This window comes from Electrona antarctica (genome assembly GCF_951216825.1).
Source record: "Electrona antarctica genome assembly, chromosome: 6".
In the NCBI taxonomy this organism is placed as follows: Eukaryota; Metazoa; Chordata; class Actinopteri; order Myctophiformes; family Myctophidae; genus Electrona; species Electrona antarctica.
Genome location: NC_136811.1, coordinates 18,208,017 through 18,280,105, shown reverse-complemented (window position 1 = coordinate 18,280,105; position 72,089 = coordinate 18,208,017). Strand labels below are relative to the sequence as shown.

General features: G+C 41.9%; 4 protein-coding genes across 7 annotated transcripts in view; all 4 read right to left on the bottom strand.

Moving 5' to 3' along the window:
* LOC306924989 (uromodulin-like) overlaps nt 1-5,287 on the bottom strand; it is a gene marked incomplete at both ends in the record, with an annotated part of 8,031 nt that extends 2,744 nt beyond the window's left edge. Inside the window, 5 exons of the mRNA XM_079503669.1 lie at nt 573-700; nt 1,328-1,502; nt 2,363-2,437; nt 3,488-3,629; nt 5,249-5,287. Of these exons, the coding sequence (XP_079359795.1) occupies nt 573-700; nt 1,328-1,502; nt 2,363-2,437; nt 3,488-3,629; nt 5,249-5,287 (559 nt within the window). The remainder of the gene's footprint in view (nt 1-572; nt 701-1,327; nt 1,503-2,362; nt 2,438-3,487; nt 3,630-5,248) is intronic.
* Nucleotides 5,288-10,683: 5,396 nt separating this feature from the next.
* Nucleotides 10,684-14,069, bottom strand: LOC306924987 (uromodulin-like; the record flags this gene model as incomplete). Its single annotated transcript, XM_079503666.1, has 7 exons — nt 10,684-10,933; nt 11,037-11,118; nt 11,303-11,459; nt 11,683-11,925; nt 12,263-12,408; nt 13,015-13,202; nt 13,970-14,069. The coding sequence occupies 7 exons, from the start codon at nt 14,067-14,069 to the stop codon at nt 10,914-10,916; spliced, it is 936 nt and encodes a 311-aa protein (XP_079359792.1). The 3' UTR covers nt 10,684-10,913.
* Nucleotides 14,070-23,412: 9,343 nt separating this feature from the next.
* LOC306924246 (uncharacterized protein) lies at nt 23,413-51,373 on the bottom strand. Of its 4 annotated transcripts, XM_079502685.1 has the most exons (13): nt 50,456-50,482; nt 49,854-49,912; nt 47,827-49,770; nt 46,595-46,694; nt 46,227-46,304; nt 45,941-46,042; nt 45,030-45,164; nt 44,526-44,658; nt 44,058-44,172; nt 40,018-40,310; nt 25,033-25,113; nt 24,637-24,767; nt 23,413-24,075 (listed from the first exon to the last, which is right to left on the bottom strand). In XM_079502685.1, exons 3-12 carry the CDS (start codon nt 49,755-49,757, stop codon nt 24,676-24,678), a joined length of 3,060 nt encoding a protein of 1,019 aa, XP_079358811.1. In that variant the 5' UTR covers nt 49,758-49,770; nt 49,854-49,912; nt 50,456-50,482; the 3' UTR covers nt 23,413-24,075; nt 24,637-24,675. The 4 variants fall into 4 exon arrangements, with proteins under 4 accessions (XP_079358811.1, XP_079358808.1, XP_079358809.1 ...); XM_079502682.1 differs by having other exon boundaries at nt 47,827-49,912; nt 50,456-51,373; XM_079502683.1 differs by lacking the exon at nt 24,637-24,767 and having other exon boundaries at nt 47,827-49,912; nt 50,456-51,373.
* A 2,615-nt stretch (nt 51,374-53,988) lies between these two features.
* On the bottom strand, nt 53,989-54,969 carry LOC306924353 (serine/threonine-protein phosphatase PP1-beta catalytic subunit-like; the record flags this gene model as incomplete). Its single annotated transcript, XM_079502847.1, has 1 exon — nt 53,989-54,969. One exon carries the CDS (start codon nt 54,967-54,969, stop codon nt 53,989-53,991), a length of 981 nt encoding a protein of 326 aa, XP_079358973.1.
* Between the last annotated feature and the right edge of the window lie 17,120 nt (nt 54,970-72,089).

The window sequence follows — 72,089 nt, the reverse complement described above, 5'->3', positions numbered from 1 at the left end:
CATCGCATAACGGGTTTGCCACAGAGGACACCCGTTATATTAAGTGGCAGATATTGTGTGCTCAAAATGTAAGGACGGAATGACGCAACAACACAGTCTGCCATTCATTGTCAATGGAAGCCAGCGACATGACGATGCGAAGATGCAACAAAGTATTTAGCTGCTCCAAATGATACTCCCATTCATCTTTGCAACTTTGTGTCTGCACGTGTGAACGCACCATTAGAGTGGTTAATACCAGTTTGATGCCTGACTCTTTGAAGTGTCTTTGAGCAAGTCATGTGTGTACAGTGTGTTGTACCTTGCATGGCTGCTTCCTCCACCATTGTGTGAGTAACGTACATGTTGTAATACGCTTTGGGGGAAAGTAATCATGAAGTATTCTATGGAAGCATGTTGCACTTGAAAATAGACGATCTACAGTATAAAGCAGTTGTTTCACAAATCTCAGATTAGGACTTCGACTGACACAATGTTCAGTCATGAGATTTTATTTTTGCTTTAATCCATGACTATGAGTACTATTATATAAAACATGCAGACATTTTAAATCATGAGGTGAATGTTCTTACCTCTGAGTCCATCAACATAGCAGTAGACGTCATAACGCTCCCATGCTGGCCTCAAGCCATAGGACCTGACTCCAGGTCGATCTCCCAGGTTTCCCTTACACCCCTCTCGAGGATGAACAATAGGATACCTGAGCAAGGACAAATAAGATTACGTATAGTACCCAGACCCCACTCCCCAGCAAAAGTAACCACTTTATTATTTTTATACATTGGTTATTCAAAAATAGCAGATCTACAAGAACTTGTACATCTGTTACTTTGGATTCGTTTTTTGAAACACATCGAAAATTGGAAGATTGGAAAATGTTCAACAATGTACGACACAAGACATACATATTATCTTCTGGGGGTCCCTGGCAGAAAACGTTTTCAGATGGGGGGCCATGGGGGGTCATCCGCGGCCAAACACATCAATATGGGGGTCTTTGTCACAAAAACATTCGAGAACCACTCATTTACAGTTGGAGGCCATCGATATTGTCCTTTTCTTTTTGCTGAGGTTTGTGTGATCTGCGCAAAAGGACAGTTAACCCATTTTGGGCGGGAACCCCTTTTGGTGTTTTAAACATGTTATAATTTAGCTATTGAAAAATAGCAGATCTACAAGCTCATAGCGCGCCACCGAGTGGCGCACTACGAGCTTGTAGGTCTGCTATTTTTGAAAAATCGTGAAAATATTTATTTCAGAAAACTGGAGGATAAGGGACAATATCGGTGGCACCCAACTGTAAATTTCTCCTTGGCTTTGGCCTTACCTGACAGTCTGGTCCGACAGCCACCCTGCATCACACTGGTGGAACCCAGCCTCGTATGCTGCCTGCAGTTGCTCTGGGGAAGCCATGGCGGCCCCTAGACTGAGGCATGCTAGTTGGGCTTCAATGAAGGTGAACGCATAGCGACCAGAGCTAGCACGATAATGGAACACTACACCTATATGGAAATGAGAACGATTGTCTGGTTTCTGTTGGTAATCTTTCTTCTCTGTTATAGTAATACTGATGGTCACTGGTCATGCTAAGCATGGTCATTAAAAAAGAAATATATATTGGGGAAACATGCAGTTTCTGGGTTACTGTGTGGACAATACAGTTGAGTAGAATTGGCTTTTGAGTAGTATAAAAGCATAAATACAGATACATAGATTAGAAATAGCGGTTGAGTGGAAGTTGTTGCAAAGTATAACACATTTGAAAATAATGTAATTGTACATTGAAAACTATTATCATCGTACATCATGACGTAAAATAGACACTATGTTTATTTGCTCAGACACTATGATGTAAAATTCTCCATTCATTGTCAAAGGGAATTTAATGTTTGTGTAGGACAAAGTTTGTGGACATCACCAAAAGCTGGATATAGGAGGCGCTAAAAATAAAGCATTTCAATGGAATTCAACTTTAAAAGTGTGAGAAGTTGAACTCGAAAGAAGGTAACAGATTACAAGAGATTTAGAGAGACAAGATAATTACAGAGAGCAAACCAGATAGAGCTGTGTACACTTTACAGTCACTGTTTGAACTGAAAGGAGTTTAGCAGCTAATCTGGGTTTTGATAGGCAATTGATAGTGTAACGAGCGATAGCGACAGCATCGATAGGGCAAAGCAGGTGGTTACTAGGGTGTATAAGTGGTTGCTTTTTATTTAAAACGTTTTTTATTGTGGTAAATGTGGTACAGTAAGAGTACATTTACAAGTACAGGACTTATGAATGAATGCAATTAAATAAAACATATTGACTAGGCCATAGGAACACAGAGGTTCACAATGCAGTATATATTCATGTTTACCTTCATCGGGTGGTGTGGTGACTGTGGTCGTTGTATGTGCTGTAGCAGGCATGCCAGTCGTAGGTGCTGCAGTTACTGTGCAGTGGAAAACAACACTCAGGCACAACACTAACAAGCCACGTACAATAATTACAGTATGATGTGAAAGACTAAAAGAAAGACTATTTCCATGCATGCAGCATGCATGCATGCAAAAAAGGCTGTTCGTATGAGCAGTCTTCTCAGTAAGGACAGTGCGTGCAGCAGGGAGCTCACAGCACATTTGCAAGCCTCCAGTCCAGACCATCTGGAAATCTAAGCAGTACAGCCTTAAACCAAGATCCAACTGTATAACAGCAACGTTATACAGTTTTCCTGTATATGCTGAAAAGGATCAATTCATTCCACAATGGGTGTCTCCGGAAGATATGTCGCATCTTTTGGCCAGAAAAGCAGAAAAGATCTCGAATGAGGACCTGTACAAAAAGACAAACTGTCACAATGTGGTGCTGGAAATCAAACACAGACGGCTCAGATGGCTCGGACATGTCCTCCGAATGGATCAGGTCAACATTCCTAAAGTAGCCTTGAGTTGGACCCCACGTGGAAAGAGGAAACAAGGGAGGCCAAAAACAACCTGGTGGAGAACTGTGACCTCAGAACTGAAGATGGCAAACCTGACATGGGGCGAGGCACAACATGCTGTACAGGATAGGTTGAGGTGGAAGCAGAGGAGGATTAAGTAAGTATGGTGAAACCTCCCAAAGTTCTCAAGAAACTAAAGTATGTGCAAAACTCTCGTTGCCTCGTAAGTTCACCTAGAAGTTTCCAATGCCCCGTGAGGCCTTGCGTGAATGATGGGCATGGCCTGTTGTCAGTCTTTCATTCAATTCATTTGAATCAGCTGTGTGGAAGGAGATCTTGTAGGATATAAGTAGGGATGAATGAATGACAACAGGACGCTCATTTCCCCAGTAAGCTCCCTGTAGGAAACGTACACCGGTAGGCCTGGTCCAAGCAGGCGGTGGCATATAACCTTCATTAGCAACCGTTTGGTTGCAAGGAGTTGCACGGCGACCCATTGGTGTGGTTTGGGCTTAACAGCGCCATGCTGGAGGACGCAAGGCGTAGGCTTTTGAATTATACCTGGACAGATGTTGTTCTCCAAAGTTTCCATGATTTCATCAAGAGCTCCAAAGTCAGTCACTTGAAACACGTGCTTCGATGGATCGGTAGCAATCATGTCCAACTCTGCTTTCGTTTGAGCATTATTAAAAGCCCTTCCAACCTAAGGATACCGAGATACAGCATAAATTATAGGTTATTGTTGGTGAATAATTGTAGGCTCATCTCGAGATTGATACTCATATTGCACGTACATTCAAAACGGAGTCATAGTATTTAATCCTCAAGGTCGAGGTCAAGGTGTCTTTATCTTGTACATAAGATTACAATTATTTAGTTAGACACATTGAGGCACTATTACATATAATATGTAATAGTGCCTCAATGTGTCTAACTAAATAATAGTATTAGTAAGAACCAAGCGTGCATGTACGCATGTACATACACACATATACACATATACACACGCACGCACGCACGCACGCACACTCACACGACACACACGCACGCACACACACACACACACACACACACACACACACACACACACACACACACACACACACACACACACACACACACACACACACACACACACACACACACACACACACACTGTTTTTCCTTTTTCAAGATGAGTGAATCTGACAACTTACCCCTATGGCAAATCGAATAATGCCCTCCCTTGCAGCTAGGGAAGCAGCATTAGGTAAGTCACTTCGATCATGAGACGATCCATCACAAATAACTACCAGGAACTTGTTCACATTTGGTCTCGATCCTCTATTTCCTACAAATACATCTTGGCTGTCGGAATAAAAGAGAGAAAAATAAACTGCAAACTCATAAAAGGTTTGACATTTGTGGTACAATATGTTGTCAAGATAAAGGCACTTACACAACATATTTGATTGCTTGAGCTGTATTAGTCCCATCATTTTGTTGACTAATACGATCAATTTGAGATTCCCAAGATCCTGAGGTGGAAAAACTATCAAAATAATAGTGGATGATGGTGGATGTTGAGTATTCGGCAACTGCAAACTGTAAACACACAGAACACTGCATGATCTCACTGAAATATATAGTATTCTGTAATTACAGAGAATGTGATGGTTGAGAATCAAGCCTGAAAAAGGCTGTATGATCAGTTCTACTTTAAATTTCATCAATCAATCATCATATCAGTTAATCATATTCCCATTTTTCTGCCTCATACTGGGCCCTTTTCGATCAGCAAATTGCATGTTTTCAGCAGCATAGAAAATGGCCCAGTGGTAAAACTTGATTCAGGTTATGTGGTTTGTAACTGTCATCACTTCCCTGTTAGCATAGGACTATACAATTGCTTTTATGCTACCACAATATTTTGCATATAGTGGTCACGACATTTATATGTACATATCTCTTTGGTATGTTCCATATGGGTGTGTCACATATACTGTCATATTATTTGATTTTCTGTATACCCTGAAATCTTGAATAAACAAAACTGTGAAAAAAAAAAAAAATGGCCCAGTGGCAGTTTGGAAAAAAACTAAATCCTTTTTATCCCATTTTGGGCGGGAACCCCTTTTGGTGTTAGCATTATGTTATGCTTTAGCTATTGAAAAATAGCAGATCTACAAGCTCATAGCGCGCCACCAAGTGAGCTTGTAGGTCTGCTATTTTGTAAAATACCACTGACATGGAAACATAGCTTTTTCAGAAAACTGTCAAGATGTAGAAGAAATTTTTAGAATCTGATCTGAGGTTTGAATTGTATATTTATGCTACACCTACCTGTGTAGCCTTTCCCAGGCTCAGTAGTGAGCGAATCATACTTTTAACAAAAGTCTTCATTCTGATGAAATCACTAAGGGAAACACTGCCTGAGCCATCCATTAAGAATGCAATGTCTGCTGCCGCCCCAGGACACTCTGTTAAAAGATGTAGAAGAAGAAAAGAATCATGTACATCTTTTGTTTGTTGTATTCTGCTGTTTCTATTCAACTTTTACTTGATAATGTGTCCATATTTGAATGTGTGTCAAAGACAGGACGCGCACTTTGGTGTCTCGAGGCCATCAAATCTCATACAAAATTAATATGTATTTATATTATAATATTGAATCACTCAACTCTTACCCTTCTTTTGATCCAGCAGTATTTGTGTTGCAAATAATTATCAATTCAGCACTAAAGTGTCAAAATGTCCATACATTCTTAAATAAAAAATGTGGATTTTCATATGAAAACACCCAGACAGTAAAGGTGGTTGCACACTGGACGTGTTTTTCGGAAAACCGATGGAAAAATGCAGCTAAAAATCCCAAAACGCGTCCGTTGTGCAGGGACCTTAACAGTAATGATTATACAACTCAGGTAGAAAGTCATATTTCATGCAGTGGTGTCGATGACAAGCTGCCCTACATAATATAGAGGCAGTGTTGACATGCGGCCCCATGCACTGGCGAATGAGTTTACCTGTATTATTTACATTTATGTGTGACTACTGACCTGTTCTACAGGATGCTGTAAATCAGTCATCCCCACAAACTACCATACGATTACAACAAAGGCATGGCAAGCGGTCTGTGGTCACATGGAAGTAAAGACAACTTTTCGGCCTGAAAACTTGACTGTCATACAAGGATGTTTGGTTCATTTGGCTGGAAAGACGAAAGCTAAGCAGCCCTGTCCCGGAGCAACACAGCCTTGCCACGAGAAAAGGAGGGAGCAGCAGAATACTATAGATGAATAAAGACGACATTTGACCTCAGGGCTGATTCTAGCCTGATGTGGCACCCTAGGCCAGTGAGTCCCAAAGAGTCCATGCTCCATGGGGACTCCCAGGGTCCATGAGTGGGCAATGGTGGAAAAAATGTTGAATTAAGCAATTGATTTAAGTTTCAAACTCAAACTGGCAGGGAAACATGCTGCCGTGATTTTTTTTAAACTTTTTAAAATTTGTATTTCTCTAGTCTATACAGTAGAGTTAACATTACTCTAGTCTAGACCCCCAGGTGTGGTTATAATATTCAAATACGTCTTCCCTGTTTGTTTTGGAGGAACAGTGGTGAATGACAAATGTCAAGAGACACACTCAAAATATATGTTACGTGGTAGCATACCAACCTGTATACTGTATACTGTATAATGATTTGTCTGGCTGAAAGTACACTGCAATCGTGCAATGTCAATGTGCTATATTATACTAACATGTAGTATACTTTAGTATACAATTTTTCCACCAGGGTAGCATGATACATAATATTCATATAAAGAAAAAAAAGAAAAAAACAATATAAAGAAAACAAAAGAACAAAATAAAGGAAGCAGGTGTAGAAGCCTGCATCACAATAAGTGCTATGCACTGTGGTGGTCATACCAACCAGAACTCCATTCTAATATTAATGTTAACTGCGCTTCGTCCCCCGAAATGCAGACGTAGAGAAACCCCGAACCCGTCTGCGCGCGTCTGGAACCGGCTCTGCGCCGGGCCGGCCCACCGCGGCGGCGGCTGCCTGTGGACTCTGTCTCTAGCAGCTTGCCGTCGGAACGGGTCGCCCGGTGGACACCGCCCGACGTCGCGCTCGGGCCAGGGACGTCTCCCTCCAGTGAGCCAGCGAGCCCCGGCTTTTAAGCATCATAATCTATTCTATACCAATAAGATGACATTAGAGTTTACCTGGACTGTTTCCACTAACATTCTGTATGAACAGAACCACCAGAACAGCTGACACTCTCACCATGGTCCACATCCTGGAGATCTGACACAAACCTGTTGAAAATACACAAACAATATTCTGAGACAGACTGCAACAGCGTAAAGAAAACTAACATCACTGACTCATTAAATGACTGGTTCAATGCAGAGGTACGGTTCACTTATAGTGTATGTTACCACTCACCACTTCAAATGGAGCACTTCATTGCGGAGGTCATGAAAGAGAATTTATAAGAATATACCACACCTTTGTTGTGTTAATAGAGTGTAACATGTGACTATCAGTAAACAGTATTCTTTTATGACTCCATGCATGGATCATTCTCTCTCATATAGGTTTGTCATAACTCATGCATCCAGGCAGGGACAGTCGGTACATAAAGGATTCCTTGGTGTACAGTCAGGAGACCTGGATGGGAGGTGTGGGTTATTGAGCTAAGATCAAAGGTTCATATACAATTCAGGAATCATGTTAATTAATTACATGGGTGGCTGTGGCTCAGGAGGTAGAGCAGGTCGTCCAATGATCCATGGGCCGGCGGTTCGAATCCCGGCTCCTCCTGTCTGCATGTCGAAGTGTCCTTGGGCAAGACACTGAACCCCAAATTGCTCCCGATGTGCTGGTTGGTACCTTGCATGGCTTCCGCTGCCATCGGTGTATGGATGTGTGTGTGAATGGGTGAATGTAATGCACAATCTATGTAAAGCGCCTTGGATAAAGGCGCTATATAAATTTACCATTTACCATGTTATTTTAACCAATCTGTGGTAGAGTAAAAAACGACTAGTACATCTGTATGATAGGGTAGGCCTATGTTAATACAATATAACTATTAGAGTATGTTAAATTAATACAATATAACTAGTACATCTGTATGATAGAGTATAGGCCTACCGTATGTTAATACAATATAACTAGTATGTTAAATTAATACAATATAACTAGTACATCTGTATGATAGAATATAGGCCTACCGTATGTTAATACAATATAACTAGTACATCTGTATGATAGAGTATGTTAATACTATATTACTAGTGTATAATAGAGTATGTTAATACACAAATACAGTATAACTATACATAATGTATGTGTATGGTGTAGTATGTTAATACAATATAACTGCAGAGAGAAAGAGCCCAGGTGCTGAATGGACGCACAAGCCAGTAAAGTTAATATAACTAGTCCATCTCCAGTGGAGGTGCAGGTCTCCCTACTCTTTCATTGAGCATTGAGACAGTTATATCCTGCTGTCAGATTGAACAGCTAGGCTACTGGTTGACTTATGTAGCTTTAAGTTTGTTTATTCCAAACATGTAATGTCTGTTACATTTCAAAGTTGCCTTGTTGCCTCGTTTACTTTTAGGCATCATTTGCTCGGTAATCTGTGTGCAAATTGACCACCTCTTCCCCACCTCTTTGCACTCATTGCTCTACTTCGTGTAACTTAACATTCAGGCATTTGCAAAGGGCAAGTATAAATTGTCATAGGCTTTCATAAGATAGTGAATGGTGAATATTTATATCACAAACCAAGGTGTGATGTAGTGCCATTGAGAGATCTGACACTTATTCATGTTAAGCAACAAGCGACTTTCTTTTTTTTGTGTTCTCATTGTTCCTTGTTACATGATTGGTACTCATGTATTGTGACAATCCCATTTACGGTAAATGTGGTTGAGTCACAGGTGAATGATTTACCTGTGAGTGAAAGGCTGTGCTGGAATGGAGAATGTCCTTTTCAAATGATCACATACTTCTTGAAGCAGGAGTGGGGTGGGGTCGGTTGGAGATATATGTGCTGTGCTGTGTATACATTATTCAGACAGTGAAATTGCTGTAGATGCAGATTCCTCAGACAAGAAAACAAAAAGTAAAACAATGAACAGTCATTAAAATCCCAGTCCTTAACAATAAACAGCAGCGTGGTTCTATACCTCCGGCAACTGTCTCCACATGGGGAAACAAATCTCTCATTTTAATACCTTTAATATTGTCTGACTTGAATGAGTTTTGCAGTGAACAACACATTCTCACTGCCAACTTGATGCTTGGTCAGGACACCTCGGTTGGACACCCCTTTAGAACATGTTCATGTAGCATGTTCATATTGTATAAGGACCCCCAAATTAATATGCATTTGACCTCCATCTGAAAATGTTGCTGCCAGGGACCCCCATACCAAGATTTGTGTGGTTAAAATGTTTCAAAAGTATTCCAAACGTTCCCCATGAAAACTATTTGGGTTTATATCCTATGGGGAACATAGTGGTAATGTGCACAGCAAATTCAATGGTAATCCAGCCAGTTACAGGTATACTGTATGTTTGTCATAGTACAACACTGTAGATTAGACATTATTAGGGTACATACATATACATACATGTACATACATATATCGGTATAAATGTGTAAAATGTCTTTCTTCTTGACTTTTGAAGTCCACCAATCATCACACAACACATGGAACTAGGGATGTCCCGATCACATTTGTTTTGCTCCCGATCCGATTCCGATCATTTGATTTTGAGTATCTGCTGATACAGATTTTTCTCGATCAAATATTTATATTTTTATAGAACACTTATGCCATATCACAATAGTACAATATCTCAAATCACAGACAATATCCAATCTAATATCATTATATGGATATAATTGCGACTGCAGGTCGCATTTACTATGAAATCGTACATTTTTGTCAGTGTATCACTCAAAATCCCCATACAGGGAAAGCCCCCATATATGGTCCACATCACGTACATCGGAGAGCCCTGATGTCATAGTAAATGCAACCTGCTGTCGCAATTAAGCCCATATATGGATATCCCTGATGTCATCGATATTGGCCAGCAACTCTACATCTGACCTCAAACCTCAAACCCTTAATTAGATCTCCATATATGGATATATGTCAAAACCAGTTCTGACATTCCATACAGTATGTTTATCCTTCCCCATCCATCCTTCCTCTTCAATGTCTCCCTTTAAGATGTTAAGATGTATTTTACTTTATTTAATTGTTCAAATAGTTACCACATGATTTATTGAATCCAAAGTACCTGTCCAATTAAACTCTAGACGGGCCTGCCCCAAAGTTATTAGTGCAGCTGCGCCCGGCAGCCGGCGAAAACAAGAGTTATCAGGCCCGGAAATTAAGGCCCGGCCCTACCTGGGCTCTCATCAAACCCTGTACACTCAAGACACTGCCCCCGCTGTCACCCTTATAGATCTCCATATATGGAGCTGACCTGTTCTGACATTCCATATGTTGATCTGACCTCATCAAACCCTGGGCCTGTACACTCAAGACATGCTCCTTATAATACTATTTAAAACAGTTTCATTTTAGAGTTGAAGAAGATAGGCGCAGATGTTAAGATGTATTTTACTTTATTTAATTGTTCAAATAGTTACCACATGATTTATTGAATCCAAAGTACAAAAATAGTACAACAAATTAAGTAAAGTAAGGTACATTTAAGAAAAAGGGTATTTTACCACATCACTGTGTATTATATATTTTTCATTTTGTTTCTTTTGAGAAATGAAAAGAATGCCAGAAAATACCCTAAAAGTAAATAAGTGAATATCATATAGTAGCAATCTTATAAAAACATACATATATGGAATACTCTGCCTTATCCTTTGTAGACATACTGAAAAGACACCTGAAGTCATATACGCTAATATAAAATAATATCAATTAACAGATGGAACATTTTGAGGTCCACTGGTTCACACTGTCAGCTTGTCCCCTGAAGTTCCAAAGCAAAAAGAGAAACCACATTTAGTTCAACTCTGAACTAAATGACTATGTCAGTATTTCAGATTCTTAAAATGGTTTTGTTTAATACTCACAGGTGATTGGCCCAATGGTTATGGGTTTGAAGGATGCAGGACCAGGGCTGGAAACGGAGCGACGACGCCTCCCTGAGCAAACCTGTAAATGGTGAAGGAATAGCAGTAAGCACACAGTTAAGCGAATAGGATTCACAAGTTCACAACAGATCTTCAAAACACAGTACATTCACAGCACTTCGTGACCACTGCAGTTCTACTGACTTTACTGTAACTGTCTGTCTGGTGTGAGACAGCAGTGTATGGAAAGAAAGTGTGAAACTTACAGGAGAACATGAGGCTCTCCGGTCACACAGGTGGAGGCTGCAGTGAAGGTAGATATCTCTGTATTCTCCATGGAACAGGAAGAGCAGGGCAGAGAAACGAGCCTGGAGGGAAGAGCCGCTCTCAACCACTGTCACCTGACGACGGTTGGTAGAACACCTGGAGAAAAGAAGGGTCAGGTTGTAGGCCCATGATGACACATCACTATTTCATCCCTCATTCTCAATTCTTTTTTAAAAAGACACTGGACTAATAAACTATTCATATTGGTTGTTGACCACACAAACCCATACCCCGCTGCCACCCAACCTTCTCTTTAATTTCTTGTACTGTATATTGTGATGACACAAACCATCTGCTGAGGCTGAAGAGCGAAACATACTTGTTTTGAATGAGGAAGTGTCGCATGAGGTCATCAGGGCTGGAGGAGTGAGTGGCGTAGCAGTCGTCCAGAACGACCACAAACATTGGATCTGTTTCCCCTACAGATACCCCTACATACAGGGCAGAGCCCACTGGCAGGGTGACTGGGCCTGCTGGGTAAGGCTCTGTGTAGTTGGAGTTTTGGAACAAGGACATGGAGACGCTGGTTGGTGAACCCACACCTATCATGCCACCTTCAAGCCTGTCAGGAAAACAATTAAAGGTTCAACAACATCTGTCTAACAGTTAAGAGTCTTGCTCAAGGACATAATGCCTGGGGTTGGGAATCGAACATGGGACCTTTTACGTCCCAGGCGGACTATACTACTACGACTATACTAGTCTCGTATAGCACCAACTGGCCATTACAACAATGATGAGACACACTGTTAGACAATTCTGCACAATTTGGAGTGTGTGTGTGTGTGTGTGTGTGTGTGTGTGTGTGTGTGTGTGTGTGTGTGTGTGTGTGTGTGTGTGTGTGTGTGTGTGTGTGTGTGTGTGTTTGCAACTTTGAACATATAGATTACTGTACTTACTCAAGGTTTGGTCTGATAGCCACATCTAGGCTGGTCTCCGTCTCCAGAGGATAGACACAGGAGAAGGGAAACCTCTCAGGAAGTGAGGTGTAATTTGCATGATAGATAAACAAATTGTTGGAGTAGATGGCATGGGTGTTGTTGGTCTGAAAGACAGAGGTTAACTGAATAGTCAGCGGATCCATCTAGTCAGCTGGAATTAAAGTCTATACAACACATACAGTCATACTGCACATCAGAAGGTAATACATTAATACAATAATATAGTAAGAATCTAAAAGCCACACTTGCATTCCACTGTATTACCATAGCAGTTCTTGAGATCATCTTGTCATGGCAAACTACCTAACTACCATAACTATTCAATGGCACTAGAAGAGAGGTTGTGGGATCATTCACACAGTACCAATGCTGAAGTGTGTGCTAGATCTGCATTCTATCAAAAGGCCAGAAGGAGGTGCATGACTCCAACAGCTGCAAACAGAGTTCCAGTTCTATGACTGCTATCATTACAACCTTGCTGCTAGCAGGACTAAAACACAATGCATGCATTGTATTTGACTCCTGTTCATACTCTTTGACCAAACACAAAATTAGTTTAGATTCAATGTATTGTGGCCAACAACATCACATACTAACTCATAGGAGAAGAGGACAGGATATTAACCTTTTTGTGAGAAAAAATGCTTCACACCCAACAAAGACAATACATTATGTAACCAACAGCAACAAGTTATCAGACAAATCCTCACCGTCAATATGTTTCCACAGGTGTCAGCCTGACGTTCCACTTGGTACCACACTGATCCATTATGCTCTGTGAAGGATGAGCACCGTGCGTCGGCCAGGTGACCAGAGGATCCATTCAGACCAGAGGATTGCAGCAGAAATAGATTCAGTCCCATTTGGATTTGACTCTGGCCACAAATTAGTCCCGAACCTGGAGGGTGATGGATTAAAGAGGAGAAGGTGAAGGATATGAAACAGTGTACTTATGTTGTGAAATACTGAAATGTGCAATAAAGAAGTTAAGTCACTGTATAATGCCAGAATAGCCACAAATACACTACCTTTATAGCATTGAGTTTAGACTAGGCAGACATTTTGAGGTGAAATTCTAAAATCTAATGGTAACGTAATTGGTACAATTACAAGTATGGGGGGATAAGGCAAATTAATTAAAAAACAATCACAAGGCCACACAGCAGTTCACAATGCAGAATTTAGGCTTTTCATGTTTACTTCAGCAGCTGGTTACTGTATAACAAACCACAATAATTACAGTATGATGTGAATGACTACTATGTACTGCCAAAAATGGAACTATTAGGCTATTAGGCTACTGAATGTCTGCATAGGACCACAAACAGCTGTACAAAACAGCTTTTTTCAATCTCTGCAAAATTGCCTGCCTCCGTCCTATACACTATCCCAAACTGCTGCACTGAGACACTCATCCATGCCTTCATCACATCCTGACTCCTGCATTACTGCAATAGCCTGCTATACGGTGCCACCGGTATACCGGTAGGCCTGGTCCAAGCAGGCGGTGGCATATAGCCTTCATTAGCCAGATCCCAAACCCCCATTTCTCCTCCTACTGTGTTTATTAACCGAGTTCAACCTAGTGGAATTTAGTGTGAAGTTCTGGAGATGGTAATGCAAAATAAAGCAACACTTTGTGTCCAGGTATATTTTGAATTATACCTCCATAACAGACGTTGTCCTCCAGAGTTTCCAGGATTTCATCAAGAGCTCCAAAGTCGGTCACTTGAAACACATGCTTCGATGGATCGGTAGCAATCATGGTCAACTCTACATTTGTTTGAGCATTATTAAAAGCACTTCCAACCTAAGGATACCGACATACAGCATAAATGATTGGTCATTATTGGTGTAAAATCTCAACATTGATACTGATATTGCATGTAGCCTATATTAATACAAAATGAGTCATGGTATATAACAAGGTTATAATAGTTAACTAAAACTAACTAAAAAACGAAAACTATAGAATTAAAAAAACATTTTAGTTAACTGAAACTATATAAAAAATAAAAATAAATTAAAAACGATAACTGAAACTGTATTGTGTGTTCACAAAACTAACTGAAATTATAGAAAAATTAGTTTAGTTAACTAAACTATAACTAAACTAAAACTAAGCATTTCACCAAAATAAAAACTAAATAAAAACTAACAAACCCGCTCTAAAAACTAACTAAAACTAACTGAATTAGGGAAAAAAATGCCAAAACTAACTAAAACTAAACTATAATGAAAAAAACAAAACTATTATAACCTTATAATCCTCAAGGTCGAGGTGACTTTATTTTAAATCTTAGAGTCATTGTAGCATTAAATATAGTATTCGTAAGAAACGCAGGCACGCATGGCACACACACACACACACACACACACACACACACACACACACACACACACACACACACACACACACACACACACACACACACACACACACACACACACACACACACACACACACACACACACACAGAAATACAGTAGCCTATAATTCATTTATGGTTTTCATTTTTTAATTTTTTAAAATGATGAGTGAATCTGACAACTTACCCCAATGGCAAATCGAATAATGCCCTCCCTTGCAGCTAGGGAAGCAGCATTAGGTAAGTCGCTTCGATCTTGAGACGATCCATCACAAAAGACTATCAGGAACTTGTTCACATTTGGTCTCGATCCTCTATTTCCTACAAATACATCTTGGCTGTTGGAATAAAAGAGAGAGAAATGTACTTGCAAACTCTTGTCATAAAATGTTTGACATTTGTGGTATGTTGCCAAGATAAAGACACTTACACAACATCTCGAATTGCTCTAGCTGTATTAGTCCCTCCATTTTGTTGACTAATACGATCAATTTGAGATTCCCAAGATCCTGAGGTGGCAAAACTATCAAAATAATAGTGGATGATGGTGGATGATGAGTATTCGGCAACTGCAAACTGTAAACACACAGAAAAACATTGATCTTACTGAAATATACAGTATTCTGCAATTATAGAGCATGTGATGGTTGATATTCAAGCTGTAAAAAAGGCTGTAGAATCAGTTCTACTTTAAATGTCATCAATCATTCATTGCATTAAATTCCCATTTTTCTCCCTCAAACTGGGCCCTTTTCTATTTCGTCCAGCAAACGTCTGCATGAGCATGGTGTTGAAAATACATATTGTATACATACATCATTTGGTCTGGATATGTCAAACTGTATTTAGCAGCTGTAATGCATTCCATAGAGGCAACATTAAGAAACGCCTTCCTGAATGGTACAATAGTATAGATGCGTATTAGCCTTCCCAGCAATGCATGGCAGGTTATTGTTATCACTCCTATTATGTGAACAAAATAATATAACAAAATAAATCCCATCATTGATGATGCAATGTCACATGATCAGACATCACATCTAACATTCGATAATATTATGTGCAGTTCTTTTTTTTATATATTTTTTTATGAAGGGACAGACAGTAGGCTGACAGGAAATGGGGAGAGATGGGGGGAAGACATGCAGTAAAGGCCGTCGGGATCGGGGGTCGAACCTGCGGCACACTGCCAGACTGGATTACCAGCCAAGGTGCCTGGACCACTGAGCCATGGCCCAGGCCAGTATGTGCAGTTCTACAGTGCTTTTTTAATTGGATTAGATTTCACTTCAGCAGCATAGAAAATGGCCCAGTTTGGAAGAAAACAAAATCCTTTTTAACTTATAATTTGACTTGACTATTTATGCTACACCTACCTGTGTAGCCTTTCCCAGGCTCAGTAGTGAGTGAATCACACTTTTAACAAAAGTCTTCATTCTGATGAAATCACCAGAGGAAACACTGCCTGAGCCATCCATTAAGAATGCAATGTCTGCTGCCGCCCCAGGACACTCTGTTAAAAGATGTAGAAGAAGAAAATAATCATGTACATCTTTTGTTTGTTGTATTCTGCTGTTTTTGCTGTAACTTTAACACATCTTGATAATTGTGTTCATATTTTAATGTGTGTCACCCGGCCTGTCAGCTTTTATGTATTGCTTCAAGACGACCTTAATATAAAGTGTTACCAACATGGTTTATAGAAAAAGTGGTAAACGACAAATGTCAAGAGACACACTTGAATTGACAAAAACTATACATTGTCTGAATGTTTGTGGTAGGCATACCAACCAGGACACCCATCTAATATTTATGTTAATAATTAGAGACAGTAGAAGTAGTTTACCTGTGTTGCGTTTTCCGGTAGCATTCTGTGCGAACAGAAGCAACAGAACAGGTAAGACTCTCACCATGGTCCACATCCTGGCTGATCGGACACCAACCTGTTTAAAATATACAAACAATATTCTTTAGACAACACCGTAACAAAATCGGCCATCCCTGTCTCAATGCAAATGCCCCGTTAAATGTATAGAAAATGTTACTTAATTGTATGCCACTCGGCCACTCCTAAAAAGCACCACTCCAGAAATTCACCACACCTGAAAATCAACACTTACGTTTTTAGGACCAGAAAGTAGACTGACTTGATTGACTGATGCTTCCCTCTTACCATCAGAGCTGGTGTTTGAGAATTTATAAGTCTCTGCGGGGGTCATATAACACGTGACTCATAGAACAAGGAAAGCAGTGACTTGGCATTGGAATGGAAGATAAGAGACGTGCACGTAACGTGCACATGAACATTTGTTGTGCAAATACAATATAAATGTAGGGATTTAGGAGACGCTCTTAATCCAGAGTGATTTACAATAAGCAAGGTCAACACAAGGTAATACATCAAATGCATAGAAATAGTAAGAAGCTATCATCAGTAGGTAAAATAATAATAATAACAACAACAACAACAACAACAATAACAATAATAATAATAATAATAATAATAATAATAATAATAACAATAATAACAATAATAACAATATAATAATAATAATAATAATAATTATTATTATTATTATAATCTGTACTTTGAAACTATACACCTATTGATTGAAGTGTGGGTCTTGACCGCAATAATATGATTGCGGATACAAGTGGCGGCAGGCCAGTTAAATTTTCTCAGATGGGTGGCCGGTCTCCCTTATAGGGTGAGAAGTTCATCAGAGTAGAACCGCTGCTCCCTGACTTGTAAAGGAGCCAGTTTAGGTGGTTCGGGCATCTATAGTACGGATGCCTCCTGTGCGTCTCCAATGTAGGCAGGTCCTTGGTGCTCGTTCCACTGGGAACAGACCCCATTGAAGACCAAGGTCCAGCTGGGGGGATTATATCTCCACTGGCCTTGGAACGCCTCGGGATCCCCCAGTTCCAAGTTGCTATTTGTTAATGTTGCTCAAGGAACGGGAAGACTGGAAATATCTGTTGGAACTGTTACCCCCACGACCCAGTTACCCCAACTATCCCTTTAAAGGGGCATTCCACTCATTTTCAACATTTTACTATGTCATTAATATACCTTAGAGCTGTTGTGTGGAAACAATAAAAAAGTCCCCCCCATTCTGTGTTTCCTAGAACTGCAATTATGAAAAAAATCATTAACATGGTGAAACACATCTTGATGATGTCATCAAGATGTGTTTCACCATGTTGATGACAGTTCTAGGAAACACAGAATGGGGGGACTTTTTATTATTTCCACACAACAGTTCTAAGGTAAAATTAATGACATAGTAAAATGTTGAAAATGAGTGGAATGCTCCTTTAAGTCATTTACAAGACGCATGCACATTTTATTGTCATAAGCTTTCATTGTAAAGATTTTGAAATCAACGACAGGTGAAAAAAACTAGTCAGTGTCAAACCCGGAAATAAGTTGATCCCTGGCCCAGAGACACTTCTAATCTTGATGTATTGCTTTATTACGAACAGTGGGCTCATACATTGTTCATACTTGGCCCATTGTTCTTATGTGCCAACTTGGTCTTTAAAAAATGAGAAAGTTAGACAAATGTTCTTTGGAACTTGGTAAGTTTATTGTGTACTAGTACATTCACTTGGGTATTTCCGGAGTATCTGTACTTTACTTGAGTATTAGTTATTAAATAGAGAAATAATAGCAGATCTACTTGCTCACACTGGGTCATGAATCATGATGCAACACGCTGTGAGCTAAATTGTCTATTTGTGACAATATCTGATAAATGCTTCAATTTGTTCCTTTCTAAATATCAATACAGTATGCATTGATATATAAAAAAAGAAAAAAGTAGTCACATGCACGCACCGCACGCACATGCAGCCACACACACACACACGCACGCACGCACGCACGCACGCACGCACGCACGCACGCACGCATGCTCCACAGTCAAATCTGAAGTCTGTTTGACAACATCAGATTGCCTCGGCTTCCTGGTCCATCATGGAGAGTGGACCTTCGTCCAGCTTTGCGGGACGAAGGTGAGGGCGCAAATTGAGTGTGATTGTGTTATTTGTATTACTGATGAATTGAGTACAATGGACCGCAATGAAAATGGTTATCCTTTTAACCTAACCTTTGACCTTACTACCTGTACTGTTATTAACTGTTAACAATCTTGATGAAAGTATTCAATCGATTTTGCAATTAATGAACAAAATATATAGTCAGCTGAAAGGATTGCCTATCCTGTTAATCACATTGTATTACAAACCTGCAAATTCAGATTCAGATTTTACGGGGGCCAGTTTCGAATTGCAGCCGTCCGTAGGTGCCCTTTGAGAGCGGTTTTGAAGGAGTCAAAGGATTCACATGTCTTAATGACTGTTGGTAGGGCGTTCCACATTTTGGTGGCATAGGAGCGAAAATAATTTAGTCCCTTGTTTGTGCCGAATCTGGGTTGTACATGGTTTGTTGCACTCCCTCTGGTGTTGTGGGCAGGGCAGGAATTTCACGGCGGCCACGGCGGCCATGGCCGTCGTTGCCCCTCTCTTTGGCCGTGTGCCCCTCGAAAAATTATATGCCCAGACGGCCACAGTGGCCGCGGTGCCCATGTGCCCCGACCGGCGCCCACAGCAGTTCATTTTACCGTTTCCTCTGCGCAATTTTCCAGTCATTACGGTAACCTTCCCCGTGTAGTTGTGTTGCCATTTGCCAAGTGGTTTGATTCTTTTGCGTTACTTTGCCTCCTCCCTCCTCCTCCGCTCCATGCACGCAGTCACGCACTGACAGCTCGCCTCTCACTCACTGACACTCGGCCCGGCTGGCGCGGACCGCGGTGCTTCAGGATTATTATCACACAGAGCCCGTGTGTTAAGACCAACGTGACTCGTCTTCATGGATATAAACTCACAAAACAACACCACGCAACAGCATAGACTGCAGGACTCCTCCACCATTTACCACGCTATCGTCTGCTACGTTAGTTGACAGAGTAAATTGTTTAAACAGCCAACGCTGGCCACGGCTAATATCGCTAGCCAAACGCTAGTAGCCAGAGCACCAGAGCGCGCTCACTGTACACCACGCGTCGCTCGCTTAATAATCATTAATTTCTGTATCAATGCGGACATAACGTGGTAAATGTTCATAAGCACACAATTGTACAAAATGCTTTTTACACTTGACTTATCTCCAGAGTCCTCAGTCCTGCAGCCCCACAATGCCATATGCCAGTCTAGCCTTAAAATCTACATTTATATGTTATTCAATATATTACTTTAGCACAAAATAGCCTATAGGCTTTTCTAAACCAAGCCCTCATTCAAAAGTTAAGTAAGTAAATGTTATTTATAAAGCACCTTTCGAAACAAAGTTAGAAGTTGCTGAACAATTTGCACAGTATAAACAATAGCAGAAAAACAAGGAACATATCACACAGTTGTGACAATAGCAGAACAAAAACAAACAAGGCAGAACAGAAATGAATGTAGGCTGTCTGTCATTGTATTTTCTGTGAATTAACTCACAATTTAATCCAGTGATCCTCAGCCATTTTAATTTCAAGGACCCCCAAATTAAATGTATATGAATTAGCCTAGGGTGACAGGGTCCTAGGCCATTTCATTATGATTTTCATCTCTCTGCACTATTAAAATGTTTACAATATTTTAATTTACAGTAACTACAGTAACAGTAGCTACTTATATTTTGTTATTTAAAGCTGTGATTATTTATTTAAGAAGCACTGTTCTGAACCAATGTTTGCCTTTAAATAAATAAAAATGTAATCATCCTTAACCTTTAAGCTAAAATAATGATGACCGGGGACTTAAAATCATTGTTTTAATTGATGGCCTTCATGCCCTGGCACTTGGCCTTGTGCCCTCAAAAAGTTGACCACACTAAAGGCCAAGTGGCCTTGCCCCTAAAAGGATGAAATTCCAGGCCTGGTTGTGGGTGTGGACTTCGTTAACATTAAGGAAGTATTTAGACAGGTACATGGGTATCTTGGTGGTGTATCGAATCTTGTGGACCAGACCCATTGCAAGATGCTGTACTCTACTCTGGTGACTCCTGTAAAACTGCCAGGTGATTTAATGATTGAGAGATCTGACACTTCTAATCTTGCTTTATTGTGTTGGGAAAATTGGGCTCTTCCTGCAGACATGGCCCTTATGGTCCTTGAGACTAAACTCATTATTGTCTCATGTGCCAACTTCCTCAAAGGTATTTGTTACTTGGCACACGTAACAAAGTGGAACAAAGGTTTGAGACAGAAGTTGTTTCGCTTTCATAATGGTGAATTTACTAAATTAATGGGGCTATATGAATGAATTAATGATTTTATATATTTAAGTGTCATGCCACCTTGTGGCCCAACCCTCATGGGATTAAATTACACCTTTTCACACAAGTTACAATAAACAGCTATATGCACTTCCACCATGGACAGCTGACTGTGTACTATCCATGACAACAAGAGCTAATGATGTAGGCTACTGTGACTCTATACAGTGGAGTGGATAGTTTATGTATTTCTTTGTCAGCCCTAGCTGCTTCCCATCAGAGAGCGAGAGGGAGAGTGAGAGAGAGAGAGATTAGATTTAATTTTGCAACTAATTGGTGTTAAAACACCATCAAGTAGTTACCATTACTGTGTACATTTGATTTGTCAGCAATTTGTTCAGTTTACATTTTTATATATATTTTTGCCCTATATTTCGGCCAGTAGGATCGACGCCCAGAGCCATTGGATTTATTTATTTTTGCTTGGATCCAGACAATACAGTAGACTAGACGGGAACATAACTAGGCCTACCACAATTCATTCTATTCATTCTGGGGTGCACACAAAAGCCTGAGTAGACATGAAAGTTACCCCAGAATATAATTTAAGTGGAATTCCCTTTTACCTGATAAGTGTTTTTCCTGTTATTTCAGTCCTGCTGTAGCTGTACAGTGTACACTATCTCTAATGGTGCAATCACCATTAGTGATAGTGATTAGTGATATGACACTGTGCAGCTGGGACATCCAGCTGGTCTCCCTCTACACCAGGTTGTTCTCAACCTGTGTGTGTGTGTGTGTGCACGCGCACGTGTGTGTGTGTGTCCAACTCAGCAAGATTTATTGAACAGCATTAATTTATTAACCTACAATGAGAGCATGACAGTCATTGACATGTACCCTTTTCCTTTTGTTATGCAATCTTCACCAGTAATTTAACATTTTTGGAGGTTTCTTCCTCATGCCTTCAATATTCATCTCAAAGAACACTGCAAGGTGTGACCTATCAGTGCCTGCAGACAGAGAGATAAAAAATTACAGTATCTCTCTCGTCCGCTGATAACGTATTTGGCATTGAAGCAACTTATAGTGCGGCTACATTGATCTCCTCACTATACTACCCAGTGTTTAACTAGACTAGAGAGTAAATCCAAGCTTTAACAAAAGTTCCAATGTGATGTAATTTGTAATGCTTGTAAATGTGGCTCTTGAGCCCAAACTTTATTTCCTTAGGTGCCAACTTCCTCATTGCTCTTTATTGCTTGTACATTTATTGACAAAACACATAATAAATGTGTGTGCGTCACAGGCTGTGTTGGAATGGCCAGAGTCCTCTGCAAATGTTCCTTACGGGAATAATCACCCTGTAATGCAATTCACATTATTTCAAACAGAAGCTGGTGTATGTGAGCATGTAGCCTCGGTACCCAGGCTTTTAGTTTCGTCCGCATTCAGTGAGCATGTGAAAGAGTGGCGATGAACAGTCCCATAACAGGAAAATATAGCCTACAGTAGATAGTTCTGATTGAAAACTCTCACATATCAAAGGGTGCCAAATCGGCATCTCCATGAAGCTTGTCAACATACTGAAGCACAAAGTGGTCTAAAATATCCTGATGTATGACTGTGTTGACATTGGACTTGATACAACACACAGTGGACTAACACCAGCAGATGACATGGAGCCCCGAATCGTTACCGTTACCGACAGTGAAAACGTCACACTGGAGTTAAATGAAAGCCTGGGTATCGAGGCTACACTGGAGTCAACACAGACATCTACCAGGAGATTTTAGAGCGCTTTGTGCTTCAGTATGTTGACAAGTTTTATGGAGATGCTGATTTTCCTTTCCAGCTGGATTTGGCACCTACCCACAGTGCCAAAACTAGTAGTAATTATTGGTGTACTGACCATGGTATTATACCATGGTATAACTGACCAGCCAACTGGCCTGGCCTGAACCCCACAGAGAATCTAGGTTGTATTGTCAAGAGGAAGGTGTGAGACATAAGACTCAACAACTCAAATTAATTTACGGCTGTTATCAAAGCAAACATGGGCTTCCATAACACCTCAACAGTGCCACAGGCTGATCACCTCCATGCCACGCCCCATTGATGAAATAATTTGTTCAAAAGCAGCCCAGACCAAGTATTGACTGCATACATAAATATACTTTTCAGATGGTCAACATTCTCAATTAAAAGTATTTTAGTGGTCTCGTGTAAATTGTGTAATATGTGCTGACTAATTGAGCTTTACTTTTGCCCTTTGAGGTGTAACTTAGTTTTTCTTCGTTTCTAAGTTTTCTTAGTTTGCCAACTTCTATGTTAAGTGTAAAAGTGTTTTCTACATTTCATCCCTGGGTTTAAGCTTGACAGTGTCATGTCTCAAAGTAACCACTGGGTGCCGCTATAGAACAATGTATGTCCTCACAAATGCAAGAGGCAGACAAAATACAGTAACAGCAAAGTTATGTACAAAAGAGGGTACAGAAATGTTTAATTGTTCAAAGTTTGCAATGCTCAATATTATGTGCAGCAGACAGTGTTGAACTTAACATTGTAGGCTAACAAAATAAAGCAATTATACAAATAGGTTAAAAGGGGCAAACAAGCACGCACGCACATCTCTCCATTAAATTGAAAATTTAAATTGAATTGATTCGACTGACGAGGTCCCCATCAAGGTCAAGTTCAACATCAGTCATATGTGAGGAATGGTACGGTTCAAGAGTTAAAGGCCAAAACATGAAGGGTCCTACTATAGAGCCACCATGAGGTTGATTTGAAGAATTTGGGGCAAAGGTTTTTCCTTGGCCTACTGGGAGTGTGCATGCCGGCCGGCCTGGCCGAGACAATACAACATTTATTGGAGTATGCGAGTGTGGGGGTTCTATTCTTTTTCACGATCCTACGGTGAGTAAACCCAGCATTCCAACAAGTGATGTGCATATTCTACCAGCTTGTTTATAACAAATAACCGTCATTAATAGTAGAGTTGTGGTCCACTGTGAGCTCCAAGAGTCCCTGCATGGAGAGTCGAGCTCACAGGCGCTTAAGGCGCAGCAGCCAACCGGTACAGGTCCGTGTGGCGGTTGTCTCTGAAGTCTCTCTATAAACCATCTATATTTCACCTATACAGTACAAGAAAAATAGTGTCTGAATACATGAAATGGGACATGTATGTGTTCAGTATTGATTTATTTTACAATATCTATTGTTAAACATCATTCATTGACTCCATCATTGGATTTGCACTGTATGCATCTGTATTCTGTATGTTCTGTTGCGGTTACAATATGAATAAACAAAATAAACGTTTCAAACATCTGCCATCTGATTGGCTGTAGCTCGGGGTGGCTCAAATCTTAAAGTTTGGGATTGGGATCCGGTTGCGGAGGAATCCGAGGAACCGGATTCAACATTGAGAAAGGGGGGGAGGAACAGAGTGGCATTCTGACACCACCACTGTGTGCGGTTACAGTACGTTTTAACAGCGGGCGACAGCCTCATGGCATACTTCCGGAAGTGCGTTATTTGTCTATGGGACCCGGCAATTACTGGCATTAGCGGGCGAAGAGGCGATAGTCGAAAAGTGGGCGGAAGAACGTCATTCAAAAACATGAAAATATTGTATCTTTTTGAACGACATCGTCCGGCGATAGCCAATCAAATTCATGTGTTGCTTTGTTTACCCTCCACGCGGAATGACTGACGGGTGATGACTGATGGGTTTACGGCCGCCAATTTGTTTCCATCTTGTTGACGCCCACTAGGAGATTTTTATTGTCCTGAGTCGCCGCTGTTCGCCCGCTGCTAAAACGTGCTGTTGGGTTTAGGGACAGAGTTAGTATTTAGCGAATGAACGTGTCGGAATGACAGTGCGTCGGAATAGCGGTGTGTAACGAGGAAGGGGAATCGTTTCCAGAACATTTGGAAACGATTCCGGAAACGTATTTCTTTTTTCTTCTTTTTTAGTGTAGGCTCTCAGAGAGCTACAGCCATTTATACACTCTCAGAGTTACTTGTCGCTGTGGATGTATTTTTTATGTTTGGCAATGGCTGTTACTCACAAAACAGTGCATACTTACTTGTGCACGTTTCAGAATGCTGGAACACACTCATCCTTTCACTGGTTTTGACAGAGTCCAGCTTTTCCTTGCTGACATCCCCTACAGAAAGCGCACAAAACATGAATAATCCCAAACAATTATACTTCAGATTATAGCTGTCCCTACAGGCTATTACAGGCACCTGCTAAATAAATTGCAATCTGTGCAGTTGTGACAAAAGCACATTATTAATGTTGTTCTGCTTTATTTTCTGTACATGTTAATTATTTTCAAAAAGAGCTATGTAACATGTGGGTTGTGAGAGTCTTAATCTTTCCTATACATATATTAAAGGGGTAACACTTGCAGATAAGGGTCATGAAATAATGATTAACTCATGATTAACTAATACATTAGTTAAGCATTAGTTAATCATTATTTCATCATGAATTAATGATGACTTCATCATGAATTAACTGTAGTTAGTTAATCATGATTCATGGCATTCATGATTTCATTTATAGATCAGATTTTTTCTCCCAAATCTATGCCCACGATGAGTGCTCAAAGGCGGGTAGGTTTAGTCAGCAGACGGTCTCTCTGGAGGTCCTTCCTGGTTGTCCCCAAGGGTATTTTTTCTCAATTCTATGCCCACAATGAGTGCTCAGAGGTGGGTAGGGGTCCCTGGTGTTTTATGGATCATTTTTGGACTCACCCATTTTGCCCAAATCTATACCCAGGATGAGTGCTCATAGACGAGTAGGGTTAGTGAGCAGACTCGGCCTCTCTGGAGGTAATTTTTCTCAATTCTATGCCCACGATGAGTGCTCAAAAGTGGGTAGGGGTCTGTCCGAAGCTCTCCCTGCATGGTGCTTTATGGATCATTTTTGGACTCCCCCATTTTGCCCAAATCTATACCCAGGATGAGTGCTCAAAGGTGGGTACCCCTACCCACCTAAACCACCTGGTGTTTTATGGATCATTTTTGGACTCCCCCATTTTGCCCAAATCTATACCCAGGATGAGTGCTCATAGACGGGTAGGGTTAGTGAGCAGACTCGGTCTCTCTGGAGGTAATTTTTCTCAATTCTATGCTCACGATGAGTGCTCAAAGGTGGGTAGGGGTCTGTCCGGAGCTCTCCCTGGTGCTTTATGGATCATTTTTGGACTCCCCCATTTTGCCCAAATCTATACCCAGGATGAGTGCTCATAGGTGGGTAGCGGTTAGTGAGCAGACTCTGTCTCTCTGGAGGTATTTTTCTCAATTCTATGCCCACGATGAGTGCTCAAATGTGGGTAGGGGTCTCTCCGGAGCTCTCCCTGGTAGTTTATGGGTCATTTCTGGACATTATCATCATCATGAACTAGCTGTAGTTAATAGTTAGTTAATGGATATTTGCACCCCAAAGTAAAGTGACAACATTTTCATCATGAACTAGCTGTAGTTAATAGTTAGTTAATGGATATTTGTACCCCAAAGTAAAGTGACAACATTTTCATCATTAACTAATCATGAACTAGCTGTAGTTAATGGATATTTGCACCCCAAAGTAAAGTGACAACATTTTCATCATGAACTAGCTGTAGTTAATAGTTAGTTAATGGATATTTGCACCCCAAAGTAAAGTGACAACATTTTCATCATGAACTAGCTGTAGTTAATAGTTAGTTAATGGATATTTGTACCCCAAAGTAAAGTGACAACATTTTCATCATTAACTAATCATGAACTAGCTGTAGTTAAGGTTATTTGTACCTCAAAGTAAAGTGACAACATTTTCATCATGAACTAGCTGTAGTTAATGGATATTTGCACCCCAAAGTAAAGTGACAACATTTTCATCATGAACTAGCTGTAGTTAATAGTTAGTTAATGGATATTTGCACCCCAAAGTAAAGTGACAACATTTTCATCATGAACTAGCTGTAGTTAATGGATATTTGCACCCCAAAGTAAAGTGACAACATTTTCATCATTAACTAATCATGAACTAGTTGTAGTTAAGGTTATTTGTACCCCAAAGTAAAGTGACAACATTTTCATCATGAACTAATCATGAACTAGCTGTAGTTAATGGATATTTGCACCCCAAAGTAAAGTGACAACATTTTCATCATGAACTAGCGTAGTTAATAGTTAGTTAATGGATATTTGTACCCCAAAGTAAAGTGACAACATTTTCATCATGAACTAGCTGTAGTTAATAGTTAGTTAATGGATATTTGTACCCCAAAGTAAAGTGACAACATTTTCATCATGAACTAGCTGTAGTTAATAGTTAGTTAATGGATATTTGTACCCCAAAGTAAAGTGACAACATTTTCATCATGAACTAATCATGAACTCTTGATTAACTAATCATGAAGTAATCATGAACTGGAAATTTGGACACAAAGTCACATCAATATAAATAATAGTGAAATGCAATACTAACAATACAATACAATCTGAATCCAAAATTACAATTACAAGCCACCTTCAATATTGCCATTTTTTATTTACAGCCACACCCTCCCCCCACACAGAAAACTAAAAACAAAATGTGATGTATATCAATAACAAAGTGTTAAATGGCCACTTATTACCAAATAGACAGCAGTAATATGAAAAATAACAAACAAAAAGAAAAGCCGGCAAAAATATGAAAACCCTTAGTTCCGTTGTCATTGGGGCTCTTTCATCTGAATTGTGACATTGTTCGATTGGTCTTTTTCCTACCACACAAACCGTGAGGGAGGGGAATCAATGTTGCACCATCAGTGTCCAGACTTGGATCCGTTAGCTTGCCATCCAATATGCACTGGGAATTTATCTGGGGAATTGTTGGGTATGGAGAATGTGGAGCCTCACATGGACCTGGGCTCCTCAGTGGATGGGAAGGGAAGCGCTGTCCTCTTCTCCATGTGCTCCAGGGGATAAAGATGGGGATCACCCAATCTAAAAAAAAAACTGACCTATGGTAGATCGGACAAGATCCAATAGCATGTTATTCACACAGTGTAAAATGTTTTTAAATCCCCATGAATTAGTAAAAATTAACACCTTTTTAACTTGCATTAATTAGCTTAATCATTTTCTTTTTATAGTAATCATTAAGTAATGAATGGTAATCAAATACATTGAAAACCATTCAAAATAATTCAAAGTACTTATTTTCTTTTACAATGTTTCAAATATTCACTATATTCAATGAACTGTTCCTTTTCCACAAAAATACTATGAAATGCTCCTTTAAGTATCACAATGCAATGAGTTAAATTGCATAAAGTGCACATTCAATCGCTTTACAGGGTGTTTTGTGCAGTAACTGAGGTATTCATGACTCAAATGTGCTTAGTATCTCTCCCTGGCTAGCATCAGGTGAGAGATGCACTAAAAATGTACATTCAATCACCATAACCCAAAATACTCATGTACAGGCATAAGTGTTTCAAAATGTAAAACACCATTTAAGATAACCATCTTTGTTCTACATTGTCTCACTCACCACTGATCAATGAATGAATGGGCTCAGACTGCAATGTCACCTGTACTACTGACTGCTCAGTGATTTGCAATACTCGCTCTCACACTGCTCTGCAAAGTTCAAAATGACACAATATACAAATCAGGAGTTGTCTAACAACATTAAGAATGTGGATGATTTGAATTGGAAGATTATTTTTTAGTCTTACCAAGTGGATTGCAAAGATTGTTCCTCTGTGTGTGTTTACAACAGCACATGAAGAACCAGCCATGTGTTCAATTGAACAGGAAAGGGGAGTTTTCCTGCTTAAATACTGACAGGAAGTGGAATCACTGGTAGGCTGGACATAAACGCTTACAGGCTCACTGATTGGCCACTTAGGTTAGCAATCACAGAGCCAGGTAATTTTAACCCTTTGCAAAAACGTGTTAGACATCTTGTTTGTTTGTTTGTTTGTTTTCCCTTTCATGTATATAGCTTCTTGGCATTTTAATCAGACTTGTAGAGCAACATTTTAGATATATTGTATATAACTTAAATGCATTCATTCACTGTAAAAAAAAATCACTGAAATGAACGTATGTATCCTATTAACTATTTTTTAATTCAGCCTACCCAGGCTTGAAAGCAGGCAGCCAATTTACAAGTGTTAAAAACGATCTAAAATGCTTTTGAAATAACACACATTTAAGTTCTAAAATGTTGCTCCACAAGTCTGTTTAAAATACAAAACAAGCTATTTACATGAAAGAGAAAAAATGCAAAACAAACAGGGTGTCTAACAGGTATTAAAGGATTAAAATTACCTGGCTCTGTGATTGCCAGTGGCCAATCAGTGAGCCTGTAAGCATTTGTGTCCAGCCTACCAGTGATTCTACTTCCTGTTAGTATTTAAGCAGGAAAACGTCCTTTTCCTGTTCAATTGAACACATGGCTGGTTCTTCATGTGCTGTTGTAAACAAACACAGAGAGACAATCTTTTGCAATCTGCCTGGTAAGACTAAAACATAATCTTCCAATTCAAATCATTCACATTCTTAATGTTGTTAGGCAACTCCTGATTTGTGTATTGTGTCATTTTGAACTTTGCAGAGCAGTGTGAGAGTGTTGCAAATCACTGAGCAGCCAGGTGACATTGCAGTCTCAGCATTCATGAAGTGGTGAGTGAGACAATGTAGAACAAAGATGGTTATCTTAAATGGTGTTTAGCCACAATACATCCTGCCAATGATTTATTGTTACATTTAAGTATTTAAGTTTAACTTTGAAAGACAGTTTGTTACTGAAGTAATACAATATGCATGTACATGAGAATTGTGGGTTATAGTGACTGAAGGTACATTTTAAGGGTACATACTAAGCACATTTGCGTCATAAATACCCCCTAGTTACTGCACAGAACACCCTGTAAACCTTTTGAATGTGCACTTTATGCAATTTAACTCATTACATTGTGATACTTAAAGGAGCATTTCATACTATTTTTATTTTTGTGGAAAAGGAACAGTTCATTGAATATTAAACATTGTAAAAGAAAATAAGTGTTTTGAATTATTTTGAATGGTTTTCAATGTATTTTAAATACATGATTACTATAAAAAGAACATGATTAAGCTAATTAATGCAAGTTAAAAAGGTGTTCATTTATGCTAATTCATGGGGTTTTGGATCTTGTGTGATCTATCATAGGTCAGGTTTTTTAGATCCCATCCCCATCCCTTGGAGCATCTCACATGGAGAAGAGGACAGCGCTTCCCTTCCCATCCATCGAGGAGCCAAGGTGCATGTGAGGCTCCACTGTCTCCATACCCAACGATTCCCCAGATAGATTCCCAGTGCATACTGGGTGGCGAGATCCATGGTTTGTGTGGTAGGACAAAGACCAATCGAACACTGTCACAGTTCAGATAAAAGAGCCCCAACGAGAACAAAAACAAACTTTGGGAACTAAGGGTTTTCATATTTTTTCCGGCTTTTCTTTTTGTTTGTTATTTTTCATATTACTGTTGTAGTCATTTTTCTATGTCTATTTGGTAATAAGTGGCCATGTAACAATTACTATTCATTGTTGACTGTGTTATATTTATAAGAGCCAGGTCATTTTGTTTCATAGTTGTGTCAAACCATATTGGATAAGCAATGATCTTAACAAGTACTTTAGTTTTATAGTTGAGAGGAAAAATTGTGCTGCTGATTTGGATAAGCACTGTTGTTGGCTTTGTTAAAGGCCTTGCCTTGGCGGGCAGCAGGTGGGCCAGATGTGTGGATGCCAGTCCATTGGCGTTTGCGCCAGGGCTGTATCTAGCTCACCCGCTGTTGGCCCAGTTGGCTGGTGTCGGCCTGCCCCTCGGCCTGTGTCCTCTGCCTACTTCCTTGCTTTTGTTTTGTTGTTCTTTTGTATTTTACATTTGTATTTTGTATAATACTTTATTTATTTTGTGGTATATTTTTGTTTGTGTTAAGTGTTTTTATTTTAGTTTTTAGTTTCTGTGTGGGGGGAGAGAGTGTGTGTGTGGGTGTGGGGGGGTTACTGTAAATAAAAAAATGGCAAAAATTGGCAATATTGAAGGTGGCTTGTAATTGTACATTTGGATTCAGATTGTAATGTATTGTTAGTATTGTATTGTTTTGCATTCACTATTATTTATATTGATGTGACTTTGTGTCCATATATCCAGTTCATGATGAATTCATGATTAGTTAATCATGAGTTCATGATTAGTTCATGATGAAAATGTTGTCACTTTACTTTGGGGTGCAAATAACCATTAACTAACTGTTAACTACAGCTAGTTCATGATGAAAATGTTGTCACTTTACTTTGGGGTGCAAATATCAATTAACTAATGATAGTTAATCATTAATAGATTCCAAATCTCTAGTAAGTAAGTACAATGTAATGGTAGTTCATGATGAAAATGTTGCCACTTTACTTTGGGGTGCAAATATCAATTAACTAACTATTAACTAATGATAGTTAATCATTAATAGAGTCCAACTCTCTAGTAAGTAAGTGCAATGTAATGGTAGTTCATGATGATGATGTTGCCACTTTACTTTGGGGTGCAAATATCAATTAACTAACTATTAACTAATGATAGTTAATCATTAATAGAGTGCAACTCTCTAGTAAGTAAGTAAAATGTATTGGTAGTTCATGATTATAATGTCCAGAAGTTACCCATAAACTACAAGGGAGACCTCTACAAGGGAGACCTACCCACCTTTGAGCACTCATCGTGGGCATAGAATTGAGGAAAAACGACCTCCAAAGAGACCGAGTCTGCTCACTAACCCTACCCGTCTATGAGCACTCATCCTGGGTATAGATTTGGGCAAAATGGGTGAGTCCAAAAATGATCCATAAAACACCAGGGACCCCTACCCACCTTTGAGCACTCATCGTGGGCATAGAATTGAGAAAGATTACCTCCAGAGAGACCGAGTCTGCTCACTAACCCTACCCGTCTATGAGCACTCATCCTGGGTATAGATTTGGGCAAAATGGGTGAGTCCAAAAATGATCCATAAAACACCAGGGACCCCTACCCACCTTTGAGCACTCATCGTGGGCATATAATTGAGAAAAATTACCTCCAGAGAGACCGAGTCTGCTCACTAACCCTACCCGTCTATGAGCACTCATCCTGGGTATAGATTTGGGCAAAATGGGTGAGTCCAAAAATGATCCATAAAACACCAGGGACCCCTACCCACCTTTGAGCACTCATCGTGGGCATAGAATTGAGAAAAATTACCTCCAGAGAGACCGAGTCTGCTCACTAACCCTACCCGTCTATGAGCACTCATCCTGGGTATAGATTTGGGCAAAATGGGGGGGGTCCAAAAATGATCCATAAAGCACCAGGGAGAGCTCCGGACAGACCCCTACCAACCTTTGAGCAACCATCGTGGGCAAAGAATTGAGTAAAATGACCCATGGGTACAACCAGGAATGACCTCCAGAGAGACTGAGAGACCTACCCGCCTATGAGCACTCATCCTGGGCATAGATTTGGGCGGAAAAATTAGATCTATAAATCATCTACAAATCGTGGTTAACTAATGACGATTCATGATGAATCATCAGAATCATCATCATCATGAATCATGATGAATTCATCATGATTCATGATGAATTGTGATGAACTAATGATTAACTAATGCTTAACTAATGTATTAGTTAATCATTAGTTAATCATTAGTTCATGAACCGTATCTGCAAGTGTTACCATTAAAGGTAACGGGGCTGGTACAAGGGTGATTGGCAGGTGTCAGTGATTGATGCCACCACCCAAGTTTACTAAGGTAGGAAGTGACACACGGGAGGGATCTCCCAAACAAACAGGGTGTAGGCCTACACGGAGGAGAAGAGGAGCTCCAGGCGCCAGATAGCGTTTGAACCGTTAGGAAAGCTTAAACGCATTTATCTGCAGCCGTAACAATTGGAGAACAGTCGTGCCCGTCGGGTGAAGCATCGCGCTTGTTGCTGCCGTCGGGGGTCGACGTTGGAATCTATATCTGCCGGCGGTTGGAGGCTAACAGAGCTGCTGTGACCGGTGAGATCATTCCAAAGTGTTCTTGGAGGATTGTAAATACTAAGGGGTACCCCACGCGTTTCGCTCATTAATTGCGTTGGATTAAACTACTGTTCTAGACTCTCACGTGCGCGCGCCTCGTTGGAAGAGGAGGACGGACGCGGTCTTTGTTGTTTGTTTAATACCAAGCGCGGTTGCGTTCCGCTGACTTTGGGACTGGTTTGGGGTGGGAGGGGGGTTTGAATGTAATCATAGACTGTTGGTTTGAGTTTGTTTTCTTGTTTATTTTATTTAGTAGGGAAAGACATAGGGAGAGACTGATACATAAATAATGTAGATAACAGATAAGGGAAGGCCAATTTGTTGCATATAAAATGCAGAAGGGACAATTAATGATTCACCAATGATAAAAAGGACTGTATAACTGAATTACTGAGCTGCACAGAGCTAAAACTATAAAAATACTTTCAAGAAAGTAATCCAAAAGTACTGATAAATACTCAGCACCACAACACTAGGCAGAGAGCCTCTGACAATGGTCAAAAATGGTTACCAAATCTTTTAGATGACCAAGTTAACAATTAGCTTTAACAGGATTACTTTAAGCAGAAAGATCAACATCCAAATGTTAATCTGAGCAGGAAATACTCTTTTAGAAAAATACCTTAAGTACCCAATAAAAAGATGAGACCACCAGGAAGAAGGATTGTCCAGTCCGAGCAGAATATGATTAATGTCGATTCATTTTCAGATCAGAGAGACAGAACAGACGGTAACAAGACAACTCACCCCTAAAGCCACTTTTGGTGAGTTGTCCAGACAACTCACCCCTAAACGTGAAGACATCTCACCCCTGCTTTTTTAGGGGTGAGATGTCTTCACTTTCCGGGGTGAGATGTCTTCACTTTTGGCCACTTTCGGGGTGAGATGTCTTCACGTTTAGGGGTGAGTTGTCAGGACAACTCACCGGGGTGAGATGTCTCGTATTCTTTGAGCTATACTTTACTGAATATTTCACAAGAATATAACACAAGAGTCAAATGTACGGTCAAATGTAATGTAACAGCAGTTTGTACAAAAAATATAAAAAAAAGGTAAACATCCAAAGTTTAGAAAAACATCAGTTTGTACAAAAAAATATAGAAAAAAGTTAAGTATAGAAAAAATGTAAACTAAAAAATATAGTAAAAAGTTGTCATAAAAAATAAAAAAAACATCAGTTTGCTACAAAAACACTAAAAAGTTTAGGTAAACATCAAAAGTTTAGAAAAACATCAGTTTGTACAAAAAAATATAGAAAAAAGTTAAGTATAGAAAAAATTTAAACTAAAAAATATATTAAAAAGTTGTCATAAAAAAAAAACATCAGTTTGCTACAAAAACACTAAAGTTGTCATATCTACAAAAAGAAAGAAAAAAGTTGTGCTGTGTGTAGGGGAGTGTGCTGTCCCATTTTGGTCAAAAGTTGTGCACTAAAAAGTTGTCATATCTACAAAAAGAAAGAAAAAAGTTGTGCTGTGTGCAGTGTGCTGTCCCATTTTGGTCAAAAGTTGTTCAGTGCAGTGTGCTCATCTCCACACTGGGGCATTCACTTCAGAAGCGAGAGTTAGCATGTCCATGATGGTCAGATCGTTCCTTTCCAAGTCCTTCCACAACTGGGCCAGATTGCCCTGTGTAGCCTTGGTCTGCTTTCGCTGGTAGCGGCGTAGCTTGTTCTCTGACACCATACGCAGCTGGAAGTCGATCAAGGTAGCTTCCTTGTGCAGCAAATCAACGAGCAAATAAATCGGCAAGTTTGCTCGCTGTGCTTTCCGATTTAGGCGGTTATGCCACCCCTCGACATCATTGTTCGTCCTGATGGCACGCTTGTACATACACCAGTGCTCTGGCTTCCGAGCTTGTACATTTGCTATTTTTCAACATTTTTGCAAAAATGAAAAACCTTATTGTTTACCATATTGTCTCATGATTGGTCAGAGGCCCATAATTGCATAATACTTTATTTGATGCAGGAGCTGAGGTCTCGGTGGCTGTCTTCGACTCAAGAGATGAAGAAATGGCTTTCAAGGAACTCCCATGTATACAGTATATTATATAGATACAGTTTACTTTGTATGTTGCTGTTGTACACAATCTGGATTGATACATCAATGTGATCTCATTTTCAAATATTAGACATGTACTACTCCTAAGCCTTTACCAATATTGTTGTGCTTTTACTGAAGTACATTTTAAATTCTGGACTTTGTGTATGTGGAAAAAAACCTCTCGATCACTCTCTACTTACTAGAACTATGCTTGTTATGGTTAGACCGAATAAATTGAGTTTGTTTAGCTATCCAGTGTGCAATCATTAATATATGTGTTCCTGTCGGGCGCCCGCTGGCCTAGCGGTCCAGGCGCATGCCACACATAATATGGCTCTGGCCTGACTGCGTGTCACGGGTTCGAGTCCCGTTCATGACGACCTTTGCTGCGTGTCTCTCCCCTTCTCTCTCTCTCCCTCTTTCCAGTCATGTTTAGCTTGGGAGGCAGGGTTGTTCCTGTCTACCTTCACTTGTATAAAAAGCCAAAAACAAATCTAATATATATATATATATATATATATATGTTCCTGTCTAGACTAGAGATACTTAGAAATAATTAACTCAGTATTTGGTATAGATCAAGCAATGCATCCACAATTCCACTATAGCACGCAGCCTATATGCCAAATGTTATACTGTGATATTATACAGTATTCAGCACATTATTTTAGGGCTATTTTGCAAAGACATTTATTTTACAATATGCAATCATTAGCGACATTGTCACTCGTGTGTGTGTGTGTGTGTGTGTGTGTGTGTGTGTGTGTGTGTGTGTGTGTGTGTGTGTGTGTGTGTGTGTGTGTGTGTGTGTGTGTGTGTGTGTGTGTGTGTGTGTGTGTGTGTGTGTGTGCAAACTTCTGAAGAAATGGTTACTCCAGAAGAGTCCAGATGGCTGTCACTTTTCTCACATGCTAATGTAACTAGCAATAGCAAGATCATTGTCCGAAAGTTCGCTTCGTTTGGCAGGTGTGAAGGCTCATTCGAATCCTAATGCGTGTCTAATGTGTCTGTCTGTCACTGTGTGGGGATCCGAGTGGAGACTTTCTTCATCTTGTTTAAATATAAATACTTCAAAATTAAAACACATGTTTAGCTCAGCATGATCTATAAACTGTATAGCTAACATGGAATATGCATAATAATTGTGATCGGATCATCAATGGGACTCTGGGAGTAGGCTATCTATTGTAAACTTCGGATCATTTTGCGCTCCCGTCTCCGCTGTGCCTCGTTCATGTGCCCAAAAAAAAGAACAGTGGCGCGCACACACACACACACACACACACACACACACACACACACACACACACACACACACAGTAAGTCTCCGACGACACACTGCATCCGTTACTCTCACTTTACGTGAAAAGTCTATTTTTTAACATCGGCTTCTGAACACATTGATACAATTCCCTGCTACGTTTCCTTGCTTTCCCTGACACAGCCAGTGTGAAGGCAAACCGCATCAAATTAAATATGCAAGAATCCAAATTCTCCGCCCATACGCATTTGAGGCTACAGAAGTATTAGGTGAGAATGTGACCTAATTAGCAACTTTGTACAGCCGTCTGGTGGCAGTGTCTACTCCTTACAAGTGTTTCACCGGATTTTACTGTTAAATAAATAAATAATTAGCCGTGACTGCGCACGTCTGTAGGAACCGATAGTTAGATCCGAAATTGAATTATGCCTACTGTAATGGGTGCCACGGAAAGTACAGACAACTCACCCCGCAATGTCAGAAAGTGAAGACATCTCACCCCGGAAAGTAAAGACATCTCACCCCGGTGAGATGTCTTTACTTTCCGGGGTGAGATGTCTTCACTTTCCGGGGTGAGCTGACCGGACATCTCACCCCGGACATCTCACCCCGACATGTCAAAAAGTGAAGACAACTCACCGGGGTGAGATGTCTCGTATTCGAACAGACACCCACATACAGCCAAATTACAAAAACTCTCACCCTGTGCGACAAACTGCACAGGGTTCTCTCTCTGCCGGACACGGACATTTGCCAGGCATTAATACTGTAGATTACGTCAGTTGTTGATACACATTAATTGGCTGAATAGACAGTTAATTTCCGCACTAGGCCACACTGGTACTGGTTGTCAAGCGCTCATTGGACCAGCACATGGATGATGAGACTGGTATTGTGACAGCTCCCTTGGTTCCGTCATGGAGGGCCCTAAACCGGGAAAGCACAGAGGCTGGCGTTGCTATGGCAACCTGAAGATAACATTCTTTCCCTGTTAGCTGTAAACTTTCGACAGAGAGAAATACTACTATCTACTTTCTCACTAGACACCAAGGTCAACTACATGCAGTTCTCATTCATTGAAGGTTGGAGGTCCGCTGACTTTGGGACTGGTTTGGGGTGGGAGGGGGGTTTGAATGTAATCATAGACTGTTGGTTTGAGTTTGTTTTCTTGTTTATTTTATTTAGTAGGGAAAGACATAGGGAGAGACGTCATTGTGATGTGTACTGTTTACCTGTGACTTCGTCAATTACAACTTTTGAGTATCCCTATATAAAGTGTTAAGAGAAAACCCTACGGTCCCGCTTATTTATTCCTTAGTTAATAATTTGCCTTGCTGTGAAGAGGGCGATTGTTACACAGTTATTAAACCCAGTGAGGAAACAAATTACAGTATACTGTAATAATTTCTCAAATAATTAAATAATTTCATTCCTAAAGCTATATATCCATTTTGAGGAAATATAAGACCTGACATTTTAAGTTTTACTTTCACAAGTTGTAATTTCCAAATGATAGACTTGACATTATTGACAAATTAATTGCAGGCAAAGCCCCTTTTGGGAAGGTCAAATGTATCAGGTCTGACAATGTTGCATTTTCAAGTTCAACAATCTTGGCAAGTTCCCCTTAGCTGGGCCCGGATGGTTGCTGAGCCGACTCCTGATCCCGACGGCCTTTGCCGCATGTCTCCCCCCCCCATCTCTCTCCACCCCCCCCCCCCCATCTCTCTCCACATTTCCTTTCAACCTATCAAAGGCAGAAAAAGCCCCAAAAATATCTTTTACAAAAAGGACCCCTTAGCTGAGAGACGTACTCTGTTTCATGATGAAGACACTTTTAAGGAAGACAAAATTAAAATGTACGATGATAACAGCAGCACTCTTGTTACATCCTCTCCGGTGATGCTACCAAACAAAAACAACTAATCCACAAGGCTCATATCACGTTGCACTGTTGTGCGTTGTGAGCTTGCAGATCTGCTACTCATGTGGTGGGTCCTAAAACAGCTGCTTCCTGTTATGCTGCTCACACCGTTACTTAAAACTCTGCACTGTCATGACAACCACGCACTGTGTTCATGGGAATACGGAAGGGATTAGGTAACGTGACAGTCGGATGTAAACAGCTGTACTGTTAATTGAATAGCCTACATTAATTGTCAATCATCAATGGTAAAAATGTCTCAGCATGTAGGCTATGCAGTAAGCAGGCTGAAGGCAGAACCGCGAAAAATCCCGGATTTGTTATGGATCGCCCTCTGCGTGCTATTTATATCATTTCCTGGTTATAATTCACAAGGTTCACCTGTTTCCTGGTGATTGTGTCCAGATCAAGAGGACTGAATGTTCCTTCCTTTTCATGCCACTTGTTATCGTTGGCTTTCAGTATGCTGGTTACCGTACAGTATAAGCCTGCCAAGTGGGGTATGCGTCACCCCGATGCAGGCTCAATGCAGTTCTAAAGTGGGGTATGCGTCACCCCGATGCAGGCTCAATGTTCACCCCGATGCAGGCTCAATGCAGTTCTAAAGTGGGGTATGCGTCACCCCGATGCAGGCTCAATGTTCACCCCGATGCAGGCTCAATGCAGTTCTAAAGTGGGGTATGAGTCACCCCGATGCAGGCTCAATGCAGTTCTATGCACAGTGGGGTATGCGTCACCCCGATGCAGGCTCAATGTTCACCCCGATGCAGGCTCAATGCAGTTCTATGCAGTGGGGTATGCGTCACCCCGATGCAGGCTCAATGCAGTTCTATGCACAGCAGCCATGTTGGAGAAAGAAGAAATTCCTTACTTCCAATTAAACCAATGTTTCTGGCTGCTCTGTTCCATTTAGTATAGCAAAGTGGTTCTCCCACAACCATCCATGAGTGTACAAATGGAACCAAATTGTTTCCATTTGTACACTTTGAGTTACACACCTGTAAGGAGCCATTTGGAACCCCCTTTAAGGAACCATGAGGGTTCCTGGAGTCTGGACCACACTTTGAGATCCACTGGTAGTCAGCGAATATTATCAGTTACAATGTCCAATTTGGGAATACATTTCTTACTAATAAATGTCTTCACCAATGTGTTTGTAAAGGTGTCTAGTAGTAACACATCCTACAAAGATTGAAATTCAGAATTCCTAAGAATATGTGACAGCTGCTGACAGTTGGGGTACAATTCAATTACAAATTGTCATTCTTCTTTAAGTAGTATGTGACGGGTCAAACTAGGAGGTTTTTATGATTCGAAATCCATTGCAAGCATTTGTTTTGCACGAAAGACACTCCTTGGGCTAAGAACGGCCATAGTCGTCATCACAGATGTGATGATGTCATCACTTTTGGAAAAGTGGCTATGGCCATTTTTAGCCCAGTTCAGTGCCCCTGCTATATGGCTGGTTTCGATTTTTTTGCATGATATTATATATCATGTGATTTCAGGGGATATTAACAGCTGATTTCTGGACCCACTATGCCTTTCTTACAACTTGAGTATTGTGTTTGCATACCCACCCGGCCGCCCGTTCTAGGTAGCGTAGATTAGGGAGCCCTTGGCTTAAAGATAATTCACCCAGGGGCCTCCTTGCTTGAGTCCTTATACATCCCTGGATTTAATTGAAAAGGACATGGATTTTTTTGTCAATGCTGTGTACAGTATGTGGAACAGCAGTCAGCCCTACCTGATATGAAATAGTTAACTTGCTGGCACAGGCCACCGGATACAGGATGAGGGGACTCAGGTAGGGGACACAGGCCACCGGATACAGGATGAGGGGACTCAGGTAGGGGACACAGGCCACCGGATACAGGATGAGGGGACTCAGGTAGGGGACACAGGCCACCGGATACAGGATGAGGGGACTCAGGTAGGGGACACAGGCCACCGGATACAGGATGAGGGGACTCAGGTAGGATGCTGACTCTTGATATGTGCATCCCAAGGACACGTGCAACCCTCGAACGGAAGTCAAATCTGGAAAAGGAAACGGATAACCTTGTGACTTTTGATCGCTATCACAAAGCTTAAACGAAGGCAGTTGAAGGACTACCAACTGGACCGGGTCTACAAGTGGGTGCAGCCACCACGGACCCCACGCACGCCGCACCATAATAAGAATCAACAACACCGTTCCAGGGCCGGGTCAGACAGGAGCGTCTCTTTCAACATCGCCAGTAGTGGAGATGAAGAGGAGCCAGTTTCCAATCTGCTTACCGACCGTGGCAATTTTTTAGACCCAGGGTGGCCTACCCTGTCCCTGAGCACAACCTCGACAGCCATCCCAGACACCGACGCACACGCAGGGGTCGGAGGAGGCGGCGCCCAGGCCCAGCCGCAGCGCCCATCCCTACGGACGGCGATACGACAAACAACTCTACGCAGCCAGCCGAGGAAACACTATCGGTAGTTAATCTATCTGGTGTTAGCCTAAGCAGTGATCAATTGAGTGTGCTAGCGAAAGGTATGTCTTTTTCCCCCACGTATAATACAACTTTGTTTGATACCAGGATAGATCTATTCCGCTTTTATCGGAACTTACATCTAAAGACATGGCATCACCACCAATCTGAACATACCCACCGTTTCCCGAACCCGACCTCTGTTACAAGTCCGGTTTCGAGCTCTGATTCTTGCACAACCCAGACAGACACTGAATTGCCACCTGTCCCCTCGTCTATATTTAAACCTAAATCCCGGTTCACTCCCTTGGTTTCTAATCCCTCTCTCATTGCATTCACCAGGAAAGTTGATCATGACATTGACAATCTGTTTGGTGACACATATGACTCGGGTATTAAACCCAAAAACAATTTGACACACAAGGAGCGCTTAGCTCTTAATGAACTATCTAAGAATGAGTATATCATTGTTCGACCCGCGGACAAGGGTGGCGCTGTTGTTGTTCTGTCCAAAGAGCAATATATCATTGAGGCGAAACGACAGTTGAATTCTAAACATTACATTAAACTTCCTAACAACCCCCTAGGCAACATGATGTCAGAATTCCGGGCTCTCTTAACTAACGCCAGGGAGTCCAATTGGATCTCTGAACAAGAATTTAAATACCTCTCGGTTGAGTGTCCTATGACCGCTTCTTTTTATTTACTTCCTAAAATTCACAAACAACCGTTTGATAATCCTCCTGGCCGCCCGATTATATCAGGCAACGGTACTTTGAGTGAACCTGCTTCTAAATTTATTGACTTTTATATTAAGCCTTTTAATAAGAAGCTTCCTTCATTTATTGAGGACACAACCGATGTGTTGAATAAAATTGCTAGCCTGGGTAATTGTAAGTCACAACTTCTAGTCACCATGGATGTGGAGTCACTGTACACTAACATCGATCACAAGGAAGGTTTACATGCTTTGAAACATTTTCTCTCCGACAGAGAGACTTCACCTCCTACTGAGTTTATCCTTATGTTAACTGAATGGATTATTCATAATAATGTTTTCTTGTTTACTGATGAAGTGTACAAACAAATTATCGGTGTACCGATGGGTTCCTGCTTCTCTCCTAACTATGCTTGTCTTTACCTGGGCCATTGGGAGGAGATGTTTGTGCTAAATCCTATTAATCCTTGGTTTCAATATATTACTTGGTACGGTCGTTACATTGATGATTTGCTGCTGGTGTTTAGTGGGTCTGAGACACAACTCCTACAATTCCATACTTATTTAAATTCTTTGAATGAAAACATCAGACTCACTATTGAATACTCGCAGCAGACCATTAATTTCCTTGATTTGACCATCTACAAAGATGACTTGGGGAACCTTCACACAACGATTTATAGGAAGGAGATTTCAAGGAACACACTGTTAAGAGCGGATTCATTCCACCCGCCACACCTAATTAAAAATATCCCTTTTGGCCAATTTCAAAGATTGCGCCGTATTTGTGACAGCGATTTTGATACTAAGGCAGCAGATATGGGCAACCGCTTTAGGGAGAGGGGCTATAAACCCACCAATATTTCGTGTGCACGTAATAAGGCACTTGAAATAAACCGTCCTGAGCTTCTGGTAAAAAGGAAGCGCACTAACCATAGTCAACCCCGCCCCTTTTTTGTCTCCCAATACAGCACTGCGGCCTCACGTATACAAAATATCATCAGATCTAACTGGGCTATTATAGAAAGTGACCCATCCCTCCGCAGTGTGTTTCCTGAACCTCCCATCTTTTCTTTTAGGAGAGCTCCCACAATAAGGGACAAATTGGTTCACAGTTATCTTCCTCCTGATAATAAGACATCTTGGCTTCACAAACCCATAGGGACCTTTAAATGTATGAATTGTCCTCATTGTTCTAATGTACTTCAGGCAAAAACCTTTTCAGACCTCAAAACACAGAAGATATATAAAATCAATGATTTCATTAATTGTAGTACCACACATGTGGTCTATCGTCTCACATGTCCTTGTCCTGATGTGTTTTATATAGGCAGAACCAAGCGCCGCCTAAGAGACCGCCTGGCTGAGCATAAATATGCCATTCGTATTAATAATTCTAATTACCCTATAGCCAGACATTTTAGTCACTGTCATGACAATAATGACACTTTGTTGAGAATCACTGGTATTGAATACATAAAACCTCTCACCAGGGGGGGTGATCGCATCAGGAGACTGAACCAGAGAGAAACTTTCTGGATTCACACCCTGGATGCAATTACCCCGCCTGGCCTGAATGAGGACATAGACTTCATGTGTTTCTTATAGGTTAATTTGGGCTCTTTATTGACCTGTGCTTAATTTACTATTGTCTGTGTCCTCCGGTATACATTTTATATCCTATAGATTATTTTTGCATCTATATTTGTTTTTAATGGTGTAGCCTCCTAATGTATGTATATAGCTTTAAGTGTACTTTTTCTTGTGTTGGTTCCTTTTTTTCACTTGTTTCTTTTTCCTTTTTTTCTACTTAATGATTGCCTGATTGTTCCTATTGTAATAACGATGTAATGAGCTGAACCACGTGATTATTTTCTAAGTGGTTAATTGTAATTACTGGACTGGTCCCCACCTGGTTCCAGCCCTATTTAATGAGTTTGTTGCTCTGTGTGTTGTTAGCCCTGATGAAGACCGTAACAGGTCGAAACATGTCGGTTTAATAAAATATTTCCTCCTTTTGACATCAAGTGTGCCCGGATCTCCTCTTTTCTCTAGAAGGCAGTTGATCGTTCCATTTAAAACTTCTACACCATTATCCAAAATGGCCCATGGAGGAAAGGAGACGAGCTGCGCCCGTTTCTCTTGGAGACACAATGAGGAAGCGAACGGGAGAGGGCCATCTAGTGCAAAAACTAAAAACCCCAAAAAGTCGTCAAAGTCATCCTTGGAAGTGAATGAGTTCAAGACAGTTGTGTTCATATAGACGCTCAACAAAACCAGATCAACCGTAGTGGATTCGAACACACAACCTCCGCGGTAATGGGGAGGCACCGCCCGAGCGCCCCTCATTTTGTATTTTAAAGCAAAATGACAAAGACCTTTTTAATCAGACAGAATGGCTACACACACACACGAGGCCTTCATGCACACACGGGCCAGCACACATGCCCGTGATTATGAATAAAAAGGACAATTCCGTGGTATTGGTATTCTGCGTTTTTTTTAATTCATTTTGAGCCGTGCACACCCGCTGGCGCTAAGCAGACTAATACTTGTGACTGAGTTGTGCTTGCATTCTGATGTCCATGTTATGTTTGTACTAACCTGTTGAAGGATGCAACCATAGGGAAAATCTGTGTCGCTGAAGGGGATTCTGGCAGGATATCAGCACATGCCAAGATAGTTTCCCCATGTTTCAGAAGCACAGCCCTGTGCATAACTAAACACAACGACACCTATTAAATCACAACAAGATACATCAATCTAGATCCCATGTATTTAAATTGAATTTGATAGCATTAAACAAGTTGTTTTGAAGTTCTTTGAGAAAACCACAAAGCACGTAGAAAACTCAAATTATTATGTTTCTTTTACATGTTAAAATTGAAATAATCCAATCCAATGAGAGATTACTTTGGCCCAAAACCCACAAGCCAGTTTATATGGTTGACCCTTAATAAATATACTTTATCATACATATGATATGGTGTTCATAAGCTTACAACATGTTGACAGAGCACAAATTGGGCTTTAGCCCTCCATGCCAAGCTTGGGGAGTGAACAGTGTTGTACCTGTGAAGTCCCCAGTCAGCATGATGTTGGGGTCGTTGTGCACTTGTCTCTCTGTCAGGCTGACGTGGCCCTGTCTGCTGGTCAGGTCCCCCACCATGCATGCCATCGGGGTGTCCCGCGAACAGCTGGAGCTCTTAGGAAGCAGAATAGAGTGCACAGAATGTTCTCAAACGTTTTCATGTCAAGGAACCGATATGTATTTGGTCGCGGGACCCCCATCAATTTTGTAACAGGGTCCCCGCACACAAGATTTGTGTTAATATGTTTCAAAAATATTCAAAATGCTTAACATTTTTGTGAGATTTTGTTTTTGAAAATAGCAAATTAACAAGTGGTTAAACTGAATTTGTGCTACATAAGGATGCTACACATATCATATAAAGAACACCGGACAAACGACTATGTTAGACAGATAGTCACCACCCATGCTGGAGAACTGGAGCCCCTACTCTCAACAGTAAAGCGTCGCAAACTGGCCTGGTATGGTCATGTCACAAGGCATACCTCGCTGGCAAAGACCATCCTATACAGGGGACGGTGGAGGGGAAACGGAGAAGAGGCAGGCAGAGAAAGTCCTGGATGGATAACATCAAGGAATGGACTGCTCAGCTGAAGACCGAGAGCGCTGGAGATCCCAGACTGCCCAAGCATCCACCATGACACCCCTACGGCCCAGAAGGCCATGGGATGAGTAAGTAAGAGTAAGTAAGAAACTGAATTTGATGGGGATGTCAAGTTTGTCAACTAATTTTGCTGGGGACCAGCTCAAACCCCCTCAGTGACCCCTGGCGGGTCCCCAAACCTCACTTTGAGAACCAATGCTGTAGAGATGGAAAATTATGACTTACGTGCATTATGAACATTCTTTAAATAGTTTGATCCATTTCAGGGAATTTCAATAGAAAACATTACTCCGTTACCCGGGAGCACAGCTAGCGACTTCTATCAGTGGTTCTCAACCAGTGGTCCGGCCACCAGTGGTCCTTGACTCCTTAGGGTTCCAGGTGAGTCCCCAGTGAAATGATGGAGTTGGTAACCAAATAGACCCTTATAGATCTTTAACTCTTGATAGTGTAAAGAAAATTACGCTCTCAAGCGTTAAATTATTGCTAAACAGCTGCATTACTTTTACAAGTAGTCTACTCAATTTGAGAATGTAGAAGAATTGTTATTTTGTTCAACGTTTGCCTGGTTATCTCTCCAAATGGGACCACATCAATACAGCATGTAATTGTGGACAAAATATTATCCAACGAGAACAGAAAGTTTTTGGCCTGAGGGGCTAAATCTCATTAAATGGTGGTCCGTGGCTCAAATGCCGAATAAATGGTGGACTTTGATATGAAAAAGGTTGAAAACTACTGAATTAGAGCAGGTTCATTCAGAGGAAATACATTTGTGAAAGCTGTCCTTACCACAGACATCATATTGAAAGGATTATAGGCTCCTCCCACAGTGTTGCACCGGCTGCTGTTGCTGATGCCACTCTCCATGATGGACCAGGAAGCTGAGGCAATCTGATGATGTCAAACAGACTTCAGAGTTTACTGTGGAGCACATTGTGTGTGTGTGTGTGTGTGTGTGTGTGTGTGTGTGTGTGTGTGTGTGTGTGTGTGTGTGTGTGTGTGTGTGTGTGTGTGTGTGTGTGTGTGTGTGTGTGTGTGTGTGTGTGTGTGTGTGTGTGTGTGTGTGCTCTCTTACGGCTTCTCTGACTGATGAGCGGAGGTCCACTTCCAGTGTGACGTCACTGCTGCTCCCATCAGGAAACGTCTGCTGAGACTGCAATCCACAATGAAAATACAACCACCCCTATTGTATACATTATGTAATAATATTTGGCTAGGTGGTCATTGTCGGGATATAATTCACCGACAGGGAGTTTAACCACCGAGGCAAGTGATTAAACTAAATCCTAGCCAGATAATATCCTGCTTATTACATGGCTACCTAACATAATGTGCTTGGTTACTGTCCAGTGTCCACTACTGATCAGGGATATTTTCCCGGGACTGCAGTCCCCCTGCAGGAAGAATGAATGAAGATATAACTTGATGGTTTGTTGTTCTTACCAGTTTCACCGCCCCAGACACCGAACCATGGAACTCAGCCTTGGCAAACGCCCAGTGTCCATCTGCTGCATTGGTAGCTGCGATGCGCGAACACTGCATACTGCAAACATTTTACTGCAACATTCACTCAATAATGCAATAATGGAGAGATACACTACTGAAAGACATATATAGGGCAGGGGTCTTGAAAGGTTTTCAACATAGATTTCCTAGATAGCTTCTATCCTCCACGGCAAACCACTTTTCCGAAATGGTTGATCTACAAACTCACAACGCTTCATATGAGCTTGTAGATCTGCTATGTTTTGCTACGGTTCTGCTCAGAATAGGGATGCAAGTTTCAAGTGGTTAAAATCAAAGCCTTGGCACCCCCCCACCCCCCTGTAGTAATTGAGGACCCCCTAGGGGTCCCGGACCACCTGTTGAAGACCCCTGATATAGGGATTAAACTTCAGGTGCTGCATACATCGCATGCTATTTGCATGATATGAGTGCAGTTGTGCAAATGGCACACACGCACACACATAATTCATCAATATCACTTCAGTTTAAAGGGTAAGACCACTTTGGTAGAGGTTTGGGTTGTGTAGTTACGTTACGTTGCCATGATGTAGTGGACCCAGATCTTCAAAATCAACAGGAAGTTAACATTTTTATTAAAAAATAAAACAGTATTAGTTTTGTTATGTTTTGTTATGTTCTATATTGGTCTGATTCAACTTTGCTTGCGTTTGTTTACGTACAAAAAGAGCTGTTTCAGCGTACGTACGTACGTACGTACAATGTAAGTCAATGAGGAGCATATTTTGAATTATATTTTTTTTAATCACTGGAGCCATTATCTTTGATATATTGTCCACATTTGGATTTACATCATGGCAAGGTATCTATCTACACAACCCAAACCTCTACTAAAGTGGTCTTACACTTTAACCACTTCAGACCCTCTATACAACTTGACCCGAGTTGCTCTGTACATGGTGAGCTCTTTTTCCATCTTCACCAAGTCTCTTTGCCAAAAATAGCAGATCTACAGTATGTCTACTTTTTGGTGAAAGTTCCCCCTGGTTCAAGTGGTTAAACGCCAACTATAACAGTATTTTCAATCGAGCCTAATGGAAACGGATATTCTCTCAAGTTTTCCTTGTGAGATTTACATATTTACGTACTGTATATGACATACTGTAAAGGTTCTAAAATGTTCTAAACAGTTTGAGAACCACTGATCTAACCTGCTTCCATCGATGTGTTGAATCACCAGCAATCTCCCGACGACACTGTTAGGCCCAGTCAGCGGCAGGTTGCTGTCCACGAACAGAGCATGCATTTCATCCAGGCCCGTCATCCGCCCAAACTTCCCAGCGAGGTCTCCCATCTCATACTCGTCTACAGTACCGGTCCCGGGGGCAGGAGGAGAGTCTGACGCGTCACTGTGAAATGGGTTGAAGAGAGCCATGGTGTCTGCATCGGGACAGGGTCGTTCAGTGCCACTCGCGATCGGCAGCGTGTGAATATAGTAGGTCCCTGCCGTGAAATGTAGGTGCGCCATGGACACGTTTATGACCGTAGGGCCCTGAGGGAAAGGCTTGGAGAACTGCATCTGTCCCTTGCCGGGCCCATGGCCCGACCATGTGCCTGTGCTTGCCGCAGGAAGACGGACCAGGGTGACATTGGCACAAGCTATCCTGTCCATGTCCGGTCCATGGTGGATGTTCATCGATCGGCCAATCATAGAGTCCGGTCCGGGCAAAAAGGAACTGGTATCGGTGAAGAAGTGTTTTCCCTCCCCTCCGCTGATTCTGGCATCCAGGCTGATGGTGCCGTGTTTTTTGGCGAGGTCGCCCCCGTCGCAGCTCAGCGGGTTGGATGGACCACAGTGCAGATCGTAGCTGCTGTCTTTTGGGTCAATGTCGAAGGGGTTCCAGTGATTATCTGTGGTGCCACAGTGTCCCTCATCATCGTCTCTCTCTGAGCTGATGGGAAACTTGTGAATATGCCACGGGTGGTTTTTGGTGGCACTCGCGTCTGGCCTGCCGTAATGCAGATCCACAAAGACGGACACGTCAGAGAAAGGGTTGTTCTTCAGCTGGATGAACTGAACGTCACCGACCACCGGGCTCTGGAACCTGGCCCTTGCTACTATTACCTCCCCAGGGTAATCGACACCGGCACACGCAAACCTGGAACCATCGGGCTTGCGGATTACCACCGATCGGCCCACTATGCTGTTCCGCCCAAAAAGCGGGAGGTGGAAGTCTCTAAAGACAACGTCCGTCTCATTTGTGCCGTTCAGTAACATGTGTTTAGCACTGAGGTCGCCAATTTCATACCTATCATGCGTCGACCCGGGCACCTTGGGGTATGTCGAACACTTTCTGTTTAATCCAAATGGATTCCAGCCATCGCCAAGGTGGTCGTTAACACATCGGTTTTGAGGCGGCGAACTCTTTGAAGGCATGGGGAACTTGTGGACATGGTATTGCGCTACTCTGCCCTGCAAGTTAGTCAAGTTGACGCTCAGCTCTGTCACGTCGAATGGTGAAGCCTGTCGGAAGTCTAAATAACCTTTGATCCCTCTCATATCAATCACTGCTCTCACCTCCTTTGTCTGTACTTCATAGATCTGAGCACACCTGTACCTTGATCCCGTTTGGTAGAGAAGGAAGACAGTGTTGGTATTGAAAGAAGCCAGGTCTAAACGGGATTTCAGATGTTGCAGAGGGGTTCCGACTTTCAGGACACCCAAATGGGTCAACGCCAAGGGGTTTAGGCTTCCAAGGAGCACGTCACAATTAGCAGCAGAGCTCACCGAGCCCAAGAGAGTGATGCTAGTCTGGGTGGCATCGACTTGACCAATGGTAGCCAGATCTGCCAGGACCCTGACATGGGTCGCACCTGTATTTAGCCTGATGTAAACATTACCAGCGATGGACTGGACAAATCTGGCCTGAAGCGTCAGGAATGTGCGACCGCTACCTACAACCGCACAGGCTTTAGCACCATTACAGGTTTCCACGGTCAGTGAGAGGTCATCCAAGTTTGACCTCCACTTAAACAGGCTGGACACATTGACAGTGGAACTTGATGCAGAATCAGTGGTGAAGGTGAAGATGCTCGATCCGACATTAGCTTCAGAACAAGGCTCATCAAAATGGCCATACATGACTGGAAATTCACTAAAGGACAAATTGAGAGAAGCACAGGTTCCAGCACCAGACACATTCACAGTGGCCATCTGGGAGGTGGAGTCCAACCTCACCTGCCCTATGACTCCACCCATGTTCAGATCAGCCTCAAATTGAGTGCAGGAGATAGAACCTGAAAAAAGAAAAAAATATTATTTTCTATTTTTACTGACACGCACGCACACACACACACACACACACACACACACACACACACACACACACACACACACACACACACACACACACACACACACACACGCATTCTGTTAATAGTAGATGTCAAATGGAGTTTGACAAATATAACACCACCTGCCAAACAAACACAAACATATTTCACCTGATGTGACACTACCGTAATTGTAGGCCTACCAATGAAGCGAAGTCAAACAAAAAACACTAATTAGTAATGTAGGTAGCAGTAGCCAAAATTGTGTCCCAGCCAATATACATTAAATCCAACATATTTGTAATGTCACACATTACTGGTGGTTATTGATTAACTTTGATTAATTAATTGTTGTAGGTTGCTTTTAGATAAAAAATAGGCAACAGTAAATAAGTTTAAAAAACAAAACAAAAAGCCATTCTGGGAACCCTTACCTTAAAAACAATGTCTTGTGAAAACAATTCAATTAAATTCAATTAATATAAAATAAAACAAAACAACACTCACCAAGTAAAGCAGACACCAGGGCTAATGCTGAAAGGCACATACTGGCAGAAGTTTAGAGAGAGCAATTTTTTAAGAGGAGGGATGGACGTACATTAATTCAAGTTCTTCAACTTCTAAATCACCCCTGCAGGTGGAGGGAAATACAAAAACAATAAACAAAGGTGTGATAGAATATTCAGTGAGAAAAGAATGCAGTGTGCTCTCCCAGAGTATGTTCTTGCCCTCATTCTGTTCACCCCATTCCCTGTCTGTGTGGCCTTGATTGAGAGACCCAATTTATTTACCCTTTCATGCATGAATTATGATAAACTGAGTTAAAAAAAAACAAAAAACACCAAGTGTTCAAGGAGTTAGTGACCTGTCCAGTGTCCACTCAGACTTGTGCTTGGTGTGATTAGAAAGCACACCTTTCTAATCACACCTTGACAGTCATCTCTGCTGGCTGGCATGAGGGTTTTTTCCAATCCCCAAGTTTAGCTGAAAACAGTTTCCAAGAAGGAGGTAACCGATTCGACCGTTATCATACCATCTTATGGGCCCAGTATGTCCTGTTATCATATCATCTTATGGGGCCAGTATGGCCATACTGGCATACTCACCATAGCCTGGTCAAGGTTTTCCCCTGGTGGACGTGTCATTTCCAACTATTGTCGGTGCATGGAAACTAGGGGCTACTAATATATACTATTCTCTGCCTATCGGGACGTAACTCGGACGGCGCTGAGTCGGGTCTGGTGGCCTTTGCAACATTTCATTTTAAAAGGTATATCGTAGCTCAAGGCCACCAGACACAGCGCGCCTCCGTCAGGACATCAGTGATAATGACAATCGCTGATAATGACATACTGAAACAGTGAGTATGCCAGTATGGCCATACTGGGCCCATAAGATGGTATGATAACGGCCATACTGGCCCCATTCAATGGTATGATACCAGTCGAATGGGGTGCAGCCTGCAGCTTCACACCTGGAGAAGCATGTTGGCCTGTGTGTGTGTGTGTGTGTGTGTGTGTTTGTGTGTGTGTGTGTGTGTGTGTGTGTGTGTGTGTGTGTGTGTGTGTGTGTGTGTGTGTGTGTGTGTGTGTGTGTGTGTGTGTGTGTGTGTGTGTGTGTGTGTGTGTGTGTGTGTGCACGTGTGTGTCTTCATTCGGCCTCAGACTCGGATTGCGCATTGGTGATGGAAGTGGGAAACCACAACCAGCCTACAGAACGTACAACTAATAAAGATGATGTTTTCAATGATTCATTAGATGACTGACATACACTGGCTTCCTGCAGGTACTACAATGAAGTCTGTGGTTTGCGAGATTCACCCCAGACAGAGACACAGCTTTTATGCACTGCATATCTGGAACAAAGTCCCATAAAACCGCATTGTCTATTATTTTTTTTAAAACACAACTAAAGACCTTTCTGTTTGTCAATTTGATTGAGGTAGGCCTATAGGCCTACTGTACTTTTCATTTTCTTGCTTCTGAACTGTAACTATCAGTTATTTGTATTGCTTAAAGGACCACTTCACCACTTTTCAACATCTCTTCAATCTTCATATAATTGGTCCTCACTAATGTTCATGATAAAATACCATGATTTTTTTCTACTCTGTCTGTGTCTCATAGGAGGACTGTGTGCAGTTTTTTTCATTTTTAATCCAATGAGACCTGGAACGCATCCATGTCACGTTAGCGTTTAACCACATTAACCATTAACCCATTTTGGGCGGGAACCCCTTTTGGTGTTTTAAACATTATGTTATAATTTAGCTATTGAAAAATAGCAGATCTACAAGCTCATAGCGCGCCACCGAGTGGCGCGCTATGAACTTGTAGATCTGCTATTTTTGAAAAATCGTTAAAATGTGCCTCAAATCTTTCCGAAAATTGTCATGATTTAGAAAACATTTTTTTTTTAATTTCGACGTCAGGCCTGAATGGGTTAAGGGGTGCCAGTCCCTTCTATAAACAGCTTTTGTCCCCACACGTCTCAAGATTTGCCATTGACGATGAACAGAGAAATGACGTCAGAAATATTACATAAATTGACATAAATTAAACATCAAGACATTAAACGCCATCGACATTGAAGGGAAAATGTATGTCATATGTAAACGAGCAAATCAGCTAACCAATCACAGGCAACAGGCATTCTGATTGGCCAATGGCCAGTATGAGATGATGTATGATAAGAGCTGATAATTCCGCTAAATATGACGTAAATTAAACATCAAAACATTAAACGCCATTGACATTGAAGGGAAAACTTATGTCATACGAGCAAATCGGCTAACCAATCACATGTCAGTGGGAGCGCTTGGCCAATAAGGGACCACCTTATGTACCTTATGTAGCAATGTCAAATGTCCGCTAAAATAAATTGATGTACGTTGACAAGAGCGGCCCTCATTTCACACGGGTGTGATTTTTATTATCGTGAGAAGGATGGCTTCCATTTTTGCATTGCAACTTTTCAGGAATAGAAAGCCTGCAGTTTCTATTAGCTTGGATTCCCCATCGATGATGTCACTGGTGGACGGGTTTCTGAACTGTCCACATACCTCCCATGAGACACAGACTGAGTAGAATAAAATGGTGGAATTTTATCAAGAACATTAGTGAGAACCAATTATATGAAGAGAGGTTTAAAAGTGGTGAAGTGGTCCTTTAATGTTCTGTATTCCTTGTTGACGAATAAAACTGCCTTGCCTTGTCTAGACAGCTTTCCTGCAGAACGACAATGTAACAAAATCACACTTGTGTGAAGTGAGGGGCACTCTTATCATCATACATCATCATACATCACATTCCGTGCTCAGCCAATCAGCTGAGCACAGTCATACACACAAACACACAAAGCTGTGCATACACTGACACGAACCATGCATCAAGCTGTGACTCCGCCCACCCCCGGGGGAAGTTGTGATTTGCTCTCGTTCACTGCAATGCAATTTGCGGCATTTTCAAAACAATATTGAGCAGAGTAGCGATTATCAAACGTATTTGCAATGCCATACGTTGAAAGATCTGTTGCCCGTGGACAAGGCAAGCTACCTCCGCAAGTTAGATAGCATCGGCATAGATATTTGTCCGTATGTGATTAAGGATTGGACCAAGTTGCATTGGCAGCCATAGAAAATTCTTACCCCAGGCTAAAACAGGATGTGACTTTTTGGGCGTTCCTGTCTAGCTTCGTGTCAGTGTATAGGGGCTAGTGCCTCTCAAAAATGACAATAACAACTTTGCTCTGTCAAGAGATCAAGACCACTACAGGTACATACGTAACTCTGATTGTACTGTACAAATAACCAAATGGACCCAAATGGTTTCAAATTAAAAAGCTTGAGAACCACTGGATTAGGGTCACCTAAAAAAAGCCAACTCTGACCTGACCTGTTCTGCTATAATACTGTACAAGAGGAGAATTACTGGTGGCGATGGCTGTGAAGCCCTGTAGATTCCTAAAGGGTGAAAGAAAGGGTTTGTAGTAAAGGACGGATCGGGAAGAGGGTGAAGGACGTACAATAGGAAGCTGAATGTTCACCTGTTATTGAGAACCTGGGTGGTACGGGGTGGGGTGACAGGCTGACCATAGTTGACCCCCCCATACTGGTAGTTGGTCTTTATCTCTGATGGCTTCAGGATCTGGAAAGAACACATGAGGGATTCGTCGACGATCATCATGGCGGCCGCATTGTCGAACTCGCCACAGTAGTTAGGAGCCGAGAAAATGGTGACTAGCTGGCGTTTGGCAAAGAACTCGTATCCATCCTCCACGACCTGGTGCGCTCGGCAGATGAGGTCCAGCTCGTGATGGCGTAGGAACTTGCTGACCACGTCGGCTCCGAAGGTGAAAGACACGCCACGGTTGTTCTCCCCCCAGCCCTTCACGCCCCTGTCCGGGTCCGACCACAGCAGGTCACACAGAAGGCCCGAGTCGGGCACATCCGTTGGCCTCATGATCCTGCGGATCTGTTCCATGGACTGCAGGTCGGGCGACAGACCTCCATGGCAGCAGAAGATCTTCTCGTCGACGATGGCGGCGACGGGGAGGCAGTTGAAACAGTCGGTGAAGGTTTTCCACATCTTGATGTTGAACCGGCGCTTGCACTCGTCGTAGAAGCCGTAGATAAGGTTGATGGAGGCACACTCGTGGTTTCCCCGGAGCAGGAAAAAGTTGTCCGGGTATTTGATCTTGTAGGCCAGCAGCAGGCAGATGGTCTCCAGGGACTGTTTGCCTCTGTCCACGTAGTCCCCCAGGAAGAGGTAGTTGGTCGCTGGGGGGAAGCCGCCAAACTCAAACAGCCTCAGCAGGTCAGTGTACTGGCCGTGGACGTCGCCACAGATCTTCAGGGGAGCTTCTAGTTCCAATAGGATGGGCTGGCTGAGGAACACCTCTCTGGACGCGATGCAGAGCCCCTGCACTTCTGCCTCAGTCATCTCCACTAGCTTCACCCCACATTCTCGCACTTCCAGAAGCCGAGATATAATGCTGTCCACGTTCAATTGACCGTCCAGCATACTCGCAAAGAGTTAATGTACAAACCCACAAACATTTTGAAATTCTTTTACTCAAATGGGTCGCTTTATAACTCTTGGGGGGCAAGTTGAGACATCATCATGACGTCATCACAACAAATAATGTGGATGGCACTGCTATGGAAAAGTGACAGTATGGATGCCGAAAAGGAAGAGAAGCAGATTTCTATCTTATCGTTCAGGTGTGATGGGCTAGCTCTGGTCCATAGCCTTAAGGACCTCTATGTTACTATGTTATATACTCTCGACTTCCTGCCGCCACATGAAGCCTGCACAGCCCGTTGACTTAGCCGCAAAAATAAAAATAACGATTTAGCTACTCACCAATACAAAGACGGTTTTGTGTCGGCCTTAAGCCTACTATCCCTAGTGGACGCACTCTGATCACCCCACCAGTGACACACCTATACAATGCACTTTTTGGCCAGAAAATACGTTTTAGTTACTCCACTGCGTCCTCTACTGTCAATACAAAATCCCATAGGGTGTATGTGCGTAACATCATCATCAAACCTAGGAACATTAAGAAGGAACATGCACGGGGCGTGGCATGGTCTCAGCACATGCTCAGTGTAAACAGGAACTGCGATGATGGAGTGTTCCAGCAGAGGTGCTAGAGGTGCATGAGAGTTGCTGACCCTGAACTGAAATAATAAAAAGGATATCAAAAAAGAGAATAGTACAATGTTGATTTTGTTTTCATTTTAAAAGGTATTCAATTTCCTAACTGTGTGAAAAAAATGTTGTGTATAACAGACTGAAAGACAAAGGACAAGTCAATTTACTAAATGTTAATGTTTTTGTATAGCCTATTTTTCTCTTGTGGATTTTCCATGTTCTTTTGATGCTCGCTTTGATTGTAGTACATGTGTTAAACTTTTACTGCAGTAGATGTTTGTTTTAAAGCAATGTAATGTCAAGCTTTGGGGTTGTGTGGGGGCCGGGGCGGCGTTCGGGAAAAAGCACACATTAGAAGTGATGTGATGGGCTGGAGCAATGGTTCTCAAAGAATAGAGAGTATGCACATGCATGATTTTCCCATCAGGAGGACATGCCCCCCTCATCTAGACTGAGTGGCAAAACATTGAGCAGCGCTCGTTGGAAATCACTCAACCGTCCTGCGTACCACCTGTTTCTGTCACATAATGCAGGAGGCAGCAAAATGTTGTGTTATTGAAAACAAGCACTTCCAAACTCGGACACTAAAAATAATCAAATGCAGGGCATTTCTTGACAGAAAGTAGCTCATAACGATTCTATGGTGGATTTTCATGAAACAAAAACTTTGCAGATAGAAAGAGGATAATTCAAGCTTTTCATACAGCTGAAATGTTGGTGAGTTTAACATTGTTTAATGCAATCAGACAGAATTTTCTGTTTGGATGAATGGGCTGTCAAGGCCAGAAAGTAGTGTTTGCCACTCAGTTGGCGTTCCCGGATAACTTCCAGGTACGATGATGTCACGCGCATACCCTCTATACCAGAAGCCTCGCCCCCTTACCAACTCGCCCCTGCGAAAAGTGTTAATGTAGTTAAGAGTATAGTATTTCCCTGAAATCTGAAATGATCTTGTATACAGATCTCTATACTCTGTAAAATCAAGGAAGAATAACATGTACAGCCCATGTTTTGTAATGGCATCATGATGCTATTTATGCCCATGGATATACAGAGTGAACTTAACTTATTATTAATAATACCTTTCTATATAATCGCCAACATGAATTTATGTTTGTTATTTACAGCTAGGTAGAGTAGTGGGGCGAGATGGAAAAGGGGCGACCATACCTGTCGCCACGATCCAGAAAAGAATCATATGTGAACTGGGGACCCCCAAAATAATCATATTTGAACTGGGTATGCCACAAAATAATCATATTTGAACTGGGTATGCCACAAAATAATCATATTTGAACTGGGTATGCCACAAAATAATAATATTTAATTTTGAACTGGGAATTGTAGGAGTGGAGCCATATAGATTTAGTTTGACTCAGTTCCACAGATAAAATAACTGATCTACAAGCTTTCTACAACTTGTTTACATATTAAAAATAAAATAAAATAAAATAACAAAACAAAACAAAACAAAACAAAACAAAACAAAACAAAACAAAACAAAACAAAACAAAACAAAACAAAACAAAATAAAATAAAATAAAATAAAATAAAATAAAATAAAATAAAATAAAATAAAATAAAATAAAATAAAATAAAATAAAATAAAATAAAATAAAATAAAATAAAATAAAATAAAATAAAATAAAATAAAATAAAATCACGTGGGGATCCCCTGGGGGTCCCGACCCGACCCACAGGTTGAGAAGCACTTGGCTATAATATAGTAGGCCTAGTATGCTCCAAAACAATGCAGTACATGAGTACAAGCTAGGCTGTGGCATAACACAATACCACAAGATTACCACTAGATGTCACCAGAGTCATGTTTGTTTACACCAGTAGACCAACTGCCTGCAGACCTGGCACAGATCTTGTTGAGGGACTTCAGGTCTTTGGACAGGCTACTTTTCCTCTTTTTCCCCTCAACCCTTTAAAGAATGTGTAGCCCTACACTAAAAAATGGTTTTTGTACTAATTATAGCAGTATTGTTAGTGATGACAAAAGATATGTAAAAGATATGTTTTCCCTGAGACAATAATCTAGACAATGTGGCAGTGTTGGTTTATTTATTATATATATTTGAGCATCCAGTATAATATAGAATTCTACTGATGTCTTAATAGGCAGTCTGTTTATACATAATAACACTACCTGTGAACATGACATTCTTCAGTCCTCTCATCTAACTACTAATACAAGAGATGGCTGTCCTAAAAAACTCTCGGGATTGCCCCCTTCTCCTCAGGGTAAATTTCAGTATCGGGCACTTTTGCTTCAGATCCAGGTACATCGAATGCCCAAATCTGAATGGTATTCTGCAATTGAAATGTTTTAGTTCAGGTTCGGTTAATGGGTGATTGGATCTGAAGCCGAAGCCTAAACCTGAAATTTGAGGCATTTCAGATTCAGTGAAGGCCTTTTCAACTTCAGGGAACTCCGGCTGTACAGCTAGGGGCACTCACGTCACATGCCCCGCTTCCCCTTCGGGCACCGCCCGGTGCCCGAAGCCCCACCCGAAGCCCCGCCCAGTGCCCAAACCAAGGCCCGGATACCTGAATCTGAAGCTGTATAGTCCTAGTTCTCATTTAACTCCGCCCACTTCCTCTTGCCCAAATCTGAAGCCGGTAAGGCCCGGATGCCTGAAGTTGAATATAACTCCGCCCACTTCCTCTTGCCCAAATCTGAAGCCGGTGAGGCCCTGATGCCTGAAGTTGAAAATAACTCCGACCACTTCCTCTTGCCCAAATCTGAAGCCGGTAAGGCCCGGATGCCTGAAGTTGAAGCTGTGTGGTCCATGTGCCCAAAGTTGAAAGAAGGTGGTCAAATGAACTGAATTTGAAGCTGCGTCATTAAATCCGTCTCACGTCCAATATGGATGGGAAGGGGTTTCAGATTAAAAAAAAATATTTAAAGCAGATTTTGTGGTCAAATTACGGCCAAAAGGCCTCAATTTCGTTCTTACAGAGTTGCGGCTTTTTCGGCTGAAGCTGTATAGTCCTAGTTCTCATTTAACTCCGCCCACTTCCTCTTGCCCAAATCTGAAGCCGGTAAGGCCCGAATGCCTGAAGTTGAATATAACTCCGCCCACTTCCTCTTGCCCAAATCTGAAGCCGGTAAGGCCCTGATGCCTGAAGTTGAATATAACTCCGCCCACTTCCTCTTGCCCAAATCTGAAGCCGGTAAGGCCCGGATGCCTGAAGTTGAAGCTGTGTGGTCCATGTGCCCAAAATTGAAAGAAGGTGGTCAAATGAACTGACACTGAAGCAATAGTGTAAGAGTGCCCAAAGTTGAAGGTTGATGCTCAAATGAACTGAATTTGAAGCTGCGTCATTAAATCCTTGAAGCTGCGTCATTAAATCCGTCTCACGTCCAATATGGATGGGAAGGAGTTTCAGATAAAAAAAAAATATTTAAAGCAGATTTTGTGGTCAAATTACGGCCAAAAGGCCTCAATTTCGTGCTTACAGAGTTGCGGCTTTTTCGGCTGAAGCTGTATAGTCCTAGTTCTCATTTAACTCCGCCCACTTCCTCTTGCCCAAATCTGAAGCCGGTAAGGCCCGGATGCCTGAAGTTGAATATAACTCCGCCCACTTCCTCTTGCCCAAATCTGAAGCCGGTAAGGCCCTGATGCCTGAAATTGAATATAACTCCGCCCACTTCCTCTTGCCCAAATCTGAAGCCGGTAAGGCCCGGATGCCTGAAGTTGAAGCTGTGTGGTCTATGTGCCCAAAGTTGAAAGAAGGTGGTCAAATGAACTGACACTGAAGCAATAGTGTAAGTTTGATGCTCAAATGAACTGAATTTGAAGCTGCGTCATTAAATCCGTCTCACGTCCAATATGGATGGGAAGGAGTTTCAGATTTTTTTTTTTTATTTAAAGCAGATTTTGTGGTCAAATTACGGCCAAAAGGCCTCAATTTCGTGCTTACAGAGTTGCGGCTTTTTCTCTGCGACCATTGAGTCTTACGAGACGCCCTTTGGATATGTCGTAGAGCTCGTCAAGACACACGTAACGGCCCTTGTCGTTTGGTCGCTTCTGCGCAAAGTTAGCTAGCTTGTAGTTAGCTGGTTTTTGTCCTGTTTTTACACATGTAAAATTGCCCAAAGTTGAAGGTTGATGCTCAAATTAACTGAATTTGAAGCTTTTCCCCTGGGGGGCCCTAAGGGCCCAGAAGGCCCAAAAAAGGACACAGTGCTTTATTGAGATGTGGGAACAATATATTGAAAGATTGGAGCGCCCCCAGGGGCAAAGCTTAAACTTCAGTTCATTTAACCATCTTCTTTCAACTTTGGGCACTCTGCCTCAGTTTCAGTTCATTTGACCACCTTCCTTCAACGTTGGGCACCCTAACATGTGGTCTTTAAGTGGTGGGCCTGGGGTCATCCTATGGGCTAGAAGGTCCAGGGAAAGGCCTACATACTCTCCCAAGATGGAGGAACGACATATTGCAATCTGGGAACCCTAGGCCTTTGTATGCCTGCAGGGTGACTGGTTCAATTTCACCCAAAATCTAGGCCTAAGATTTGAGCCCTCAATATGGGGTACATCGCATCAATGGTCCTGGGTCAATAAGAGGGCCTACCACCCCACTCTCTTGATATGTTCTTTCCCAACTCTTGGAGAGTATTTAGGCCTTTTACTGGACCTCCTAGCCTAAATGTTGACCTTTACTGAATTGCTTCAGTTTGAGTTAATTTGAGCACCTAAATTCAGATTTGGGCACCGTAACACGTGGTCTTTAAGTGGTGGACCTGGGGTCATCCTATGTTGACCTTAAAGACCACATGTTAGGGTGCCCAAATCTGAAGGTAGGTGGTCAAATTACCCGAAACTGAAGCAATTCAGTAAAGGTCAACGCTTCCTCATGGGGTCATTTTAGGGCCTAGGACCTCCAGTAAAGGGTAAAATACTGTTCTCGGTTGTGGGAACAACATATCCAATGATGAGGACCCCAGGCCCAAAGATGTCCCCCTGGCAACTGTTTCAACTTTGGGTCAGCCTACATGTAAAAGTGCCCAAAGTTGAAAGAAGGTTGTCAAATGAACTGAAACTGAAGCAATGGTGTAATTATGCCCAAATCTGAAGTTAGGTGGTCAAATGAACTGAAACTGAAGCAATTCAGTAAAGGTCAACGCTTCCTCATGGGGTCATTTTAGGGCCTAGGACCTCCAGTAAAGGGTAAAATACTCTTCTTGGTTGTGGGAACAACATATCCAACGATGAGGACCCCATGCCCAAAGATGTCCCCCTTGCAACTGTTTCAACTTTGGGTCAGCCTACATGTAAAAGTGCCCAAAGTTGAAGGGCAGAGCTTCAACTTCAGCTACCCAGTACCCAAGGTTGAAGCCCTTCAACTTTGGGCAGATCTACAAGCTCGTAGTGCGGCACAGAGTGCCACGCTACGAGCTTGTAGATCTGCTATTTTTCAGTGGGGTACATTTAATCACTGGTCCTGGGTCAATCCAGTGACGGATCAACCCTCTCAAGGCCCTGGCGCTTCACCAAATCAAAAGGCCCTAATACAGATTCAGCCAATTAATTAATTAATTAACATGCATGATGCGGAGAAGGTTCTGTGGAGAACAAGGGGCAGCTACCACGGCTGGGGGCCAGGATGCAGCCGGGGGCCAGTGGTAGCCATGTAGTCGACACTAGATGGGCTGTAAGCGCCACGACCACGACCCCCATGGGGGGCCAGTGGTAGCCATGTCCTCGACGCTTTAAGTGCCACGACCACGACCCCCAGAGTGTGCGCCCTTGCCGTGGGGGGGCTGCCCAGAGATGAGACGAGAAGAGACGACACGGAAAGCAGTGGAGAGTTTTCGAGAGGAGAGCTGGATGTGCACATAGAGAACGAGAGGAACTGACGGAATGCAGGGGATGTGATTATAGGGAAGGCACTACGCACTTTAAGTAAGACGCTGGAGGGAGGATCTGTTGTGAGGAGCCAGAAGGATTGTTCCAGTCCAACCAGAGGCGAGGCGGCGTTGCGACGGAGAGGTTTTAATACTGCAAGCCAGAGACAGATCGGCCCAGGTGTAATAAGCCTGGGGCGCCTGTAAGTACCCGACCACAGTATTACCCACGTGAACCTTGCTGTTGAGCTGTGAATGTAGAGTGCCCCGGACCAGATGAACTGGCGTCTATTTTATTGTGTTTCAGTGACTACAAGGCGTAGAAGAGTACCCCCTTCCCTGACTGCCTGCACAACCTCCCCTTGCTATTTTTCACATCGTTCTTTTGCACATTGTTCTCCAGACCTTTTTAATTGTTTGTTTTCGTTTTGGTTAGGGTTTTAGGTTTAGGGTGTTTTTAAGCATTGTATTTTGTATTGGCCATTTTAGCGTGCCCCCTGTATAAGGTAAATAAAACTATTGTTGTAATCCCCCACCTTAATCCTGTTTCAGTCTTTTTATGGTTTTCCTTAATTTATTGCTCTTTTTAAACTGGTTTTAATATCGAACCTGAGTGTCCTTTTATTGTTTAGAGTTAGAGTTCCCTTGACTCTTTTAATCCAAGGGTGGCGTAGTTGGCTATATGGTTTTAAATGAGTCTCACAGTACAATGCACCCCGCACTTTAATTAGTGCACTTTAAATACACTGTGTTTCTCATAACGTTCTTGTGACATAAACGGCCACACGTCACAAATTGGCGTAGCGCGGCAGGACCAGAAAAAGAGCAATTAGGAAAACGGGAAAGACTGAATTAGATATAGATATTATTTGTTTTGTTTTGGGTTTGTTTATTTTTCTTTAATCATGATGATGATGCCTGTATATCCGGGTGCCCCTTGGCTGCCTCAATTTAAAGGACCAGATGGTGATATAAAGTATTCAATGGAAGGAACAAATGCAAGGGTTGCTGGGTTCCCAAGACCTAACTGATGAAAAAAAGGTAGCCATTTTGTTTAGTACCCTTGTGTGGTGGGTGCTAGCAGGTGCGCTATAGTGGATTGGGAGGACTGGAGTCAGGGTTGCAGGGACTGCCAACCATTCAGTGTGGGGGGATGTAAGCCGGTGGAAATGTATAGATGTGTTTGGTTTATTGTAATTTTTGTGCTTTTGCTGTGTTAATACTTTGCATGTTTGTTTGAAATGTTTTTCTTTAAGTTGCTGTGAGTTGATTAGAGTGAGATTATTGTCCAGTGATTTTGCTTTAGTGTTTTGCTTATTTGTGTTTGAGTGTTGCATGATTTTGTAAACCTTATTTTTTCCACTGACTGGCACAACCTAAACTGAGCTAATGACCTGCACCTGGGTTGGGTGTGGCCCACCAATCAGTAGCCCTATATAGCAGAGACAGTGTGTTTGGAGGACGGAGTTTTTCAGAAGAGGAGAAGGAAGGAGAAGGTTCTGTGGAGAACAAGGGGCAGCTACCACGGCTGGGGGCCAGGATGCAGCCGGGGGCCAGTGGTAGCCATGTAGTCGACACTAGATGGGCTGTAAGCGCCACGACCACGACCCCCATGGGGGGCCAGTGGTAGCCATGTCCTCGACGCTTTAAGTGCCACGACCACGACCCCCAGAGTGTGCGCCCTTGCCGTGGGGGGGCTGCCCAGAGATGAGACGAGAAGAGACGACACGGAAAGCAAGGAAGAGGTTTCGAGAGGAGAGCTGGATGTGCACATAGAGAACGAGAGGAACTGACGGAATGCAGGGGATGTGATTATAGGGAAGGCACTACGCACTTTAAGTAAGACGCTGGAGAGAGGATCTGTTGTGAGGAGCCAGGAGTGATTGTTCCAGTCCGACCAGAGGCGAGGCGGCGTTGCGACGGAGAGGGTTTAATACTGCAAGCCAGAGACAGATCGGCCCAGGTGAAATAAGCCTGGGGCGCCTGTAAGTACCCGACCACAGTATTATTACCCACGTGAACCTTGCTGTCGAGCTGTGAATGTAGAGTGCCCCGGACCAGATGAACTGGCGTCTATTTTATTGTGTTTCAGTGACTACAAGGCGTAGAAGAGTACCCCCTTCCCTGACTGCCTGCACAACCTCCCCTTGCTATTTTTCACATCGTTCTTTTGCACATTGTTCTCCAGACCTTTTTAATTGTTTGTTTTCGTTTTGGTTAGGGTTTTAGGTTTAGGGTGTTTTTAAGCATTGTATTTTGTATTGGCCATTTTAGCGTGCCCCCTGTATAAGGTAAATAAAACTATTGTTGTAATCCCCCACCTTAATCCTGTTTCAGTCTTTTTATGGTTTTCCTTAATTTATTGCTCTTTTTAAACTGGTTTTAATATCGAACCTGAGTGTCCTTTTATTGTTTAGAGTTAGAGTTCCCTTGACTCTTTTAATCCAAGGGTGGCGTAGTTGGCTATATGGTTTTAAATGAGTCTCACAGTACAATGCACCCCGCACTTTAATTAGTGCACTTTAAATACAATGGGCCTCATTCACAACGGCGTTTACGCTCATAACGTTACGTAACGTGAGCGGAGCGTGAGCGGACTGGCATTTACGTGGATTCCCACATTACGTGGGAATTCATGAACTTGAACGTGAACTTTACGGTGACGTTGTTTAGTCGGAAACTCCGCTATAAGCTGCGCCACCTCAGAGGGTCGTGTACTGCTTGCGTAGATTTATTCAGAAGGCTTTAGTCTTCATTCTGAATCAATTAAAAGTCCCCAAATCTCAGATAAAATATGTAGGCATGTGTCCAAAAAATTGGTCAGCACATAAAAAAATGATAGCTTATATAAAAGCCAAGTATCACTTGGATGCCTAAATGCATGCATTCTAGAGGCAGGTTAGCCTAGAGTCCCATACAGAAACTGCCCCTGCAAACCCGACACCTTTTTATTTATTTATTAGGATATTTCTAGCATGCGCGATTGCGCTGCACTTGACAGCTTTCTATCCGCAGTGCAACGCGTTGTGAGCTTGTAGATCGGCTCTCGCGGACTCGCGCTGCATGTTAAAAAACAAACTCACAATTATAATAAGAACATACACTTATCTGCATTCTGCACTGTACGAATTCATTGGAAAATGAATATAACGGTGCGGTGAGCCCGGCCCGGACAGAACAGATTATTTCTATGGTTCACAGACATGCCGGTCTGACAGACAGACAGCAGTCACAAGGGCTAATTAGCCCTATAAAAAAATAGAAGTCCACATTATTGCATCAGCGCGTGCAATTCGGCCAGTCATAGTTTTAAGCCAGTGCACCTTCATTAATTATAATATGGGGAACTTATAGCTAGGCCGTAGGCTACTACATTGATCAATCAAGTTTGGTGCCAAATGTCCCGCGAAATTCGCGAATCATTTTAATATGACGACATCATCATAAATGAACCTGCACTTAGATCTGACAAAGAGGAGGATACCCGCCGTATATGGTTGAAATTTTAAATAGCTATAGGCCTATGCCTACGTGTCCATAATCAGAACAAATCCATTCTCCACATGGCATTCAGACAGATGACAGTGAGATGATATTAATCTATTCCCCGCATGAATCAATGCAGCTCTGATAAAAATATCGGATATATGTTTTACCTCTGCAAAGGTGTGAGTGAGCAATTGTTCAATAGAAAAGAAAAGGCTTTATAATATAATTGCCAAGTATACGCTAGCTTGCTGCCTTGGTCCCGAACTTAAATAAATAAATGGCCAAGCTGCATTTTATACCGTAAGTCAGCTTGACATTGCTGCAGCGGTGCGGAGCAGCATTCACCGTTTTGTAAGCTTGGGAAAATGATTTATATAGTTTAATGGTAGGCTATAGACAATATAAAGAATCACGCACAAATGTAATGGTATATGGATGTAAAAAAAGAGACTGCAGGTGGTGGTCGTCGCTCCGGCGCTTGACATGGTCAGATCATTTTATTTTAATTTCCTAATATAGCCTAATTTCTTTCCAGCAATCATTTTTATTTTAATTTGTGAAGCCACTATACTGGAAAATATCATTATTTTGTTGCATTCCGTCAGGAGGACCTCTATTTCGTTTGAGCTGTAAGGCCTATAGTTCTTTTTTGTTTTTTTTACTGCTGTCTGCTGAGTCATGCTTGACGCCTTTTATGGTGTGAAATGGGGCGTGAATCAATGCAAATGAAGTTATCCGCTGATTTTCCGATCATTTGGCACCCGCTCGCATTCACCTGCGTACCTCACAACATACACCTGCGTACCTGTGGTACACACCGCTCTTTGAATTGCACGGCAAAACAACGTTGCGTGATCGGACGGAATTTCCCGCATCTGTTTACGCTTCCGTTACGCTTCCGTTACACTCTTGCGTATTTCTCCTTTGTGAATGAGGACCACTGTGTTTCTCATAGAGTTCTTGTGACATAAACGGCCACACGTCACACATGCGTTTAGCGCATATCCACCACTGCCTGCGCTGCCAGCTGACACACAGCCATGCAACGGCGTCAACTATGGGAGTGCTTGAGGGCTTGGGCACCCCCTGAAAAATTAATAAGCCAAATAGCACCCACTGAGATATCCCCTCATTTTGTCACGTAATCAAGGGCTGAAGATCCCCTTCCCTGGTTTTTGGAGGTGGGTTGGCTTATTTCTCTCACACAATGTGGCAACACTGAAGTCAAAACAAAAACAAGACACGTAGGCACATTCCACACACCTTTAGGTGCTTGGGCCACTGTCTGGGCGAACAGGTATTCATTCATTCAAATGCTAATAAGGTGCCGACAAGATCACGATGCCCGCCGCCGCGGCCACCCCGGCCGACAAGATCACGATGCCCGCCGCCGACAACGTAGCTGCCGAGGCGGACAGCACTGTCAGCGCCAACACAACGGGAGGCGGGGCTGGGGAGCACCCCCTGACGTTTTAAGAACCTTACGCCCCTGCAGCCATGCACTGGGCAGTGGGCACAGCGTTTCCAACTTCAGTCTCTGCTAAACTATTATGTAAGGACTAGGAGATTACTTTATGGTTATTAATACATTAACAAGAAACATGCATGGCAATGATGAGATGGGGAAAAAACGATGTTTCATGTATTTTCTTATACTGTATTCAACAGCCAAACAGCTGATTGATGCACCACGCATATCGTACCTTGTAACCTTCCTGAAAAAAGCTATTCAGGTCCTGAATAGCTTACGGTGGACATGTTTGCCTGAAAAGAAATCTTTGAAATGTTTCATAGTTTTAGAAATATAGTGCTTTCAAATTTGAGAAATTTATAATATTTATATATATAGGTTTATATTAAATTTATATATATAGGTCCAGGGAAAGGCCTACATACTCTCCAAGAGTTGGGAAAGAACATATCAAGAGAGTGGAGTGGTAGACCCTTGGATTGACCAGTGGATGCAATGTACCCCACTTTGAGGTGTCACGTTTTAGGCCTAGATTTAGGGTAGGATTGAACCAGTCGCACTGTAGCCATACAAAGGCCTATAAGGGTTCCCAGATTGTAAAATGCTGTTCCTCCATCTTGGGAGAGTATGTAGGCCTTTCACTGGACCTCCTAGCCACTAAGATGACCACAGGCCCACCACTTAAAGACCACATGTTAGGGTGCCCAAATCTGAAGTTAGGTGGTCAAATTACCTGAAACTGAAGCAATTCAGTAAAGGTCAACGCTTCCTCATGGGGTCATTTTAGGGCCTAGGACCTCCAGTAAAGGGTAAAATACTCTTCTCGGTTGTGGGAACAACATATCCAATGATGAGGACCCCAGGCCCAAAGATGTCCCCCTGGCAACTGTTTCAACTTTGGGTCAGCCTACATGTAAAAGTGCCCAAAGTTGAAAGAAGGTTGTCAAATGAACTGAAACTGAAGCAATGGTGTAATTATGCCCACATCTGAAGTTAGGTGGTCAAATGAACTGAAACTGAAGCAATTCAGTCAAGGTCAACGCTTCCTCATGGGGTCATTTTAGGGCCTAGGACCTCCAGTAAAGGGTAAAATACTCTTCTTGGTTGTGGGAACAACATATCCAACGATGAGGACCCCATGCCCAAAGATGTCCCCCTTGCAACTGTTTCAACTTTGGGTCAGCCTACATGTAAAAGTGCCCAAAGTTGAAGGGCAGAGCTTCAACTTCAGCTACCCAGTACCCAAGGTTGAAGCCCTTCAACTTTGGGCAGATCTACAAGCTCGTAGTGCGGCACCGAGTGCCACGCTACGAGCTTGTAGATCTGCTATTTTTCAGTGGGGTACATTTAATCACTGGTCCTGGGTCAATCCAAGGGCCTACCACTCCACTCTCTTGATATGTTGTTCCCCAACTCTTGGAGAGTATTTAGGCCTTTTACTGGAGGTCCCAGCCCCTAAAATGACCCCAGGAGGAAGTGTTGACCTTTACTGAATTGCTTCAGTTTGAGTTCATTTGAGCACCTAAATTCAGATTTGGGCACCGTAGCATGTGGTTTTTAAGTGGTGGGCCTCGGGTCATCCTAGGGGCTAGAACAGGGGTGCCCACACATTTATGATGTGAGATCTACTTTCAAAATGACCAGCTCAACAAGATCTACCCACTGAAAAAATAAGTGTACCATTGCTGCAAATAGTTTAAATATATAATGTACCTGGGGGGGCTTTGGAATAGGGAGAAAATATGACAGGCAGTTTGCTGTCATATTTCCTCCCCGTATTTAACTTAAACGCCCAATGCATTCTCAATGGCAATAGCACAAACTTTGGCATGTTACTAGTCCTACATACTTACACCTATAGAAACCCCATTCAAACCTATTTAGGTTCATCTTACGGTGGACATGTTTGCCTGAAATGGAATCTTTGAAATGTTTCATAGTTTTAGAAATATAGTTGTAGCAACTCATAATGTAATAACTGCTCATAATGTAATAAGGGCTCATAATGTAATAATTTAAATGTAATAAAAACTCATAATGTAATAATCAGCTCATAATGTAATAAAACTATGAGCGCATAACGTAATAACAGATATTTCTATAATGTAATAATGTAATGTGTTACGTTATGAACGAACACATGGCAGTTCATAATGTAATAAAAGTTCATAATGTAATAATGGCCCATATTGGTGAGAAAAGTCTTACACTGTCATATTTATTACTTCTGTTGACAAATGTAGACTTTCTTATGGCCCATATAGTCTTACTGTCATATTTATTACTTCTGTTGACAAATGTAGACTTTCTTATGGCCCATATAGTCTTACTGTCATATTTATTACTTCTGTTGACAAATGTAGACTTTCTTATAACTGGACTTTCAGATCATAATATGACCTTGATTGTAAGAAAACTAACAGGAAAACGTCTGGTCCACCATTGTAAAATGGAAAGTCGCACCTCAACGACAGGAATTCCCAGGGCAAACATAGTTAACTTTGAACAGGATCTAATGGAAATCAATTGGGAAGGGGTAACTAGAGAGCCAGATTTAAACAAATCTTGGGCAATTTAATAAATAAATACACCAAAACGTGGAAAAGCAGGCCAAATAAATATTCTCTCCATTGGTTCAATAAAGAAATCCTCCAGCTTACTAAAAAGCGAGATCTTGCCCTTAAAAAGTCCCTAAAAACAAAAAACAATACTGACCACCTTCTCTTCACAGGCTTGAGGAACAAAGTGCTGTCTGAGCTAAGGAAGGCTAGGAGTAACTATTTCCAACAGCTCTAAGCTATGGCAGAATATCAACTGAGTAACAGACTCAAGTAGGCACAAGCACGCTAAAATAAATAGTCTGAAAGTAAACAATAGCCTTGTTGATAGTAATGTGGCTATGGCAAATGCTTTCAACAATTTTTTCATTAAGTCTGTAGAGGAATTGTCCAGTAACTTTAGATCCACTGAGTCACCCTATGAGGAGACTGACAATGCCCATTCAGATGATTTCCGAATCAAAGAGGTATCCAGTGATGCAGTAAAAAAATGCATCGCAAATATGAGTAGCTCTATGTCAAAGGACCAGCTCAGTGGCCTTGTGGTTAGAGTGTCCGCCCTGAGACTGGGAGGTCGGGGTTCAATCCCCGGCCGGGTCATACCAAAGACTCTAAAAATGGGACCCAGTGCCTCCCTGCTTGACACTCATCATCAAGGGTTGGATTGGGGGTAAGTCCCTGCGACATACTAGCGTCATGTCCTGGGGGTGTACACGTACATCAAGCTGCCTCACGCTACAGAAACAGGAGATAGGCTCCTGCCCAGCTGCCCTATGGGCCTCATGGCTCGGCAAGGCTACTTACTATGTCAAAGGACATTCACAGTTTATATGCTGAACTAATACAAAAAAATCAGACCTGCTTGCTAGAGCCTATCACCTACTTAGTTAATTTATCAATAAAAACAAATAGGTTCCCAGAGAGCTGGAAAACGGCAATAATTGCCCCGATCCATAAGTCAGGAGAGAAGGACTTGGCTAGCAATTATAGACCTATTGCCATTCTTCCTGTTGACTCAAAAATATTAGAAAAGATTGTTGCTATGCAACTAACTGAATGTTTAGAGTCTAAACAACTACTGCACCCACAGCAGTTTGGATTTAGACCTAAACATTCCACAGAGACAGCTAACTGCTACTTACTTGACAAGTTCAAGGGTCTATTGGTGAGGGGACATGTTGTGGGGACAGTGTTCTTGGACCTAAAAAAGGCCTTTGACACTGTCAATCATGGAGTCTTGTTGTCTAAGTTAAAGCACTTTAAATGTCGGCAGAAGCTTTACAGTGGTTTAAGTCATATCTGGGAGGGAGACAACAGTGTGTCAGGGTCAATGGGGAGAAATCAGCTCTGCTCCCTAACAACATGGGAGTGCCCCAAGGGTCGGTACTTGGACCGCTGCTGTTCACCATGTATATCAACGATCTTCCAAATACCTGTCCAGGCGTTAGCTGCCAGATGTATGCTGATGACACTGTCATCTATACATCTGATGAGATGGCACATCTGTGGTATCTTAAATAAAATCACACCCGTGTGAACTGAGTGGTGTAAGGTATTATATAGCCTGATCAGCTCTGACGTAATGAAATCAGCTCTGACGTAATTAAATCACACCCGGGTGAACTGGGTGACCGTAGCAACCATGCTCATTTTTTGCGCAAAGACTAACAAAGCCAGTTGTAGGAGTGGTTTACACCACTCAAAAAACACAACCTTTTTACGTTTGGAAGTTCTTTTCTAATATCAAATTGGTTTTTAAATGTTTACATGGTCATGTTTCACCTTTGTTCTCTGGACTGGTTGTTAGACTTCCGAGCTCTGGTAGAGCAACCACACGAGCCTCAACAAGTGGTAACTGTATTGTTCCCAGGTGTAACAACTCATTCGGACAGTCTGCCTTCTCAGTAAAGGGAGCAAACCTATGGAACTCTTTGCCTACGGTTCTAAAACTAGAGACGGATGGTAACGTGTTCTACAGAGGACTCAAACTATGGTTGAAATCAAATCACATGTATAGCTTGAGTTACTAGAGTGATTATGTTTACTTGTGTATTTGAGATTATGTAATGGGTACTGTAATTTTGCTGTAAATATCATTAGAATGTATAATGTTTTGTATTTGATTGGGTGTTTTTTTAAACTAAATTGTATTTTTTAGAAAAGTCTCCTGTGGACAAGTGTTCACCACTTGTCCACAGTGCTAACACACTGTAAATGATGCATCTACAATTTGTACAACTGTGCAATGAGCAATGCAATTGTTATGTCCATATCAAATAAATAAACATAAACATATGGCCCATATAGACTTACTGTCATATGTATTACTTCTGTTGACAAATGTAGACTTTCTTATGGCCCATATAGTCTTACACTGTCATATTTATTGTCTCCACCAGGCCGAAGGCATGGGGAGAGAGTATGTTTTGCACTCCGTGTGTGTGTGTGTGTGTGTGTGTCCGTCCTTCCGTCCATCTGTTACCAGCTAATCTCCGGCACCGTTAACCCGGTCGATGCCAAACTTTGCACACACACTCCCTGGATGCCAACGATGAACCTCTGCCCCACATTTTCCAGAGCGGCCTGTTATAGCGCCACCATGAGGCAGCTTTTCACATTCTTTACCTAAAACTGCACCGATCTGCGTGAAATGTTGCATGCACACTCCCTAGAGGCCAAGGACAAACCTTTGACCTGCATTTTCCGCATCTGCCTTTTATAGCGCCACCAGGAGGCCGACTTTTGTAAAACACATTTTTTGATATTACTCCTCCAGATTCTGTCCAAAAATCTCACAAATCGTTACACAGTATCTCTATTATGGTCATGTGCTCAAGTTAGATCTGTCCGATATTTCATATTCCATCCTAATTGGCTATAATTGGCTTTCACAGTTTTCAAGATTGCCCCGTTTTGAACAAAAGCCTCAAATCATGAACGCAGCATGCAATTTACGTGAAATCTTTCACACATTTTCTTACTAGGCTGAGGAATATATCCCACCCTTTTCACATTGGCCTGTTATAGCGCCACCAACAGGTTGATTTTTGCAAAACACATTTTTGGAACAAAATGCCTCAAATCATCCAATTAGCATCAAAGGCGT

What these genes read in the sequence shown, in the direction of transcription:
- LOC306924246 (XM_079502682.1), bottom strand. Translation starts at nt 50,495, where the DNA reads ATGTGCCTTTCAGCATTAGCCCTGGTGTCTGCTTTACTTG. An exon ending in CAACACATCGATGGAAGCAG is followed by an intron (nt 46,695 to 47,826) that starts GTTAGATCAGTG and finishes AAATGTTTGCAG; the next exon opens with TATGCAGTGTTCGCGCATCG. An exon ending in GGATGGTCTTTGCCAGCGAG is followed by an intron (nt 44,659 to 45,029) that starts GTATGCCTTGTG and finishes CTGCTTCCTAAG; the next exon opens with AGCTCCAGCTGTTCGCGGGA.